This window comes from Peromyscus californicus, unplaced genomic scaffold (assembly GCF_007827085.1).
Source record: "Peromyscus californicus insignis strain IS unplaced genomic scaffold, ASM782708v3 Scaffold_3__1_contigs__length_106647218, whole genome shotgun sequence".
NCBI lineage: Eukaryota > Metazoa > Chordata > Mammalia > Rodentia > Cricetidae > Peromyscus > Peromyscus californicus.
Window position 1 is genome coordinate 32,344,130 of NW_026294551.1, and position 67,480 is coordinate 32,411,609.

Consider the following 67,480-nt stretch of genomic DNA (forward strand, 5'->3'; position numbering starts at 1 on the left):
TGAAATGGTTGCTGGTAGGTGAAGGCTGGAGGGGGTCTCAACAGCAGTGACAGAGACCTGATGGAGACCTCGACGCACTTTTTCCAGTTTTGGCCACCATCAGTGAAAGAATTTAGAGATGACACAAAGCAAGCCAGAAGAAGTTTATTTCAGAGTGAAAACAGACACCAGGAGAAAGCATGGACTTCTCAAGAAACTTTGGCAACCTAGAACTTTGGATAGCATTAGACAATCCAATTGATTATTCATGAATTGAGGTGTTGAACCCCTAGTCAGTACATGGAGTGTAGAACTCAGACACAGTCCTGCAAAACAAGGGCTCAAGAGAGGCAAGGACCTAAAAGAAGAAAACATGAGAGCCCCGGCCTGGGATAGGCATGACTAAGTGTTCAGTCAGGTGGAAGGAGCAGGACAAGCCATGCTTCCTGTAGAGGCACATTTTCGTTGCCCATGAACTGGATCACACCATGAGAACAGTTGCTTTCCCTCATCAGCTGTAAATCCCTGGATGGCATATTTTGCATCTTACGCTTTCCCACTTCCTCCAAGGCCAAGGTTTGCACATCGGAAGCCCAACTTAGTTTGTGATGCTGCTGTTGGAAATGAACTGAGTTGGAGGCAGTGTGTTCTGATGTGTCTATCCATTGATATGTCTTCCCCCACCCTTTAATTCCCACCTGCCAGGGCTCAGGAAGCAAGGCTGTATTCTTCTCTTCCCTAATTCATTCACAAGCTCAGTCTGAGAGAGAATATGAAAATACTCACTTACTTATTAAGTTTGAACTGTGAGGCTCTAGCAATGTGTGTGAGGGGAGCCAAAGCGGTTTTAAAGGATGCTTAGGATTTGTCTTTGTGTCTCATTTTCTAGGGTCCTCTCTTGCTGAGACTGTCATGGCAGTGTCACAGCCACAGCAGAAGTGAAGATAAGCAGATGGTGTCCACGTGAGTGCACAGGAAAAGGACAGGAGAGATAGGCTGGGACATGACCAAAGTGACAGGAAAATAAGTGGAAGGGTTCGAGGTGACAATAATCTTCACTCACTGCTTCACATAGAGACATCTGAACATCTGTGTGAGTTAAAGGTTCAGCTAGCCAAAGGAAAGAGCCCCCAGGGGTCAAAGCCAGAGAACTTTGCGCAGCCAAAAATGTCAAGCAGCATATTTCAGAAAATAAAATAAAACCCTTGGCTCTATACGGATGGAAATAAATGATGGAAGAAGCAAGTCCATGAAGGAGAATAACCAACTGCCTGGAGAAGAATTCCAAGTAATTTTATGTTCCTACTCCGTGTTCAAGGATGCAGAGTGTGACTTCCTATTCCTTAACTGTGGGCTGAGCCCTGTGATGTCCTTCCTCAGGGCTTACTGTGGAAAGGGGGAGAAGATGACTTAGAGAGAAGTCATCTGATAAACACTTCCTCGGCTAGGGGTGAAGGTCAACAGCATCCGTGATGAGTCATGGTGGAAGAATGTACCCTTGAAAACGCAGAATGCAAATATCACTGGAACTTTCTAGTCTTCACCGAAAACCCAAAACCACTGGCTGGTTGTGAGAAAAATGTCAGACAAATCCAAATGAATGCACCTTAAACAACACAGCCAACCAGCACTCTTCAAAACAGACGCACAGACTCTCTCTCTCTCTCTCTCTCTCTCTCTCTCTCTCTCTCTCTCTCTCTCTCTCTCCCTCTCCCATCACCACCAGCAACAAAACTGAAAAACTGTTACGGCCGAGAAGAGTCATGATATGATAACTAAATGTAACATGGAATCCTGTATGGGACCCTGGAACACACAAAGGGAATCATTTAAATATAACGAAATGTGAACAAGGTCTAATATTTATTTTGGTACATTAACCATGACTAATACATCCTGAGGTCTAAGATATCAGTAAGAGAGCAAACTGGGCATAGGGGTATGTGGGAACTCTGTATTACCATCACAACTTTTCTATAAATCTAAAATAAAAAGGATATAAAAATGAAATTTAAAAACAAAGGTGAATTGCAAAATGGAAAACAAAACCCTCATAATTTGCTACCATTAGAAGGCAAAGGGGTCTTTTTAAAACATCGTGTGTGTGTGTGTGTGTGTGTGTGTGGTATGTTTGTGTATATGTATTACTATGGTCCGTTTTAATGTCCACTTGTCACAAATTAGAAGTGTCCTGATCACCCTGTTTGATGTGAGCCAACTCACCCGGAAGTGAGTGTGGGCAGAAGGAAGAGTAACCTGCCTTTTCCTCCCATGGTTTTCCCTCTTGCTCTGGAGTTAATCTGCCCTCTTGCTTGCTGCTACTGATCTCTTTGCTGAAAGAACCAGAATTCCCAAGCTTCCTTTCCAGACTAGGGACCAACAGGCTTCCAGAAACTTCCTGGCTTCTGGCACCATGTTGGGACAGCTAAGAACCTCCCCCCCCCCAGCCTTAGGAACTGAGCAGCGACCAGGTTCCCAGCTCTCGATTCTGTTGTTACATATATATTTCATCCCATTGGTTTCATACCTCTAGAAAACCCTGACTAATACATGCATATTTGTGCATGTTCATGTGTGTGAGTATGGACATATGCATGCCAATGTGGCGGTCGGGGACAGCCTGGTGGAGTGTTGGTCCTTAGCTTCCACTTCATGTGAGAAAGAGTCTGTTGTTGTTTGTGGTTGAGATTGCCAGGATAGTGACCCCCAAACTTGCTGGATTCTCTTATCCATCTCTCTTTAGAAGAACTGATACTAGAGACATAAGTTCTGCATCCAGCCTTGCAAAGCTTCTCTGGCTCTGAATTCAGAGTCTCTTGCTTGCAGGACTAGTACTGGGTCATGTCCCCAGGCTGCTATACAAGCCTTTAACCTTCTGTCCCATGAGTCTGTTGGGCTTGCAATCAGCTTTAGTGGCGCTATAGTGGAAACAGGTGGTGTGTCTGGAAACAAATATGTGGTGTCACCAGGGCTCAGTGGATTCCGGACGCATTTCCAGTCACTTCAACTTTGTTCCCCTAGGTCAGTAAGCACATAGGTCATTTTTAAAGGCATGTCTAGAGCCTGACTCTGGGCTGCATCATCCCATCTATTTACAGAGTCCAGAAAAGTGCAGGAGGGAGGCAGACTATCTTTGAGTATGGCTTAAGTGCCCGCATGCCGACTTAACCTTGCCGATTTAACCTTCTCATTCCATTTCTTCATCCATAAAGTGAAGATAATGATGCTCTCTGGAGTAGTGCAAGGTTGAGGTTAAATTATACAAGATACGTGAAAGCTTTCTGTGACCTAGAAAGGACTTTGAGATCTATTTTGGAATGTCTTGAGGGAAATGAGGACCTCCTTCAGTTTTTCACCTTTTAAGCAGCCCTGTGACTTGTTCACTCGGTTCAGTCTGTCAGACATCTGTCAGGTGTCATTGATATGCTAGGTGCATTAAGACGTGCCTCAGACTGTTAATGTCAGCCCTGGAAATGTAAGAAGACAAACTTGGTCTTTATAGATTCTCGGGGCAAGAACAGTAAGTGGCTAGATGGGTAAACTGCCTGGGCAGGGAACAATAACCCATGCCAGGCATAACTTAGCAACAGTGTCTGTGGTTACTGGGGATTGAAAACCCCAATCAAAATGGCCTGAAGAAGGTGTTCCCTCGGCCAATGGGCAGATCTCAATGTGGGCAGTCTTCAAGATTTAATAAGTCATTGTCTTAATCATAGCTTCAAGGACCCAACTCAAAAGCATTTTGTTATCTACACTGATGTCTTGCTTTACCTCTAACTTCCTTAGTATTGGGAGGGCTGCCAGCAGCAAGCAGGGCTTCCTTAGACCCAGTGGATATGGTGGGATGGGTGTCTATAAAACTCACGCCACAACCCTTGACCTTAACCATCTGAGTTAACTACCCTCTAGTCCAAGTCTTCTGTCTGTCCCTAACCCTTGATTGCTTCCATCTGAACTATTTATCATTTATTTTATTTATTATCAGTTTTATCTTTTCTTGTTCCTAATCATCTCCCCTTCTAGACTGTAACATTCCATGAGGTCTGTGTTTCATCTGGTCATCGCTGGTCCCTAAACTCCCTCATAAAGAGACCACGTGTCTCCACAGTCCACAAGAGAGCGCTTGCCTCTGCCTCGAGGGCTCATGCTTCTCTGTTCTCCTTCATGTGCCTACACTGCTTCTTTCTTGGGTTCTCACTGCTGACTGGAGGTTCTGCCCATCAGAAATATTCCAGCATAAGAAAATGCCAGCTGTCCTTTGGGGAAAGTCTAACCAAAGCCAGCATGAGTTGATATTGTCTGGATATCAAAACCGGGACCTGTGACTGGAGGAGCCTGGGTAGAAGTGGGAAGAGAAGCTTGCTGGAAAGACTGTTTATGAACAGAGAGGTAAAACAGAAGTGGTAGCAAGGTGGGGAGTGAAGTAGGCAGGAAGAAAGAAAACAACAAGATGGCGCGTGGTAATCGTCAGTCCAGCACTGAGTCTATTGGTGAAATTATTCAGGCCACTCCACGTAGTTAAAAGGGAGGTTTATTTTGTGGGGTAACTCACAAACGAAGGGATAGGCTACAGGGTCTGGGGAAGACGTAGCACATTCCGGTGGCGGTGTTCTCTGGAGAACTCTGTTCGGTCTACCTCTAGCGTCCAGGGTCCGGGAACCAAGGGAAGGGGGCGCATCCAGATCTGTCTTCAGGGGCCTCTCTTGGCCCCACCTTGTAGGCATGACGGTTACCGAAGCCTCAATGGGGGTTGGAACTTCCAGATCAAAGCTGGAATGGCTACCCACTACAGAGTCTGAACGGGAAGTGTGCCCTGCAGAACACTTACTGTCTACATTCTTGAACACCTTTGCCTGTTGTGTCTCCAAGAATCCTGAGAAACATTAGTAATAGTTTTTCATACTTAAGAGCATTGTATAACTTACCGAACATGGTCTTCAATGTCTCTTTGTTGTTTGATTGCCACAGAGTTTCCAAAGGTTGGTTAACCTGCAATCAAACAAAGCAAGCCTCTGAGTGCCTTTCTCAACACCACCCAGGTAGCAGCAGGGAAAGCAGAATGGAGACATTCTTCTTCAAGTCTTGAGTTAATTCTGCCTCAGGGCAGCTGGGAAATGAGATAGTGTCTTGAGATACTAATACGTTTATAATCTCTCTGGGCTAGATTTTCTGTTTAGACTTATGTTGTGAACTCCTGTATACATATGACATTATCAATAATGCAAACCTTAAAAAAAATATAAAAGACCAAAGTTGAGTCTTTTGGTCAGCTCCTGTAGAGTACATCAAGAAGAGGTTGGGCCCAAGGTAGTCAGGTGCTCAAAGGCCTGGGCTTAAGTGCTCTAAGAATTAACTTTTAATAGGAAGAGGAACATTTGGGAATAAAAAAATAAAGAAAATCACAAGCATGTTCAAGCAGCTGAAAAAAAAAATAAAGAAAAGGCACAATGGAATGACTTGTTCCCTGGGGTTTTATATTCTCCTGCCAGATCCTTTAATTATATTTCTATTCTTTTTACCCAAATTTAATTTTGCCCCAGACTTAAATAAAGAACAGATGATGCCTCATAGAACACTTGGTAAAATGGCCTTTCATTAGTTAGTAAGCCTGAGCACAGGGCCTGACTGGTTTTTCAACTCACTGTGTGATCCTGGGTCATTAACCTCCTAGGAGACGCTGCTTCTCAGCTGTAACACAGGATTGAGGACATGTGCCATGCAGTGGCCTCCAGAAAAACTGAGGAGGAGCCAGGGTGACAGGCACTCAAGGAATTTTCAAAGAGAGTTATCTTAGGATGGGAGACACTATCATTATTGCACCTCCCAGAATCCCCTGGGCTATGGTTATTATAATTCAAGGATCTCAAATTCCCTGGCATTAAATGGCAAAGGACCCTAACTGCATGTATGGCTGGAAAGGGACCTTAGCTCTCCAGAGTCCCATGTTCTTTCTGGTCCTCTGTTTGGTTTGGTTTGACACAGCTTTCATCTTGGAAGGTATTATCAGTTTGCTCTGATGCGTCATGAAAGAGCATTCTTGGAGAATGTAACTAATTCTCCGTATCCATGCAAGGGAGACAGAATCACCTCAAAGAACAGTTCATCTTAAAGAGTATGAATCTTTCTAATTCAGCACTGAGATAATATAAAAAGGTATTAAGGTTATTATAGTCTTAATTTTGCTTTATTCAGGCTGAACCTGGAAAAAGAGAGAGGTGTTCCTCATAGGTAGGGGTGGGTGTATAGATTACCTGGAATTAAGCCTGCCTCAAGGTATTTCCCATTATTTGCTGTCATTATTGAAGACTCCAGTACATGTGAACAGCCCGATTCTTGTCTTTTCAGAATTTTCCATGCATTCATTTCAATGAATGCTCCCATTGGTACGCTGACCATTAAGTCTTCATTCACATTTTTCAAGTCATTCACTGACTCATTTTAGAAACAAGTTCCAAGTGATGCCGCCATGCCAAGATCTTCTTGAAGATCAGGAGTACATAGATTTAAGAAACTTCTTTACCTTGTGGTTTATTATGGAAACAGATGAGTAAAAACACAGTGTGATTCATGCCCAGCATAATGGAATATACTAGGGGAATGTGATGGAGGAGCAGGCTCTAATCCTAGGGCAGTCAGAACAACTTTAGAAAGGCGACCCTTGAAACTGGGCTTGAAGGCTGAGTGGGGATTTTCAGTGTAAATGGACAAAGGTGAGGTTGGGGGCAGGAAAAGCATCCTGGGAAAAGAATCCAATGTGTGCAAAGGCTGGGAAGGGAGAGAAAGCATTGGCGTCTTGGAACACCAAGCAGCTTAGAAGCGGGAAGAGAGATGAGTCCTAACGGGCAATGGCAGATCCTGTCTTGAGTACATCTTGAAGGAGAAGTGGAACACTGGGGAGAACTGAATTAGATTCTCACATTAGAAAGAAGACGACTTTGGCGGAAAGGTAGAGAATGGACTCGTGCTGTGAGGCTGAGGGAGTGGAGTGGGCAGCAGGCAGACCTGTGGGAGGTTTCATAACATGCCAACGAGTAGTGGAGCAAGACTTTAGCCAAGGCAGTATCTGTGGAGATGGTGAGAATCTGGGGAGACATTTCAGCAGAGACTCGGGGACCACGGAGTGCAGAGCATAGACACAACAGAGGGAGACAACCTGAGTAGCTTCCAGGTCTCTGACCTGGGTGAATACACCGATGTTTACAGTGCTGGTTTGCAAGGGAAATGTAGCAGGAGAATCCAGTTCCAGAGAAAAGACGATTAATTTATCTTTGAAAATATTGACTTTGCTGTAGGTGTGGTAGGACACCTGTGTAGGAATAGCTAGTAGATAAACAGGTTGTGGGATTTGGAAATCAGGGCCTGGCTAGGGCTTCAGACTCTTACTATAGATGTCAATGAGATCACCAAGGGATAGTGGGTAGGGAGGGGAAGGAGGATCACGGGAAACAGGAGTCAAGGGCTCTTCGAACAGGAGGAAGCAGTAAGAAGTCTCAGAACGAGAGGTCAGAAATGCACGTGGGAAGTGAAGGTAGTCACGTCAGGAAGAGCAGGGCCGAGGCGTGCACCACCCTGCCCAGACATTATGTAGGTTTTAGAGGAGAAGTATAAAGAAAGCCCCAACTGGGGCGGTGGTGAGACTCAGTGGTTCAGTAAGGGCCAAGCAACGGATGTGTTGAAGGGAGCATCTAGACAGGACCAGGGAGAGCTGCCTGCTGCTAACATGACATAAAGTGAATGAAATAGGTGACCAACCCACCCCCATTGCTCTGTCCTAATTCCTAGCCAAGGACAATTTCACAGTTGTCAGAGCACCTCGATGGGGGAAAAAAAAAGAGGTGGAAATAGAACTTAGCACACATTGATCATCAGGTCCTATGCTGGACACTTTATGTAAATAACTACACCACAGCCCTTGGAGCTGGATGCATAACCTTCTCTCCCATGGACAGGAAGAAATCAAGCCTCGGCATGCTAAGCTACCTGCCTCTCTTGTTTTCTCTCCAGGGGTCCCCACGGTACCATCGCCTCAGCAAAGCCGTTTTTTTGCTCTCAGGGTCTCAAGCCCTTCATGCTAAGTAAAAACAAGACTGGCTGGATGGATGGCAGGGATGTTATCTCCCAGAGAGACTTCCACGGGAATGCAGCTACGCTAGCCTGCAGCAGGGAGGTGCCACACTCTGTAAGAGATACCATCTTCCAGAGGAGCAGGGGAGAGCTAGGGTGGTGCAGGGAGGGGCAGAGTGAGGAGAAAAGTCAGCTGGTAGCTCAGCTTCTTCCTCCTGAGTGGCAAATCGATCCCCAGACTTTCCCCACTCGACCAAGAAGTTAGGCTCTCGAGGCTCTTAGGGATATGCTGGCTCACTGATGATCTTTAGGGTCATCAGTTTCAGGGGCTGGGGAGAGGGCTCAATCTGTGAATACTTGCTGCACAAACACAGGGATTTGAGTTCAGACTCCCCCACACCCACATAAAAAGCCGGGTGCCGGTGTATACCACTATACCCTTAGCACTGGGAGTCACTGTCCAGCCTGTCCAGCTGAATTGATGAGGTCCAAGTTCAGTGAGAGATTCTGTCTTAATAAACCAAAGGAGAGAATGGTAGAGGCATCTGATGTCACCCTCTGACCTCTGCACATGAATGCATATGAACACCTTCACATACTTGTACGCTCCTGAACACGTGCACATACATTACCACACAAACAAAGTTTTTTAAAAAAAAAGATGAATATTTTTAAACTAACATCTTCATACTGTTTCCCTGCTCTGTGAGGTCAATGGCCCTGGTAAATCAGCTGCATTTTAGCTGGAACTGAGCTGAGACTGAGATCTTTGTCCAAGTATTCTCCACCATTTAGGAGGCAGGTCTCAATTTAGTAGTCTGAACAGAGATGCTGAGATAATTATAATACCTGCTGCATGGAAGACTCTACCAGAAATGTCACCAATAATAATTATGCTATGCATGTGCCTCTGGGCCTTATGTGGCCCTATGTAGCCTGTCATTCAGAGCCACTATTAAAGAAAAAATAATTCCTGACATTGCTCAAGGATGGCAAGGCAGTGTTTATTTAGGATGAACTCTGAACACAAGGATGAGTGGGGATTTATAGCCCAGAAGGAGCAGTGGGGGTCAGTAGATGGAAAATTACTAAGAAGAACCATCAATGGTAGGCAGATTGTCACTGAAGGCCGGGCGAGGAGGGACACGGAGTTCAACCCACTATCCACAGCAGGGAATTTTTATGAAATGACACAGGCAGTCAGGGACTGGCCAGGAAGAGTCTGACTCAAGCCTGGTTCAAGGCCTTTGCCACTTCCACAACCTCATTGCCTTATCCACGGTATTCAAATCAGTCTCTCCAGCTGAGGCCTTTGCACTTCCTGTGGCCTCTGCCTGGAGGCTTTTCCCAGCAAGCTCCAGGGTGGCCAGGGCCTTTTGCTCGCCTACCCTTTTATCCAGCAGGCCTTCCCTATCTGTGCATAGATCACCCCATCTCAGCATTCCCTATGATGTCATCCTGATCCATTCTATCCCCCTAGAAGTCATCACCACCTGACAGACACACTGTGTGTTTCCTGATGTGCTTTCATTGGTGTCCTCCTGTGCAGTAACTATCCCTTGAAGCAGCACCGTGTCTGTTTTGATTCCGGCTTTCACTCCAGCACCTGGAAGAGCAAGCGGCACATAGGAAGAGCTCTCTCAGTTGAATGAATTGAATGTCTGGATGGAGCCTCTATAAACACCTTCAGCTCTTGATTACGCAGGTCAGTAGCAGAACACAATAACTCCCAATGACAAATGAGCCATGACCCATTCATAATGCATTTCACCATGCCTTTATTTTTGTCACGATTTTAACAAAGGCAATAACTCAGATGGACCATAAAATATTTTTCTTTCATAACAGTTTTATAGAGGTCCATGATCATAGGGGGTAGATAAAAGGCAAAGAGATTCAGAAATATTGAGACAAAGAGATTCACTTGGCTGGAAAAGAATTTACATGCTTACAAAATCACCTTCCTCGCTCTCAAAATAATAGATGAGTCAATATGGATGAAAACCATGAAGAACGGGCCAGACTCTTAGTGGGAGCTCAATCAATATTAGCTGTTGTGACTATCTCCCCTTCCAGACATCCCTGCAGTGTTCACTCTCCCAAATGCACCCCATGCTGCTCCCTACCCTGATTCTACACACACACACACCACCACCACCACCTGCTTGCCAATACCCCAGTCACATTTCAAATCTCATTTAAGATGGCACATCTTCAGGGCACTCATCTGACTCCTTAGACACCCTCCTCTGACAATGACACCCAATATAAACATTGCGTGATAACTGTTCATTTGTTCCCCTGCCCTCTCCTGGAGACTGAATGAGCCAGGTAGCAAAGACTCACCTTATGAAGTACTGGATTCCCAGCCACGACTACCGATATGACACTTAGAAGGACTGCTGTGGATACTGGAGAGACTATAGGGATTCCAGAACCAAGGACAACATCTCAGCCTAGGCAGCTGTTTCTCAGGCATCATCTCGTGAAGGTTATTCATTTGAAGGTGGAGTTCATCACGGGTTCCCTTAAAAAAGTGTGTGCTGTTTGGGTGCTCTCAAAAGGAAGAGCTGATTTTCAAACTGGCAAATTGTACTCAGCCTAGTGGATAAACAAGTGTGTGGCGCAAACAAAGGCCCCTACGCTGAAAAGCTGGGTAAATCAGCATTCGTTTCTCTTTGCCTACGCATATGGTTGTATTTAACGGCCACTCATATGGTGCCAACAAAGACTGACCAAAGCTCATGAAGACCCCAATGCAGATGACAGGAGTGAGACAAGGAGGGATGTAGCCTGAATCAGGCTGGAGCTTGGGCTTTTACTAATATTCTAGCAACCCAACATCTTGACCAGTCCTTGGCATGTAGTTGAAATCCAAGAAACATTGGTTGAATGAAAGTGAGATACATCACTGGAGAAAAAAACAAGGTAAAGGTACCACAGTGGATAGTTGGAGGACACTCCTTAGAGGGGAAAAAAGAAAGAAAGAAACCCGGCTTCAGTAAGAACAGATCTGACTGAAGGCCTGATATGTTACTAAGCATACAACACTGCCCGGGCACAAAATAACTCACCCAGCTTCCTCTGTGAATACACAGCCTCGTGCCTGGAGAAATGTTGAATATTTAAAGAACTGATTTTTTTTTAAGACCACACAAAACCTTTAGAAAGCATGGACCATTAAAAAATATGTTTGTGTGCACATGCATGCATGAGGGTGCCCATTGGAGCCCAGAAGAGGATGTCAGATCCACTGGAGGTGGAGTTAAAGGCAGTTAGGAGGCATCAGACATGGGTGCTGGGAACTGAAATCGGGTCCTCCGCAAGAGCAGCAAACGCTCTTAACTAATGAGCCATCTCTCCAGCCCCCATGGTTATTTTTAAGAGTTAAAAAAAGTGCACAAACATTTTAAAGAGTTCCTTAAGGCTGCTTCTGCATAAAAAACTCCCCAGGTGGGCTCTAGCCATCATTTCAAAAGCTTGGCCATATGGCAAGGAAGCACTTGAATATTTTATCTAGTGCCAACAATATCCCAGGATGCAATGCATTTTTCCGATTATGACTGAACCAAGAGAAACAGATAAACCCCTTTAACAGATAGGAACTGAGGTTCAGTGTAACTTGCCTAAACTTATCCAGCCAATTTATTCCAGGTGCTCTGACTCTGCCGACTTGAGTATGTCATTCACCAATGGGATCCAGAGAACACTAATGCAATTTTAGGGAAACCAAATCCTTGTGATGAAAACAGGGCCTGGTCTTTTCATTGGCCGACATCAACTGGGTATATTAAGAGTAGCCTAGAACAACGGTCTCTCCTACAAGTTGGAGTAAGGCTCCAAAACTGAGTTCCCCAAACTCCCTCAGCCTACTCAGACCACTTTGACTTAAAGTCTTTTGACTGTGTGATGAAAGTCAGAGTGACCATAAGCTATGCAGAATGAGAACGGGTTTTGTTGGGCCAAGCAGGTCCCGATGAGAACAGCCTCACTCCCCATGGAAAGCAGCTAGAGTGCACAGTGGCACCACTTCTTGGAAAATGCCACCACTGATACGTTGCAGGCATGTAGGTGGGAAGGGCACAGAATGTAAGAACATATTGGCGCTGTCTATTTAAAACAGCAGGGGCAGCAGAAAGACTTGAAAGCAATAAACCAAGCCTGGTTAAACTAAAAACACTGCCCAGGACCTCTGGGGAAACTTCAGTTTGCTTCGTCAAGACAGGGAGGTTGCTTCTGGGTCAGGGTCATTTCCTATTGAGCTATCGAATTGGCATATGGCAGGAGCCATAAGCCAAAGTCAAACACAAAGAATGGGCGAGATACAGAGCATACTGTCTCTAAACATATCTTCCTCTGGCTAAGCCCATCAGAGAAACTTTGACCTAGAGGTTGAACTGACAAAAATGAAAAATAGACTCTAGGCTTTCTGGCTCCCAGGCTGTCACCACTGAGCCTGGGCAAAAACTCATGCTCCGTGGTTACTTCATCCTGTATAAAATGGGGACAAGAAAAAAATATCTAACAAGAACTTTTCAATTGGTTGAATGAGATAACTTAGGTAAACCAGAACAGTATTTGCCCTATAAGAAACACACAGAGCTGGAGAGATGGCTCAGTGGATAAGAGCACTGGCCACTCTTTCAGAGGACCCAGGTTCAATTCCCAGCACCCACATAGTGGCTCACTGTCCAAACTCCTGTTCCAGGGAATCCAACACTCTTTTGACCTCCCTGGGCACTGGATGCATGTGCTGCACAGGCATACATGCAGACTACATACCCATGCATATAAACATGTAATCAAATAAACACAGTTGCTTACTGCCTTTAAAGTCAAATCACAAATAAAAATAAACTTTAGGTTCCCTGAAGCACTATTTGTAAATAATTAAATATTGAAAAAGAACCCTAAAAACAAATCCAAAACTAGCAGAATTTTTACTTCTGGAAAATGGTAGAGCCACAGAAAATTCTGGCTCTGTTGCTCAACATGCAATGAGATCTCAGCTTCAGTGCCCAGTAGTACACCAAAAAGAATATTCTGCCTATTAAAACGATGTATTACAACATATATCATACACACTTTGAAACCATTTACATTAGTGTGTGTGTGTGTGTGTGTGTGTGTGTGTGTGTGTGTGTGTGTGTGTGTGTTGTACACGTGCCACAGAACACACCTGGAGGTCAGAGGAAAACTTTTGGGAGTCAGTTCTCTACTTCCATTGTGTAGGTCTCAGGAATGGAGCTGAGGTTGGCTGCAAATGACCTGACATGCTGAGCTAGACAGCTAGACCTATCTCACCAGCCGAGAGCTAGATAATAGTTTTAAATATGTATGGTAAGTGTGGAAATGTAATGCCACAAAAACATTTTTAAAAGATTTGCTTTTATTACAATTTGTAATTCTGATATAGATATACACACACACACACACACACACACACACACACACACACACACACACAAAAGATTTGCTTTTATTACAATTTTTAATTCTGATATCTATCTACACACACACACACACACACACACACACACACACACACATATATATATGTCTGTCTGTCTGTCTGTATGCACATAAGTACAGATGCCTGCAAAGGCCAAAGGCATTAGGTTCCCCATAAGCTGGAGTTACAGGCCTCTACAAGAGTCAGCTCTGCTCTTAAACCCCGAGTCATCTGTCCAGCCCCTACAATTTTTATGTATGAGATAGACAGCTGCATGAAACAAAACCAAGGCCTATAAATATGGGAAAAGAAGACTGACAAGAAGCATATGGAGGTGTATTCCAATGAGTCAACTCACAGATTTAAATCTTTTCTATCTTTATTTTTCCAAGAATTGTACACTTGCATGATTCGGGGATAAAATATATGGTATAATATCAATAAGTGTGTAGCTGAAAGTTTTCCTGTGTCCTGCCTGGCCCACGGTCAGGATAAATCTCATCCGCCAGTCCCATAGCTGCTCAGACCCAAATGAACACACAGAGGCTTATATTAATTACAAACTGCATGGCCTACTGACTCAGGCTTCTTGATAGCTAGATCTTACATCATAAATTAACCCATTTCTATAAATCTATACTTTGCCACGTGGCTCATGGCTTACCAGTATCTTTATATCTTGCTTCTCATGGCAACTGGCAGCATCTCCCCTGCTCTGCCCTTTCTCTTCCTTCCTCTCTCTCTCTCTCTTTAGAATGTCCCACCTAACCTTATTCTGCCTCATTATTGGCCAAACAGCTTTATTTATCAATCAGTCAGAGCAACACATTTTCACAGCATACAGAATGACATCACCCATCATTTCCCCTCTTCTTTCTATTCAAAAGGAAAGTTTCAACTTTAACACAGTAAAATTATATATAACAAAACAGTTATCAAGCAAGAATTATAGTTATAATAGCTAGTCTATTTGTATTTGGCAAAATCAAAGAAGATATCCTATCTATCCTGTATTTGTGAGTCCAAGGTTTCATATCTACCTTATCTCCTGTCAAAACCAAGGAAAAGCAAAATTATAACTATCTAGTCTTCAACTACATCAAAGACCTCGGAAGGATACAATATTCTCTAAGTAAACAGGAAGACGATTGTAAGCAACTTCCAAAAAATCTAGAATGACAGAGACAGCTGGCTGCCTGGACAGTTACCCAAAGTTCCTCTGCAATGTTGGGGCATCATTTTCTAAGCTTATAAACTGTTGATGGGTTTTATGAAAGCTTCAATAAACAAGTGTAACTTTTCTTTATTTAGGGTAGTGTCTAATGTTTACACCCCAGTTTCTCATCCTTTTTGTGGCTTATACAAGCTTCCTGAAGCTGTAAGTCGAGTTCCAAGTAGTGCAGAAAAGCCAAGCTCTGAGCTCTAAGATAATAAACCTCCTGGTCTCCCCCAACCACTCTACCTTCTCTTTCACTCAACAAACTTTCACCTTGAGCCCAGTGCCATACTAGAAGTTAAGACCAGAAGTAGGTGGGACTCACTTCTCTTTTGAAAGACTTCCTTCTCAGGCAGGATGAGAGACCAGGAGACAGGAAACACCATCAATGCCTGGTAGGCTGGGAAAAGAATGTCGAAGCTGGTGAGTTCAATGGGAGGACTTCTAGCCTTGTCACGCACCTGTGTCCATAGCAAGGTAAAGTTTAACATCTTTCAGCAGTTGGGCATGAGCATGTTGCCAGGTAAGCACGACTCATGTCCAGCTGCAGCAGACACAGAGGCAGCAAGAGGATACAGGCACTGATTGGGTCGGGAGGCTGTGAAAAATCACCAGCTGGTTTGGAGTCATGGGCTTTGTTAGGAGAGGCAAGATCACAAGGAGTCAGCGTGAGAGGAGTTTAGCCAGAAGCCTTGGACAGGAATCCACAGGCTGGCAGCAGACGTTGGGGAGCACGGTGGACATGCGAAGGCCTTTATTTCAGAAAGATGATGCTGGCAGTGTGGAGGCTGCTTGTTCAAAGAAGGTTCAGCAGGGGCCGAGATGCAAACAAGGTGGCTGCAGTAGTCTGAGGGCTAACTAGGATTGTCTAGAGCCTTGCAGTGGCGGGGGGTCGGGGGTGGGGGGTGGGGGGTGGGGGGTGGGGGGGGTGGGGGTTGGGGGGTGGGGGGTGGGGAGCGGGTGGGGTGGGGTGGCGTGGCGGTCAGGAACCCTCTCATGGAGGGGCGAGGAAGGTACAGATGGCAACTGTGAAGACTGGTTATGGGGAAGAGTGGGGAGAGAAAGCAAGGATGGGCAGATTGGTGGTGGTGAATCAGGGATCTAGTCTTTGAGGACAGCTTAGGACAGGAGACAATAAGGAGGCAGCACTAAGTGGGCAGGCACTCTAGAAATGGGTGATAGCACCCTGGTGCTAGAAGTCAGAATCCCTGGAAATGATTTCAGAGGGCCATTGAAGGGTCGTCTGGGGCTAACCGAGGCTCTCAGCTTTATGGAAATCAGTTTCTTTCCTGTGTCCCTGCTTGGTGAATGCTCAGTTCAAGTTCTTGGATTTTGCTGACTCTAGCAATGCAATGGTACACGGCAAAAGCAAGGCTTTGGAGCTGGGCTGACCCAGAGCCTTTTCTCCATTGAGGATAAAGCGGTCAGAAGCAACTCATCTCCCTGTCTTCCTGCCTGAAATACAGAGAGGGGCTGGGGGTGCAGCTCAGTGGTAAAACACTTACGCGGCATGTAGGTATTAAGTTCAATCCCCAACACCAGGAACAAAAGTCAAGAATGACATCTAACACTTGAGTTGTGGTTAGGGATACAGTGTTGTCTAAGCTAGCCATTGGTCACATGAAAGCTTTTAATGTGAACCACACAATGCATTACATAAGCTAAGTAAAAGTAGCCCTGGGTAAAGACGTATCTACAAACGTACAACCTTCAGGCCTTGAGGTGGGAGGAAGACCATGCCCCAGGAGATGTCAAAATATACTGAAGAGGGACCAGTGGCAGGGCCTTACAGGAAAAGGGGAGGCTTCCCATGTAAACCTGGAGAGGAGTTTCATTTAAGACTGAAAATGAGGAGAGGGAGACAGAGAGCGAGCCCTCAAGAGTACACGGCCACAAGAGGGTTGATGGGAGAAGGCCAGAAGGGCCTCTTCAGAGAGAGCAATCTTCAGAACTCCTCCTCGACCAAATCCCCAGGGAAGTGTCCAGACCAAGCCCCAACAAAGGAGAAATCGGATTTTTTACAACCTGTTAGGGGAAGCTGCACATCAAGTGCTTTAGTTCAATAGCATACGTGACAAAGAGCTGGAAGAGCCAGGTGCCAGTTAGGACCATAAATCAGGGGCTCCAGTCAGACCTCAGCTCAGACGGCTTCTTAACAATCTGAGAGGGCTGCAGGGATCTCTTCAAGCTGTGGGGCTTGGCCCTTTTAAAAGTGACCACTGTCAGTTTGCACTCTCTCTCTCTCTCTCTCTCTCTCTCTCTCTCTCACACACACACACACACACACACACACACACACACACACACACACTTATATTTTATTTTTATGATATATGATCTGATCTCTCACTATGTAACTGGGACTGGCCTCAAACCCTCCTGGCTCAGTTTCCCAAATGAAATGAGTTTTCATGTGAACATTAGCACACCAGGCAAGTAGGCAAACTGCTAATGTGTTGATTGGTGCTTGAGTTAGCTCTGGCAAGTCAGTACTTAGCAGGCAGATTAGAAAGTTAAAAATAAAAGTGTGGGTTTTAATAAGCGACGCTGTCACCGCGTGAGAAAGGTCACGAGGCACGACAAAACCCATTATCAGAGTGGAGTTTTATTAGAAGGGAGAAGGGAGGGACAGAAGATAGCATGACCAGGCCTGGGGAAGAGACACATGCAGAGAGAGAGAGAGAGAGAGAGAGAGAGAGAGAGAGAGAGAGAGAGAGAGAGAGAGAGAGGAGGGGAGGAGAAGGAGAAGAAGAAGAGGAAGAGGAAGAGGCGAGAGAGGTCTGTGATCTGCTTCTTATGGATTCCCCTGCACATACGCATATGGGCTTACAGAGCACCCTGCACCCGCAGATTGCGTGACCACATTGTGTGCATGCAGTGTACGGATTACACGGATTACGTAGGACGTAAGAACCCTTGCTTGGCTACTGAACTGCACATGTGCAGTCATATAGCTGAAGGAGTGGCCGGGAATTCCAACCGAAAGGGCTGCTTTGTTGTCTCTATATTCTGAGTTTTGGAAGATGACTACACAAATTACAAATGTGTGATCCGATCAAGCTCTCCAATACCCCCACCCAGCATTACTTTTAGCCATCTGTTCCAGACAATGGAATCAACCCAAGTAACAACTTTATTCTAATCTACAGCACGAGTTTTTATATACATTTTAGTGGTTTTGACAGTGTTGCTTATGAGCAGACTTTAAATGAATCCACAAAAGTTAATATATTTAAAGTAAAATATTATACACAGTAAAACAACAGGCAGCTAAATGTTCAGGATCATGCATATAGAATAGTCCAGCTGGTTTTATCCTTGGGTACCCATGCCTACTGAAGAAATCACCAGCCAGTATCAGTTCTTCCGTCATTCCTCGACAATTTACCCAAATCAGAGCCTGAACATACACATAAAATAAACTTTCTTTTAAAATTACAACGGTACAGAATTTCAATTCATAAAGTGTATCTTCAATCTGACAGTTCCATTGAGCAAGCCTATTTCTAGACTAATAGGTTATATTAAAGTCTGATCTAAAGGCAGGTGACTTCATTTCTCATAAACACCAAGAAAGATAGCAACAAAGCAACTAATACAACAATCTTAATATAAGACATTGAGAGAAAACTAGAATATATAAATACCACTCCACTGAGTCAGCATAAAAACATGGACTACTGATATGAGTTTCTATGTGTCAATCAAAGTTTTATATATGGTATGAAAAAAATTGTATATTGACAAATGCAGAGGAAAAGGCAGAAATGTGAATTTATGCGTCTAGTCCCACAATTTAAAATGGGTATCAAACTGATACAATAAAGTTCAGTGACTTAACCTCGATGACCGAACCACTGCCACCAGAGTGACAGTCCAACAATTCACCATAATTCAGAACGCTCGGAAGAAGTGTCTGGCAGATGGTCAACCCAACAATACTATTATAATACGCACAGGGTCCTCCTCCACTGTGGAAAGAGACCCTGGAGAAACCATGGCAAAGGCCTAGAGTAAAGTTATGTCTTCTGAAAAAGCTGATGATATCAAAATACTTTCTCAGCCCCGGTGGACCACACCAGGTCAAGGATATCAGCTCCACAGCAGTACTGAGTTCAGGGTCAGAGATTGGCAGAAAGGTTCAGAAAACTGCAGTCATTTTTTTTTTTTAAATTGGCAAATTCTCCACACTTAATAAAACCATCAGAAGAGGTATGTTTGTTTGTGGAATGTTGACCGCTCCCTGCAAAACTTCACATGAATGAGGAACCGTGTGGGTGCACGTCAATGGAATAGCTCTTTAAAAATTTACAAAAGAACTAACGCCTCTTTTTAAAAAATAACCATGTTATGTCAAGATGAAACATGGTAAAAAGTAGTGTTACGTTTCCATGATTCTTTACACAGTGAATGGGAAAAGTGATAGAAACGACTTTTTGTTTTTTTCTTAAAAAGGAAGCTGCATTATTGCACTGACTTTGACAACCTGACCTAGGAATTTAGAAAAAATCATCTAGTAAAATCTGTAAAACGAAAATACAAAATTCTGGTTTGTAAACATCAGTTGGCCAAGTCTATCCAGAGTCCTTCATGATCGTGGAATGGAATGAGAACTAATCACTACCTTATCGGTTGGCTGTGAGGAGGAAAACTCCAGGGCACAGCTTTGATACTTTCACAGTAATTAGAGTCAAAAAAATTAAACGAAGTCAGTGCAAGCTGCTCATTCTTCTCCCCTGCGCGACAGTCAGCTCTTACCCCCACTCAAGTGCCTCAACTGAGATAATACTGGTTTGAAGACCTAGCACAGGTTGGTCACAAATGTCGAATGAAGTCCGTGGGACTTCGGTAAAGGTACTTCCAAATGGCATAGTAGTGCACAGCAGCTGCTGTGGCCACGAACAGGTGCCAGATGGCATGGGCAAATGGAATGATGCCGTCACTCTTGAAGAACACAACTCCCAAGCAGTAGATCAAACCCCCGCAAGCGAGCTCCTGAAGTCCATCGGTGTTATTCTGTCAACAGAGCAAAAGGTGGGATGTTACTTCGATGTCACAAGGGAAGAGTTACCTTCCTTCCCCCAAAGGCTCCTGGTTTTCTACATATTAAGAAGTGTCGTGTGAACAACACCCTAATCTGGAAACATAAAGCAAACCTAAAATGTCTCGCCCCGAATGACCTGGAGTACCCTTTGGATCTGCAGGCATGATCTGACCGTTGGACACATTACAGGCTCCACGGGACAAGGTGGCGATTCTGCTCATTTAACTGTGTATCTAAGCGGATTGTAATCACAGCTGGCCATAAAGTGCCTCCAAAGGCTGCATGATCCTCACTTCCCAGACTGCTCTTTGAAAGCTTCGTTCCACATGCGGCAGGCCCAATAAACTGGTTTATAATTTATATCTCATCCAGGCTTGTCACATGCCTTTGACCTCTCTAGTACCATCTATACTGATTGCTTTTTTAGATCTTTGCAGCATGTATGAATTTAGGGCATCTTGACTGCTGACAAGGGACACGTCATACAGCCCGAGGGATTTCCTAATTTGCCCTGTGCTTCCAGGTGGTAAAGTAAGTCCTGTGTATTTTGGGTCAAAAGCCAGAATTGTTAAGGCTGTCTTGGGAGAGTCAAAGGCCCAGCTACAAGAGTAAACTGTAAACTGACTTGAATGAATGAGGTGGTAATGGAGGTGGCACTGGTAGAAAGCCAAGCCAGCTGGTAGCTAGGCTTTGGAAGAGAACAAGAATGTAGATGCCCTAAGACAGCTGAGTGCTAAAGGCGGCAGCCTCGGGGCAAGGCCATGTGGCCCCAAGGTCCCAGTGGCCAAGTCAGGCAAAAGCAAGAGGAAATTCCAGCTCAGCCACCTGCTAAGAAGGAGCCTGTGGGCCCAGGCAGAAGCAATGACAACAGACTAGAGACACTAAGTGCCAGGCGGCAGGACATAAGGCCAGGTGTGATAAATAGCCCTGCTTTCAGCATTCATGGGGACCTCTGGGTTTGGTAGGATTAAAAGATTGGGGAGGGCTCAAAAGGACCCATATCAGACTTTCTTTATTCTTGGGCAAGAAGAGACTTCAACCAGACTTTAAAAACAAAAACAAAAGCACACGCCTTTAATCCCAGCACTAGGGAGGCAGAGGAAGGTGGATCTCTGTGAGTTTGAGGCCAGCCTGGGCTACAGAGTGAGTTCCAGGACAGGCTCCAAAGCTACTCAGAAGTAGCTATCTCAAAAACCCTGTCTCAAAAAACCAAAAACCAAAAAAAAAAAAAAAAAAAAGACCCCAAGCCAATTTAACACACACACACACACACACACACACACACACACACATATTACTTCATACAGGTTATGGGGCTACCGACACCCATCATACAACATCTTTGTATGTGCATTAGGAGCATAAAGGCTGCCACAGATTCTTAGGGGAGCAGGAACCCCAAGTGGAAGTGTCACTCATGCAACACCACCTCCTTATTTGTAGGGAAGTAAGAGAGTAGCCTGATAAAGTCACATGGGGGGCCACTGTGCTCTGTTCTCAGAGACACCACGATTTGGTTTTGACACACTCCAATCCTTCTTGTCCAAATAAGCAAGAGATCCAATCAAGTACACCAGTAAATTTTTAAATACATTCTATTGAGAGACGGTTCCTTGAAACACATTTACCTCCTCAGACACTCAAAGACTAGGAGAGACTGAATGCCAGAGCAAGTCAAGTGTAGTCTTTGTGACTCATGGCGTTGCTGGCACAACCTGGTAGACACATTGTGAAGCACTCATGTGTATTTATTCCCTCTAATCTTTGTGACCCTAAATTGGGTACTATTAACTGTCAACAACATTTACTGACAAGAAACAGAGAGGTTAAGTACTTTTCTCAAGGCCATGCAGTTTCCTAGTGTCAGAATTGGGATATGGACTAAAGTGTGCCGACTTCTGAACCTTCACTTGGGACTGGGGAAATGGGTGTTTTCAAAACAGGAGTTTGTGTGACTAATTCTGTGAAGTATACAGATCAGGCAGAACAGAATGAGTTTGATTACATTGATTACATCCATATAACCCTAATACCCCTTAAGTTCTTTGTGCCCCCTTGCCAACCAATCCTGGACCCCTCCAGTCACCAAGGCAAGCACTGTTCTTAATGCTACCAGCACACATACAAGGCCCACCTGTTCTAGACCTTCACATAAATGGGATTAAACTGCTTATTTTCTGGGCATCACATAAATCCAAGTGCATATTTTTCAATTCTTTTTCTCTCACTCTTTCCTCCCTCCCTTCCTTCTTTCTCTTCTCTCTCTCTCTCTCTCTCTCTCTCTCTCTCTCTCTCTCTCTCTCTCTCTCTCTCTCTTCCTTCCTTCCTTCCTTTCTTTTTTTGCTTAGTGGTTCCTTCATTGAACATAACTTATTAATTCTTGCCATTTTGGGGACTGTTATGAATGAGACTAATCTTAACTTCCTAAGTCTTCTTGAAGATATGTGTTTCCATTTCTGTCAAGCAAACCACTGAGTCACAGGATAAATGCATGCTTAATTTGATTAGAAACTAAAAATTTCAGAAACGAAACTGTTGGAGGTGGGCCCTATCATTTTATACACTACACAGAGGTGGGGCACAGTATTTCACATCCTGGCTGCTAGCATGGACCTCATCTTTTTAATCATAACTGTTCTATGGGTTATGTTGTGGCAGTCACGGGGGTTTTAACTTCCATTTTCTTGACCACTAATTACATGCATGTGTTGTCAAAGGGCTATGGGTTCTCATATGAATTTTTTTTTCTTTCTGTTAAAATCTTTTACCCATCTTTAAAGGACTTTAGGATTGATTTGGAGGTTCATAGACTGAGCATATTTAACAGGTGGCTGCTTTCAGGACATATGTCCTTTATCACAGACACAGCAAGTACTTCCCACCAGACTGTGACTGCCTGTCCATTTTCTTCATTGAGTCCTCAGAGAAGCAAAGACTTTCATTTTGAAAAACTCCCCAACATAATTTTTCTTCTGTTATGGTCTTTATTTCTGTGGCTCACAAAATCTGTGCCTGGTAATACTGATGACAAGATGTTCCAGGTTTCCTGAAGTTTCTGTTTCCAAGAAATCTCATGCTTCCTGCTTTACAGCTAAGCCTAGACTTCAAATGAAGTTTGTGGATGACATGAAATTGATACTCAAAATGTTCTAAACCTTGTCTTAAAAACATTTCCCTTCTTCCACTGAGTTGTGTTCACATATGCCATTACCTCCTAAATAAATAGAAATATCTATAATCATTTTTTCCTGGACATGCCCATGATACAGTTCCAGCAGCCAGCGGCCTTGTGTGCTGACATCAGACAACAGAAGACCCCAGATGTGGCAGAGCCCTCTGTGGGCTCCAATCTTCTTCAGCTGCCCTAGGTCCTCACAGAACTTGTCTAGACCATTGGTCAGAAGCTCACTGTACTTTCCATCCTTTCTCTCCTCTCAGTTCAGGAACCTGTCTGGGAACTTAACTGTGATCTTGTATTCCACCCCATCCTCCCTGAGTTCTCCAGCCCTCTTGGTGAGGCCAGTGTCTGCTTTCTCCATGACCACACAAACATATCTCCTTCCCACACCCTTAAGGACAGTGGTGGTTACCTTCTGAATCCCATTGATGTTAGTGTTGAGAGTACTCACAACATGTGCCCAAATTCCTCAGGGATCACTAGAGACATGGCAGGTGGCACAAGCCGGTGTGAGGCCTCCTCAGGAAGGATGCCATTACTTCTTGTAACCTTGTATCCAACTGCATTGCTAAACTCATTCTTAATGTCCAGGACTTTGCTGTAAATACCTGCTTCTATGCACTGATGGTCATCCACAGATAAAGTCACTTTCCTGTTCTTCTCCATTGGCATGCTTTTGTTTCTCTTATCTCTTCCTGCATAGCTAGAACAGCAGCTGCACGTTGACTAGAAGTAGAGAGGGTTACTGCCTTCTTATCGATCATTGTCTTTCACAAAAAAACATTTGCTGGTAGCACTGTTTAGAAGCGTCCTTTGTCGGATATGTGAAGTTTCTAAGTTTGCACTTTCCTTCCTCTGTTGAGATAACCAGTCTTTCTCCTTGATCCTCTCAATGTGGCAAATTTCAATGATTGATTTCTAAGTGATGTACCAACCTTGCATTCCTACATGAAATGTAACCTGATTATGACTCTTTTTACATTCTCATGACACTACATTGGCTGATATTCTGTTGGAGCCTTCTCTGTTTCATGAATATTGGTTAGTGGTTTTCCTGCAATGTGTGTTTGATTCTCAGGGTAATATTGGCCTTAGAAAATGAACTAAGAGTGTTCCTTCCACTCCTGTTTTGTTTGTTTGATTGATTGATTGATTGATGATTGATAGCCCTCAGGTAGCTCTGGCTAGCCCTGAACTCTTGATCTTTCTTCCGTTACCTCCCAGGTACTAGAAATGTCCCATCTTACTGAGCTCTACTCCACTTGTGAAAGTTTGTGTAGAAGTATTATTATTCTGACTCTAGGTCTAGAATTTGCTAGAATGTATGAATAAAGCTACCAGGCTTTGGAAGTTTGTTTGTTTATTTGGAGGATGCTTCTGGCTATGCATTTAGTTTCCTTATATATTATTACAAGGATATCAAATCTTTGTTTCTTCTTCAGTCTGTTGTAGGGAAAATGATTCAATAAATGTGTCCACTTCATCTAAGCTACTGTATTTATTGATATCAAGTTGTTGACAATTCCCCTTCATCATCCTTGCACAGCTGCAGGCTGTGGTGATATTCCGCATTCCATGCCTCATAATGGTAGTTTATACTTACTCTACTTCCGGTTCAGTCTACTTAAGTTTTACTGATTGTAACCTTTTCAAAGAGACAGTTTTTGGTTTCATTGATTTTTCTCCAATTGTTGATCCATTCCCATTCATTTTCTCTCTCTCTCTTCCTAGGAATTGAACCCAGGGCCTCCTACACGCCAAGTAACTTCTACCACTAAGCCACATCCACAGCCCTCCAATTATTTCTTCACTGTTAGCTACTGTAGGCTAGACTTACTCTTCCTTCCCATCTGAAGGTAGATGCTTCCATCACTAAGCTTCAAACCTTCTTCTTTCTATTACTCAGAGTTCTTCAAAGAGCTACAGCTGCGGGGAGCTGAGGCGGCCCTGAGTGAGTGAATGTGTGTTACTGACATGGGCACAGACACGGAGCGGTCACCAATGCCCCAGATGCATGAGCACTGGCAAAGCCTTTCTCTGGGAAAGACTCAGAGGGATGGCAAGGCCTCACTTTGGTCCAAATACTAATGTTTACCAAGGGCTGACCTATAGGGATATGTGAAAATTAGCAACTGCAGCCTCTTCCTTACAGACAACTGCAATCTGAGACTGCTCCCCTATGGAGACCTCCTACCAAGGCTAGCTAAGTCCTCCTTCTCATGCTGTGCATAATAAACTCCCTAGGGTTTTAGGCTACGCAATTGGAGTCCCTCCAGTAGAATGAGCGCAGCCCACCTGATCTCAGCTTTGTGTCTGTCCTTTCTTCACTCCCTCCTCACCCTAGTCAGGCTTCCGGGACTACCCTGTGCAGGACTAGGTGCAGAATCAGTAAGACACATGTTGGATGTCTGCTTGGAGAACAGACACGCATGCATGCGCATGTGTGTACTGACAGACTTTAAGGCACTGGCTTGTGTAATTATGGAGCAGCAAACCTGAATTCTTAAGGGGGCCAGGCAGACTGTGGTCCAGGTAATGCTGCTACTGCAGTTGGCATCCAAAGACAGCAGCATCCTTCCTAGGAAGGCCTCAGTCTTTTTTCTCTTAAGTCCCTTAGGTGACTGCTTAAGGCCCACCACATTACAGGGAACTACACTCTGTGTCTACTGAATCGAAGCAAGCATTCTGACGAAGTATCTTCACAACAATCAGGCTGGCAACTAGCAAACATCTAGGTACCATGGCCTCGTCAAGCTGACTCATACAATTAATCTGCACACTCAGAGGCATCTAAAGCACCGCACTCCTCAACACCGCTTGGGCTACAGCCCACAAACTGTCAGGCTGCATTTTCATTACTGGTCAATTCAAAGACCCAGGAGTTTATATACAAGTGTGTTGTTTAATCTTTAAATACGTGGGAGTTCTCTATCTTTTTTGGTGTGTGTGTGGGGGGGGCAGTTTCAATTTTTTAGCATCAAAGATGATTTTATAGTCTAGCATGTTGTCTATTTTGATCAGAGGACTTTGTATAATGACCTATTAGAATGTGGGGCCTTGTTGGAGGAAGCAGGTTGCTGGGGCGGGGTATGCCACTGAAGGGTTTAGCTTGTCCCTGGCTCCTTCTTAGCTATCTCTCTGTCTGCCATGAGGTGAGCCACCCTGCTCGCCACATGCTCCCTCCACAATGTGCCTGGCCATGCACAAGGCACAACCAACCGCCAAGTGACCACAGCCTAAAGCTTCTGAAGTTAGGAGCCAGAAGAAATCCTTCCTCCCCTCATGTTTTTGTGGCTTTTCATTTTGATTTTTGTTTTTTGTTTTTTTGTTTGTTTGTTTGTTTTTGTCACAGTGATTAAAAACAACTAAGACACGGGGCAGAGGAACTCTGGCCCCAAGGTGACTCTGGTCACCTGCAAGCTGGGTATGTTTGATGTCCAGTGTGGTTTCACCACTTAGGATGGTAGAAACACTACTCTTCCCGAAGCGGGTGCCTCTGGAATATCATTTTGCTCATCACCTTCAAATGGTCATTCTAAGTGAGGGCTTACACAATTTTGCCCTGCACAAATCCTGCGCAAGTCCAAACATACTCCTTTGTAGATTCCTGGAGGTTTCTCTCAGCAGCTCTCTCCTCCCTAGGTCCCTGCCCCGTGAACTGACTCACAGCTAACTTTTGGGCAGACTGCCGCTTTCCCGGCTCTCCCCTTCAGTTGCTACTTGGGGGAAGTGGTAGAATACGAAGTTCAGTTTCTGACTTCCTTCAAGCATCACAGTCCTGCACTCTCTGTGCTAGATGCTTTTTAATTCATTATCTCGTTTCATAGCTCCTTGTGGCAGAAGGATTAACTCGAGATCCGAGACTCCCCAGCTCCACAGCTCAGTGTTCACTCTTACATAACCCTTTTGATCTGGACTCTGTCTAGATCCCCCAGATAATTATCAATTCTCCAAAGAAGGTGGCGCTCTCCCTGAGGCGTGCTGTATCCTCTATTAGTAACACCTGCCTCATTCCAACCACTTCCTGGTTCCTACTTGTCTTTCTGAATCAGCTTACCTATCACTTATTTTAGTACTTCGATCTCATGTTCCCATAGCAACCTGAGTCCTCCACTCATCCCCCGAGCCAAGGACATTATAAAATTTTATTAGTCTCCTGCTGAACAGAAACTGTCTGCCTGTTGGCCCCTAAGTTCTGGGACAGCAGGGTGTGAATTATCCTCCTTCATTTTCATAGACATTAGTCACTGGCTATTATACCACCTATGAAAAGGCCGATTAAAGATTTGGGCTAGTAAAAATACCGGATAAACCTGCTTTTATGACAGCCAGAGGGAATTGACTTGAAATTCTGTTCTAATAATTAGTAACCAATCCACGCAGACTTTGCTTATATGGCTCTGGCTGTCCTGAATTGCCCTCTAACGATAAAACAGTCATGGCCCATTTTCTCATTTCGGTCACGTGCCTCCCTCTCATCCTCATTCTCTGGTGCCTTTACTGACTGAACTATATACACCTATGTATACACACACACACACATACAACAATACATGTATTTATATATGCAATAGTGCCAGGGACATCATCAAGCTCACATCTCAAGGATATATAATTTTTGGCATTTTCACAAGCCATATTTCCGGAATATTCAGCACCAGGGTTTAGCTCTGAGAGGCATTTTTCTGAGGAGTGTGGGCACCAGATAGTGGAATTATGTTCTCACACTGTATGTAAAAACTCAGTAATGAAATCTCAAGTACAATCCTGACTCAGGGCAAGTGAGGAAAAAGAAAAAAAAGAGTTCAAACTAAACAAGCTGGACTTCTTCAATTAACACAGTGGCTAATGCCCACCCAGTGTTGAACACAAGGCACCAGAGAACATAAGCAACTAGGCGGTACTGCTAGATCAGATTGCAATGTATATTCTGGATTCAAAGTGAGAGATGTGCATAGATTTCTAAACAGTAATTCAACTGGAAAGAGAATTGAAATTACACCCCATGCGAGAGTCCACTAAAGATAACAAAATACTTTAAGTTCCTAAAAGTTATTTTCAGGCAAGGTTAAAAGTAAAATAACAAACAAAGAAACGGCCACTTTCCTTTCTTAGAAAGAGAAATAATATTACTTAAAAGCAAATGGAAAAAAAATAGAGTGAAAAGGAACTGAAAAATACCCAACTGAAGCTAACAGTGTGCTTCTCTCTCTCTCTCTCTCTCTCTTTCTCTCTCTCTCTCTCTCTCTCTCTCTCTCTCTCTCTCTCTCTCTCTCTCTCCCTCCCTCCCTCCCTCCCTCCCTCTCTCTAAATTTGGGGATAAAAACTTTCTGATCTCAAACTTTCAATGTTTCTTCCTCAGGTGGGTAGGGACCACAATTGTGGGCCACCACCATCTTAATTCTTTAGATTTTATGAGTCGGTAATTCAGGTTTTCTTTACTATAACAAATCTCCAGATAGCCTCTTCCAGAGATTCAGGCTCAAACAATTATTTAACCAGAAACAGCCACTTCTTTATAGTCAAACAGTTTGACTAGACTCTTCTCTGAAAGAAGGGTGATGAGCTAGTGAGGGGTGAGGGACACTAGACCCATCATCCAGACCAAACAAATACAGAACCAACCTAACATACACAGCTTCACCAAGCCTCTGGCGGTACCTAGGGTAACTCGGTGGCATGCTGCATTATCTATGTAGGTTCCTCTCTCAGACTGTAGTTAATGGACACAACATAGTTCCAAAAGGCAAAACTGTCTATCATTACATCAGAGGGTCAGGAATTCAGAAGGAAGTAACTAAAATTATACAGCTGTGTCTCACCATTGATGTCACCACCAAGGCTGGAGAAAATCCCATCGTGAGATAGAAGAAAAGTTCAACCACTTTATACCTGCAGGAACACAAGAGGAGTCAGACACACATTCCAGGAATGCTTAGATCATGCCCATGCCAGCCTCCCCTTTCTTCATTTTGAAAGAGAAATATACGCTTTTAAACTACACCAAGGAAACACAGTTCCCAGTAGGAGACCACCGAGCCTCTCCCTAGCATACCAAACTGAGTAATGGTGAGGTAACATTTCTTCTACGATGAAAAGGCCAGAAATTGACACAGGCTGCCTAGAACAGATCTGCCATCAAAGCTAGTTGTAATCTAGTCCAGTACACTATTTTTCCCTTTCTCATCTCGGGTTGGTCCACCACCAGTTCCATCCAGAGTTGAAATGGTGAGAACGGGTGGAAACAAGGCTTTCTTCAGGGTTGGAGTAGCAGCCAGAGTAAAGGATGTGTTTCCTGTTTCTCTTCATTTTGCACATGTATTTCCAGTCTCGTCCCGTTAGGCTACAGGACATCTGAGATCTCTCAGCCCAGTGGAGGAAGAATGGGCTCCAGAGCTTGGTTTACCAGAAAGGCCTGTCTTTACTTACTATGCTATCTGAAGGGTATCACCTGGGAGTGTGAACCCAAGAAGCAAATGTTCCCTTGGATTGATATGCATTACATAATACATTCAGCATTCATTACATTCAAAGGGTACTTGGAGTCAGGTGTCTGTGATAAGCTCAGCATCCAAATTGTCTATTTGGTATTCTCTTTGTTTAGATATGGTTTAGGTGGCTATGTTTGTGAACTTCATGAGGGTAGCCTCTGACACTCCCGGGAGATACAATCTCACAGCAAAGTTTGTTTTCTTTTGGCTCCTACTAAGAATGTCCCAAATGGTACATTTCAATATGCCTTTGTTTATATCACTCATACTTCTGACTACAGCTATGACTAGGCGGGGGAGGAAGCTGTGTCCAGTGTCAGCTCCTTTTCTCAAGGATTCTCCAGATTTCTATCTTGGGTAAGTTTTGTGCTGTGACACTTAAAATCCATTATCCTTGATCTCCATGGAAACGAGGAAAAGGCTATTTTCCATGTGAGATGTCTATGAAACGGACAGGGCTAGCTTGCCTCCAGATGAGAAATGAGGTCCCCGAGGTTCTAAAATGATGGGTCGCATTGTCTTTCAACCTCATCATGACATACATGTGCTGTCTGTGCTTTTCCACCCCTACCTGTCCAGCAACAGTGAACACCAAATGGAGGGAAAGATTTACGCAGAGCACTATATTTTCTTTTTATGTATTTCTACTATGGTGAGGCATAAGCACAGAGGAAACTGTACTGTAACACAGGAACAATTTAGGCAGTTCACTGTTAAGCAATGGAATGGAAATGATTTTTCTCTTACTTTTCATGGTAGAGAAATACATAAATGGTTCCTCCAGCTGCCATGAGCCAGATAAACCAACGCATATGAGATGCCAGGGGTCCAAGTTCACGGAGATTTAACCTACAAATGTAAATGATAACAAAGGGTAAATGACAGGAAGTCAGAGCCCACGCTCTCCTAGTCACAGGAAACAGAACACAATAGCCTAACAGGCCTTCAACACAGCAAGGAGGCGTTTGGGAAGTTTGGGTGAAATTAATCATCCAAAGGTAAGATTGTTGTTGGTCCAATTTTAGTATTAGGAATTAAACATGATTTAAAAGTAGCACGATCTGAAAACAGAGATGCCGGAATGCCGCTGAGCCTGCCTTTCCCTAGCTGGGCGACTGAAGCAAAGGCTGCGACAAGCTGTTTTGTTTCTGACCAAGCATCTGGAATGCTTACAAAGCTTATTGAGAACCCAGAATAAAATCCTGAACCAGGATCACATACCCACAGTAAGACACCTAATATACATGTCTCCTTTAGCAATCTCTCTGCCAAGACAAAACATGAGAGCTCCTCTAGCATGCACTGCGGTACGTGTCTTGTCACAGTTCAACATACCACAACTTCATGTGCCCTGGTATATTAGGAATAAATATGAAAAAAAGTTCAGTTTGGCTCTAACTATAAAATTAATATCCCCAAATGGAAAATTAACTATGGACATATCTAAAACTACCTGGGCACGAATTTCCTACTCGATGCATGATTGTTCAGTTCCCATTGAATTCTTTAAATGTATTTACTTACTTTAAATTGCTTCACAAAAGCTTTTAAGCATGCTAGCTCTTATATGAATCAGACCTATAATTTAGTGCGAGGTAGTGGGGAGACCTTGCACTTCTTTTTATTCTAACAGCTAATTACATTTCTTTTGAGTGACTGAGCCTGCACGAGCCAGATTCTAGAGGCTTGCTGTTTCTACTGACTACTGCAGCGGAGGGCTCAACAGGATGTTCTGAGTGTTTAAGACTGGGCCAGGTCTTAATAGAGGAAAACTAAAGTGTCTTTAATTTCGGTTTTTAAAGCAACAAGAGGCTGCATTTGATCTCTGACAGAAGGGCAGTAAGATCAAGGGAACTGCACAGGAGACTAAGTAGTTAACTAGTGTAGTTAGTTACTTACTTAGCAAAAGAAGTGGGAAAGGTGCAGGTTTACACCAGCTACCGAGTGAGCAGAAACAAAGAGTCTAAAATTTCAAAAGGAAGCCTGCTTTTCCTCATACGTATTTACAGTATTTCCATTTGCCAAAGTTCACCGGCAAATATTCTGAAAAGCGGCAGAGGTAGATGGGAAGACGATGTGGGGGGGGGGGGGGGAGCCTGTGAGCTACACCCAAGTCCATGGCACCTCCTCTGAAACGATGCCATGCCAGAGAGCCCTTCCAGGTGCCGAGTAACCAAGTAAATCAAAGTATGCAGGTGGGGGGTGGGGGGGAGCTGGGGGGGTGCACGTGTGGGAGGGGCGGAGTCATGCAGGAGGGCTGTGGGGCAGGATGGAGAGGAGGCGGGGCAAGAAGTGAGGACTTCTAATCACAGACACTTTCCCAGGGCCCACGGACTGTCTCACCATGGCGTGTAGGAAGCAGCAATGAAGAAATAGATGACCATTCGATCACACATATGGAAACAATGCTCCACCGTCCTGTTGGGGTAAGTCAACACGGCAGGCAAATTGGTCAGAACTTTCAGACAGGAAGTGCGAGCCGACCCTCTACAAGGCCACCGTCTCCACTCATAACTCGCCCACAGTAAAAGCTTTACATTTTTAGGCTGTACATACAACGGGCATAAGATGGTGGAGCCCCACTATAGCCAGGTGATGTAAGTCTTTTCTGATGTTTTCCTTTTCTTTTGGAAGATGAAATTCTGTGAGGGAAGACCACTGCATGGTTCCTATCACAAAACAGTGCTCCTCTGTCTTAGCATCCAGCTAATATGTCCCAAGCTGAGGTCAAATCCTTTCTCTACACTTGTTTTTTTGACAATTTTATATACACACATAACACAGTCTGTCATACTCATTTCTCTACCATCTCTTACCGGCCCCAACTCCCCTCTCTTCCTTCTACTAGGTCCCTGTCCCATTTCCAAGTCCTCTGTTTTGTTTTTGCTGAGTTTACATTCTTGTTTTTTCACACATCTTTGACTTTAAACATGCCAAGGCAGACAGTATATGGTAATCAGGGAAAATCAGTCATTTAGGGCAAGCAATAAGAGACATAAATATGGCGTATGTGCTGTAAATGGGTAGGTAGCCACTGTATTTCTGAACTGGTCCAGAGTCAAAGCCAGAAAATGTAGATAAAAGATCCGACTCACTGAGGTCGACTCATAAAATGTCAGAAAGACCCAGTATTTTGTGGAGGTCATTTAAAATTAGAAATGCATGGGGACAGAGAGATGGGTCAGCAGTGAGGAGTGCAAACTGCTCTTCCATGGAACATGTTCTTCCAAAGGACCTGCGTGTGGTTCCCAGCATCCATGTCACACAGCTCACACCCACCCATAATTCCAGCTTCAGGGAATCTGATGTCCTCTTCTGGCCTTGGTCAGCACATACACATGGCATACATTCACACACATACACATACATACATATAAGTAATCTTTTGAAATATGAATTAATAAATAAAAATGTAAATGCAGAGGATGGTCTTTATTGTTTTGAGATGTCTCATATAGCCCAGGCTAGCCTGGAACTTGTAATGTAGCTGAGGCTGGGCTTGAACCCTTGGTCCGCTTGCCTATACCTCTCACAGTGCTGGGATTACAGGCATGTGCTACCTTGCCCTGCTCCACAACATTATGTTGAGTCTATTTTTGGTTTCTAGGAATGTAAAAGCTACCATTTTGTGGGGCTTCAGCACTCAGCATGGCCTCACTGTACACACTGCTGGGCAAAGCAGATCGACAAGGATGTGGGAGTGAACACGTGAAAGCCAGATTTGTGAAGAATAGTGCAGAAGCTGCAATTGACTCCCTGATAATTTAGCTGCAGGTCTAACGAAGCAAACGTCCAATCGAACTTCACCACCTCTGTGAATCACCTGGGAACAAAAGTAGTCATCTCATGGATGCAAGACTCTACTCTGAAAGAGCTGGGAAAAGAGCACAGAGGAGGAAAGAGAAGAATTTCCATTCCTTATTTTGAACTCCTGAGATCATCTTAGTTCCGAGCAAGGCTTGAGGACTTCCTAATCCTGCTTTCTAGACATTGTTAGGGCAGATATTCAAACCTAGAACCTCCCTCCTGCTCTGCTACCAGCTAGCCTGTGTGACACAGGCCTGTAATCCCAGCTACTGGAATGCTAAAGCAGGATGATTTTAAGGCCAAGGTCTACCTGGGATACACAGTGACTTCAAGACTGTCCTGAGTAGCAAAGTGTGTAACTTGTTCTCAAGACAAAAAGTAAAAAGAGGGCTGGGAATGTGGCTCAATGGCAGAATACTTGCCTAGCATACATGACATCCGAGAGTCAGTCCCCAACACCACTTCCCCACAAAACAAAAAAGCTCCACCAGCCACCTTTCTGACTCACACTATTGCACAAAAAGGGGACCAATCTGAGCACACAGAACACTAAATGTGGGAAATGTAGATAGGCTATGTTCTCGGTATAGTACCCAGCACAAACTCAGAAATTGGGACTTTCCTTCTCTCTCCTAATTCTAGACTTTGTCGGGCATTTAAAAAAAAAAAACACTGACTGAATGCTGAGCAAAAAAAATCTACATGTGGTTTGTGATTCTAGCAATGCTCTTTCAAGGTTCAAGAGAGTCTTGTTTCTATTATACCTCCTCTCCAGCCTCTGCCAGGGAGGCCCCGAATACTGAAGTCGGCATCTACAACTCTTTATTGATTCAGAAGCCTAGACATCAGAGCCAAGTGAGCCGAGGCAGCCACAAGCATCAGGCCGTGCCAAGAAGATAATGAAGTGCTCTGCTTCCAGACGGGCCTCTGGGTCCTGTGACTATGTGTCCTGGGGAGCCAGCACAGGTACTTCTGTGACTCTCCTGTGAGGATGCCCCAGAATGCCCTTGTGATTCAACGCTGTGGTTTTATTTGAATCCTAGGGAACTGTCACTTTATAGGAAAGGGTAGCAGAAAGCAAGCTTCATGCAGTATTTTAAAGGATATAGTGAAAAGGGATAACCGGGTGCCAGGCCTCTCCCCAAGCCTGCCTCCTCCCCAGAAACGGTTTTTCTGTTGTTTGCTTTGTTTCTGTGAGCCAGAGTCTCGCTCTGTAGCTCACTAGAACTCACTTTGTAACCCAGGGTAGCCTCACAGGCATGCCATTTCTCATGTCTCAGCCTCCCAAGGACTGGAATTGTAAGCATGAGTGCCATCATGTCTGGGGAGACTTTTTTTTTTTTGACAATTTATGAAACCAAAGGTCTTACATTTCTGTTTCGAAGCAGAGTCTAATTTATGCAGCTCCAGCTGGCCCCAGACTTCTGTTCTTCCCACTTCTCCTTCCTCCACACTAGGACTACAGGTGTGTGCCACTATGCCCAGCTCAAGTTTCATGCTCCTTTGAATCACCTGTTACCTGCTCCAAGTCCTCCATTCCTTTAAAAATTGTTTTCCTCTTTGGGGTTTAATCTACTCAAGTATTGAAGGTTTTATTTAGTAAGCACACATTTTCATATAAATAATGCTCTGTCTTCCAGCCTAATACTGACACTTTTACATTCATATTGGGAGGCCAAGGACTACGAAAATGTTTGGAAAGTACCTCACAGTCAATCTTCACCATGATGTATCTCCTGGTCACCACGTCCTACATTCTACACTTGTCACATTATCTTCATATTTATCACCTTATTCACTTTAATGCAGGACAATAAGCTTATAAGGTAACATAACAATCTTCAGTTTCATAACGAAGAAACTGGGGCTCTTTCTGCGAGGTGGAATTACTTGCTCAAGGTTAAAAGTAGGAGGACTGGAATGCAAAGTTCAATGGCTTTCCTTGCTGGGCCACAGCTATGGCTCTCTTAGCATTTCTGGTGTGTATGAGATCGCTGGAAACTAACTTGCTCTCAGGATCTTAGCTGTAAGACCCAGAAAGCCAGCTAGGGTACCGCTTTCTTAGATGCAAACAATGCACCGGGGTCTTCACAACTGCCCAACCCCAAGAGACTGTCTAGAACTCAGGGACAGACAGCTCAAAGCCTACAGGATGGGAGAAGGCCCACTCGCCTCCTGACTAAACTGTAGCAGCCCGGGAGCTGAGAACACACTTCGTCAACTGTGTGGATATGCACAAGAAGTGCACTGCCCCGCGTACCTTAAGTGGCTCTTTTTCCACGACACTATGTGAAACACTGTGGAGACGATGAAGAGGGCACAGAGGCCCATCCCGTAAATCCATGCTGTTACCTTCTCCCAGCAGTCATCGGACAGCCGATGGAGGAGGGCACTGCCCACGATGGCCGGAACGATGAGGAACTGGGAGGAAGGGAAAGAGAAATGAATGCCTTGGTGTCTACGGGGTCGAGACTTCTGCTTAAAAATCACGGAGGTCTGCCAATTCCAAGAAAGGAAGCTTTGAGCGAACATTTGTCCCCCTTGGCTAATCAAAAGGAGAGAAGCAGGTGTTCCTGCTCCAGGGAACTGGGCCAACCGACAAGCGCACAAACAAGCAGACACAATGTTGCCCACAAACAAGCAGACACAATGTTGCCCACAAACAAGCAGACACAATGTTGCCCAACTGTTGCGAAACAGTTGTTCTTTATCCTAATTTCATCAAACAAGAGCACAGTCCATTCTCCTCTCTAGCCTGATAGACAGGAGGTATTTCAAATATCCAAACATCAAGTATGCCGTAGGCTCCCCAGAGAGGTCCTCACTTCCAAGCATTCCATCCTGGCCTCAATCCCGCTATCTAAGGATACATGAGTGAATCAAATCCATACTCTACTGTATAAAACACCCCCACTCCCAATCAGCTGTTGGATTAGTATGTCCTAGTTTTTAACTCGGACCTTGCTCATTTTATCTATTTGGGAGTCCCTGCAGGGCAAAGGGGTTGGGGGCTTTCATCACTTTAAATAGTACACATTGAATTATCCATCCCCAAAGCCCAAAGTTTGAGGAAACCCAAATCTAAGAATTCGGACTGCCACTTCCTCCCTCCTCCTCCTCCTCCCTCCTGTTTCCTGCCTCTCCAACCACTAAGTAGGCAAGGACGACATTGAGCTCTCCCTTCTCCACCTCCTAGGTGATGGGATGACAGGACAGTACCACCGTGGTCAGCTTCTGTGTTATATTTTACACCACAGACCCAAATTTCAACATCAGATGCCAGTTTCCATTGGTCTAGTACAGCACAAGAGCAGGATGAGCAATAATGTTTTTTCATAAGGAAAAACTTATTTGTCTGAAAAAAAAAAATACCCTTAGAGATTATGTCCCTTTTACTCTTCTCATGTGAAAGCACCCTCTCTATTTATGTTTGCTTGTGGTCTTGTTGTGTTTTGAGACAGGCTGGCACAGTCCTTACTAACCTTCAAATTGCCAGCATGCATCACCACACCTGATAATACCTTCTCTTTAAAGAAATGGTGGCGGTAGATATAGATACTGTCTTCAGAAATTTCATGGGTCTATAATGCTCCCAAATATGCGTATATTTAACACGATCACATATTCTGTTCTAAAATATTAGCATGGAGCTTTTATCAGTTTTTACTAAGTTTCCGTTTAAGCACAATTCCATAACTTATGACATGTGGAGAAAAGGTAAGGAGAATTCAGGTCCGACCTACACAAATGTTATTCCTGAAGGTAGGCTGTGTTATCTAGAAATCCAAACCACCGCACTGGCCCAACCCCATCCGTAACATAAGCCTCGTCTAAATAGTCATATTTAGTGAGTGTTTAGAATAACACAATATCTCAGTCACGATTTCTCTCTCAAGGTCTCACAGGATGAAACTTCCAAAGAGAATCGTAAAACCAAAGCTAAAGGAAATGGATAATGACATAGGAAAATGCAATGGCCACTGTGAGGGTGAGAAGATTTAGCCTCCCTGTCTCAGAGAATCATTTGGTAAAACAAACAAGACCCAAGCAACAACAACAATTAAAAAAAAAAAACCTCTCATTTTCAACAAACCATGACTTGCCCTTGCCAAGTAAGCCCAGCAGCTAGCTGTCTTGAAAAAGCAGTACCTTTTGTTCAAGTGCCACAGCATCCATAAGCCAGCTTCTTTATGGTCCCCTCACCAGGGTACTTACTTCCTACTATTCTTCTGAAGATGTATTGAGGCACACAAGTCCAGGAGAACATGGGCTATGGGTTAGAGTGTTCAATGCACTCTCTATGCTCACAACTTTGAGATTCTAGTGGTAAAACCCAGCACTGACACTCCGGTACTCCCGGTCACAAGGATGAGCAGTTCCAATCACTTGTGTTGAAGTCACTAGAGAAGGCTTTTGTCCCACCACAGCCCCGAGTGAAGGATGGCGACAGAGAAGCTGTACTCACTGCGTGTGTGTAGCAATTAGCAGCATGTTCGTAGCACGTTGGTTTGTAGCGGCCATTGGCTGGGGCCCGATGGTTCATGAAACTATGGAAACAGAGAAGCCATCATGTGAGACACGCTCTAACCTGACCTTCTCTTCTAAATGAAAAGGTTGCTGTTATCAACAAGAAAAACCAAAACCATTAAAGAGGTGTCGACTTGGCCCGCAGCACTGAATCTAAAGCAAACATCTAGTTTATTTAATGAAACAGCCCTTGAGTTTGCTCAACAGATAAACCTCGTGCCAAGCAAAAGCAAACAGAAACTCTATCAAACTCAGCTGTACCCCCTCTTCCACATCAAAGGGGTGGTGCATAACCAAGTTTTAAATCTTAAAAAAAAAGCAAGGATTTCTGCTCCCCTGCACCCCCTCCCCCAAATTTTAGTGATTGTCATTAAACAAAAGAGTACACGCTGCATTTGAAAGGTCTCTGCTTTCTCACTTGGAACTTGTGAAGCTTTATGTATGCAGAGCTGGAGAGCCTGCACCCACATCAGAGGGCCTGCCAGACTAGTTTCCCTGTATTGTATTACCTGTTCTGGCACCAGGCAGCTTATTTGATACCTGGCTGCATCCAGGCCACCTAAACAAGGAGGCACATTTTCACCTCCATTCTCCCCAAATGAAAAGAGTTTGCTTCAAACACCGCACACATTATCAGTACCTGATGTTGTGGCTCTAAAATGCATACACACAGCCTGGCACACCCACACGGATGCTCACGGCCCAGGCTTCCCTTCAAGCTAACCTTATCATTTATCAGCAGAAGGATGAAAATGTGCAGTCCAGAAGACTGCTGTTCCAATCTAGCAAGAGGGTGAAGAGAGCCCTCCAAACCTAACCCCACCTAACGCCACCCTCATACCAGGTTCTGGCGATGTCTGCAGTCTGCATCATTCTGACTATTCTCTGGAGGTTAACATGTGTGCAGAGAGAGAGAGAGAGAGAGAGAGAGAGAGAGAGAGAGAGAGAGAGAGAGAGAGAAATAAAAGAGCAAAGCAGAAGGCAGAGAGAAACAAATGGGTAAAAGCCTTGACAGCTTTGAAATTCCAGAGCTCCACCTGTCAACATGCTCAGCACACACACACACACACACACACACACACACACACACACCCCCCAAAAAAACCCCAAAATCCCAAACCAACAAAAAAATCCAAAATGAACAAGCAAACAAAAACCCAAAGCAAAACAAAAAAGCCATTTTTAAAATCCAGATAGTGTGGAGATTGTTTTTGTTTGTTTACCAGTATCCAATCTGACCTATCTTTTTTTTTCCAAACAAAAGACAAACTAATATTTTCCCCCTATTAGGAGGAACCTGGTATCCTCAGATCAAATAATGGAAGACACAAGAGGTAGTCCCTGAAAAGCCCATACCCAGTTCAGGTTGGGCATGGCACAGTGAAGATATTTCACTTGGACTAGTTGCTTAGCTAGACCCTATATGAACTTACTGAGTGTATCCACTAACCAGCTTGAAGAACAAATGACCCCACCTAGTAGCTTCAGAATTTATCCAAGCTATCTTCACACATGGATGTGCATGTCCCAGCTTACCCTCCTTTCCCCTGGCAATCCCCTAAATTATATCACTCATTTCCTATGGGACAGAGGCACTGCTCTGTAGCTCTTATAAGTAGAAAGAAAAATAATTACACCCTGGGGAAGAATGCTTTCATAATGCCCCAAGCACCCGAGGGTCCACCACATCCTCAGCCCGAGAGGCAACAACTGAGCTCCGAGGCTCATACCCTACTAGGAATTTCAAAGGGTGGAGTATGAGCTTCCAAAATGGTTGACGTTGGATCAAGCCGAGAGTGCTCCATGTAGGGTGAAGCAGGAGCTGTCTACCCACCACCAGGCTGCTGACTAAAATAGCAACTTATATCTCAAGCAGCCCTAGTCTAAAAATAGTCAAACCATTACACAGCATGGGGGATAGGCTTTCACATTTTCTCCTGCAAGCAAAGAAGCTGTGTGGCCATGTCGGCTAGTCTCTGCCCGGCAGAAATCATTCAGGTTAAAAATAAAGTGGGATGGAGGGGAGATGGCTTGGGGGGCAAAGTACTTGCTATGCAAGCATAGCACAGAGACAAGTTCAATCCCCAGTATGCATATTTAAAAAAAAAGTTAGGCATCGAACATGCACCATTGGTACGCGCACCTGTAATCCCAATGCTATGAAGATGGAGATAGGTAAATCCCCATCACTGGTTACTTAGCCTAGGTTACTCAGTAAGCTCCAGATTCAGTGAGTTACTCGGTCTCAAAAACTATTGGAGTGATTGAAGAAGACACCTGTTGCTGGCTTCTGGCCTCCATGTGCACGCACGCATACAATACACACATGCACATGAACACATATACACACATCTGTGCATACACATGCAGTGGAAAAAAGAAAGAGGAAAAAAAAGGGGGAGGAAGGGAGAAGCTACAGAGAAAGACATTCCTCTCTTGTGGTCGACATACCCTGTCACGGTGGATGGATGAGCTTTATACTATAAACAAAGGTAAAAAAGCAACCATCCTGGGGACAATGTACTCTCTGGGGCTCAGTGAGAAAAGAGGGCACAATTGTTCTGCTGGGAAATGATAATACAATTTTTCAATTTCTCTTGATCTGCCAGAGTGCAATCAAGCCTCCTCCTCCGATTTCCGAAGAAACCAATCCTAAGAGACCTAAATGGAAAAGCAGATGCAAAATGCAAACTCCCACACTCTGAGCCTACTCTCTTCAACCCCCAAAAGAATGAAAAAGGGTTGAGAGAAAAAGGGCCCCCGTTTATGGAAATCATCTGTACCTAATGAGAAAGCACCCTAATGGCTACTCAGTGCCCTGGGCAGAGTAGCCAGCATGCAGGGGTGCCCAACCTTCTCACACCGTGACATGATACTGTCATCTACAAACATCTCAGGCCTCATTCACAGCTAGCCTGAAACATACGTGGGCCATGGATTGGATGGACACACCTGCAGGGGCTCTGATTTAGTTCTGGGCGTGGCAAGCATGGCAATCACATTCCGTAAGGCGAACAGTGAAGCGGGACTTAGCTACTTTCTTTCCCAATACTCTCCTTTGCCTCCGGCTTTTGGGTTATTCTTATGTGTTCTTTGCCCTACAGCAGAATTCCAAAGCTATGGAGGGAAAGAACGGTTCAGCACCAACCTTTATACATCAGCACATTAAATCCAGACCACAGCACTGGACTCTGTGGCGCTGCAGGCCGTCCAGCAGAATTCATAGGCATGAGACCAAACGCTACAGGTTGAGTATCCTTTGTTGCCCACTCCCCAGGTCCAAATATTGTCAACAGCGCTTTCAAAATACATTCAAAATCAGCTCACCACTGCAACTCCACATAACTGAAACCAAGACCAGCACGCAACATCTCCTACCTGTGAAATTGTAGCCTCATAACTGGCCTTGTTGCCTGTACCAAGACAGATTCTTCTTCATATGGCAGCCATAACTATTAAAAGCAGATCATATCATGCACCTCTACTTAAAACTATCTTTCAGCCTCCCCAAATGCTTAGGGTAACACTTCGACGCACCCCTGACCCACAAGCCTCAATAGCCATTCCCCAAGCTCAGGGCACCACCTCCTTGTCTATCTGCCCTCTGGCTAATACTACCTCCTTTCTGTTCCTTTGACGCAGAAAGGCCTTATCCGCTTGAAGGCACTGACTGTTTATTTCTCCTTAGAACATTCGACTTGCTTCTCTTCCTTCAAGCTAACTCATGTCACTTGCTAAGAGATCTTCCAGACACCACAAAGTATGACTTTGGCCTTGCCCACTAAAGCAGAGTCCTTACCGTAACAGCAAGAACTTGGTCCCTAAACATTTTCTTTTTAATTCCATCTTTTCACACTATAACACAAATCTCGGAAGGCGGTCTTCGCTATTTTATTTCCAGTTTCGAGCACAATGCTCATCTTTTGCTGCAGCTTAATTAATAATTTTTGAATGGATGGATAAAAACACAGCCCTCCCAGCTATGGAGATAAGCCATAGTCAATTTGGCTGAGATTGCACGGGATCCATAGAGAAGGGCAACAGACAGGCAAGGAGCCAGAAGAACCCTGAGTCTTATGAACAGAAAACTCCAAGGCCAAGGCAATGAAGATCCCCAAGGCCCCTTCAACGCCATTGGATGCTGCAGCTTTAACTGACTCTATGCCCAGCGCCTGCTACCATGCTAGCTTCCTTTTAGGACTGAGTATGACATTGTTCAGACAGTGCCACTATCTGTGATGGCACTCTTGGCAATCACTAATGGGAGAAGGAAGATAGACGACCACCCCATTCTGTGGTTCAACGCTCTAAGAACCGGTCCAAAAAGACATCAGACATGCTTTAGATTGTGAAGAAGACGCTTTCCCACGCACTCAGTTTAAAATCTAATCGGTAGGGTAGTGACAGCTGGGGCTGAGGAAGAACGATCCTTTTCCAGCGGAGAGACAGAAAGTGTGAGCGAACAGTGGCTGCAGAGATAAGAAACGGAACTCCAAGGTCTGCCTCTGCCTACCTGCAGCACTCTGGACGAGGACATTGTTACTCTTCAAACTTATCTGCTTTTCTTTCTTTTTTCTTTTCTTTTTTTGGTTTTTTTGAGACATGGTTTCTCTGTGTAGCTTTGCTCCTTTCCTGGAACTCACTTTGTAGACCAGGCTGGCCTCGAACTCACAGAGATCCGCCTGCCTCTGCCTCCTGAGTGCTGGGATTACAGGCATGTGCCACCACCACCCGGCACTTATCTGCTTTTCTACTACTTTAATTCGACAAATATGCAGGTACCAGCCAGTTGCTGCCACAAATGGGCAGTAACTGAACGGTAACAGTTACTATCAGGTCAGAGATGTTATAGAAAGGAAGGAGTAAGTGAGTGTGTGTGTGTTTGTGTGTGTGTGTGTGTGTGTGTGTGTGTGTGTGTGTGTGCGTGCGCACGCGCACAAGCAGGAACAAGCTTAGGTGTCTTGAGAGACTAGACTGAAAGGAATAAAGCAAGGCACAAAATACGCTGCATCCCAGAGGAATGTTTTCACATCCTACGTTTTTTTTAAGGAGCCACTTTTTTTTTTTTTTAACTGTTCCCTTACAATCTTCCTCCATATAAAGGGCAGGAGTCTGGAAGAGAATCCAAAGCCACAGTAACCACTGAGTGTCCACTCTGAGTAGATCTGCAAGGTGTTCTTTTATTTAGGCAGAGCCTAAACTATGGTCTAATGAACTGTTCCTCAAAGAGCACATTGTTCAAAGACGACAGTGTGTCGTCCCCTCCCCCTGTCCCCCTGTAGCTCCTGTGTAATCGACCTGCATGTAACTATGGTGCATGCACACCAAGATATTTAATGAACACAAAAATATGTGGAAAACTACTTTCAATATTTTAATGTGTGAATCATAATAATCAGGACTCTTCTAGCATTACTTTGTATTTGCAGGCTTATTTTCAAGTCGAATTGATGCTTATAAATAGCCTTCCAATCTAGACTATAATAGAAAAACAGATAATGGAGGGATTATGTCAATCAAAATCAGAGGAGATTTAGGGATCATCAAGAAAGAAACCACTAATATTGGTAGAATACAATAACATGTAACCACTCAAATATTACATTCTATGACACTCCAAAAGATAATCGCTGTGCTTTCTAATTTTTGAATGGGTAAAAGACTCTGAAATAAGATGACAGCAAATACTGTCCATCAAAGAGACTGCTCAATCAGCTGAAGTGGTTTTTATTTTTCCATTCTAGAGCTGTTTGAATGTTGGTGCAACAAACAAAAACAGACACTTTCCTCCTTTTTATAGAAGTATTCAAAGGGACAGAAAAGAAATACAAACTCTTGATCAAAACGGGAAGGAGTAATTTCTCAGAATATAGCCACTGTTCTCTGAAACCAGGAAGCCCACAGACATGCAGAGAAGAAAACCAAATCAAACAAACCACACACACACACAGGGCATGAGGTTCACACATGTTACAGTCTCTCTTAAACCCATGAGGTTCTAAACCAGAAAGAACAAGTCCCTTTTGCCTTTGGCATGGATACGTAGTTCCCCTCCAAGAATAGTGTCACTCAGCTGCCAAGTAATAAGCAATATTCAGAAGGCAATCCAAATCTTCAAGCTGATCCCCCTCTACTGATGTCAAAGACCACACTCATCCTTTGTATGTATTGGCCCCTTTACACTTTTGGACTGGTGAGGAATTAGATAAGCATTATTAAATGGGTGAAAAGACCAGACAAGAAAACTAAATTGTGAGTTTATATTTTGACATTTAAAGAAGAAGAAGAAGAAGAAGAAGAAGAAGAAGAAGAAGAAGAAGAAGAAGAAGAAGAAGAAGGACGAAAGACGACTACTTTAAACTCAATAGCCTGTTTTGGAAGATTTCACGCATTTCTGCTTTTGGATTCCATGGCACCTCACAGTAAGCTAGCCTGTTGGTGGTGGTGAAGGGCTGGGAATGTGTCTGGCTGCCAGGCTCAGACAAAGGGATGGAGAGTTACCAGAAACCCGACGGGTGAACTTTCACCCACTTAAAAAAAAGAAAAGCCCAGAGCTTTCTTTGGGAACAATAGGCCAGAGCCTTCATCATTCCTTCCGGGCAGGTACCTGGAGAGAAGGGCCGCCGTGGCCCTCCAGTTCGGGCGTTCCCACCACCTCTCCAGTGTAGAGCAGCCGACAGGCCTTCGGTGGCGCCTTCTTGGTTTTTCCTCCCCATTTCCTAAAGACAGGCGTCTCAAAGGCAAGTCTCTCCACCTGAAATGCTAACTTGCCCCTGCCAAAAAGCCCCCAAATAGCATCCCACTGAGCCCTTAGCCTGAGAACCACTAGACACAACACCATCGGGCAAAGCTGGATGCAGGGAAGACTGCCTCAGTTTCCCTGTATCTAGGGCCAGTCACAGACAAAACACCTAAAACGCTCAGGCCAGACCCCCTACCGTGCAGGAAGACAAATATCGCCACAGGGTGCTGGAGCAGCCCCAAGAGATCTCACACTGGGGTTTGTACAAGGATGTTTGCATAAGGCCCTGAATGACTTGGGGGGCTCTGAGGCTGGGTAGGGGCGCTTGGATCTAGCAGAAGCCATGTCTGGATGGGGAGCGCAAGGGCCAATCTGGGTGTGCAAGCCGATGGAGGAGGCAAGGCAGACGCGGAGTCCCGGGGCACAGATCCCGAGCGGCTTGGAGGAAGGGGATCGCAGGACTGGGGGTCTCCCCGGGAGCCGGTCCGGGTCAGGGCTCGGGATTCCCCGGGATGGAGCACGCGCCCTGCAGCGCTCTCACCGCTGGAATCGATTCCTGAACCGCATTGATCCTCCGCTCCTCCGCGGGGGCCGGGAGCTCCGTCTCGTCTGCACCGGCGGCGGGGCGCGCGGGCCTCATGGGTTTGAGCTGCTCCCGAGGCCGCCGGCGTGCCAGGCGGGAGCCGCGTAGCTGGGCTGGGCCGGAGTGGGCCACGCCGGGGGTCAGCACAGGGCCGGAGCCAGAGCAGGCGGCTGGGGGCGGGAGGGAGGCCGCTTAAACGGCCCCGGAGCCTCCCGCCTCCCGCCTCCCGGGCTCCTCCGCCCCCGGGTGCCCGCGCCCCGCCCCGATGCCCGGCTCCGCCCCCGCCCGCTCCGCCTTCTGCGTGCGCCCGCGGCCGCCTGCGCGTCACCGCGCCCAGTGGCCAATCAATACCCGGAGCGGCAAGCGGCCCCGCTGCCATTCATTTCCCCTGAAGCTCGGAAGGTGGGGCGGAACCTCACGGAGGAGGGGCGTGGTTAGCGGAAAGGGGCGGAGCGCTGGAAGGGCGGTGCTCTGCATTAAACCTTTGAGCTGGGTGAGCTGAAACCGAGAGGAAGAAACATTGTGTAGGAGATGGCCCCATGATCTTAAAAGCAGCTGTGCAGGAAGTGGCAGCAAGCAGGGACCTCTCTCTGCCTTCTAATCTTGGCCCCGTGCCGTTTATTCATCCTTCATTCAGTTCCGCGTCCTTCCTTCCATGTAGTTCTTCACCGTTTACGCTACCGTAAAGACAAGTTTTTAACATGTCCATCGTGTGAAGAAGAGATTGGAGTCTCTAAGAAAGAGAGATTCTCCTGGACAAGTCTTCTTACATCACCCATTTTGATCTCTATTTTTTAACCTAATAAATTCCCAAGGAAATCGGGGCCCTTTGGGGAACCCTTTTTAAAACCGAGAGGACTTGCCAGAAGAGCAGTTTGTAAGGCGAGAGGAGATAAGAGGTAGTGGACGAAGTCAAGAATACTGGAAATAGAAAAGTGGTTGACATTTGCAGAGCCTGGCAGGACCACTCCTGGAATCTAGGTGTGCTCCCCTCCAGGAATCCTGCTCACACCCATCCCCCACTCCTCAAAACACCTTCTTGAGGTCCCTAGGGCCAAGTTCCTAAGAACGTTTCCTCCGCTTGCCGTGAATGAACCATCCGGAAGTTGGGGAATTGTTTCACCCACTATTCTCTAGTTTCCTTTTCTTTAAGTGCCTAGAGGTACTTTCCACAACAATTGCATTGATCTTGGCAGGAATCGACATCATGTTACTTGTTTCACAGGTAAGGAAGCCAAGGCTTTGGAAGCTGGTGGTGCAATTCACTATAGCTAAGTTATTGAGTCAGCCTAGGTGTCCATGAAAGGATGTAGAAAGAAAATGTGGTGTGTGCATAGAGGCAGCATGGAAAATCAGTCAGCCATAAGGGAACACAAACAAAGGAGGATATGAGAGTAATCTGACTGTACTAGGTCAGGCCGTTGATCTCCAGGGTTGAGTCCTCTGATGGAGCTGGCTAGGCGGATATCTGTTTCCTTGTTTTAGCTCCAGGTGCTTCCATTCCAAAGCTGCACACTTGGCTTAAAAGGACAACCACTCCCAATCGAGGAGGACTGGATCACTCTTCAGGCACGGGTCTGAGTAACTACGTTTCTCTGAAAGAACTCCCAAACAGACTGTCAGGAGGAACAATGTCATGCATGTCCTCAGTAGGGAGATAGATAGCATCGTCACATGAAGTGAAATAAACCAGACTTAGAAAGACAAATATCAAATGTTTTCTATCATATGTTAAATATAGAGAAAGAAAAAAAAGTCTTCAGTGTAGAAGGGGATCAGGGAGAAGGGAGATTAAAAAGTGTATGGGGGTGGGGATAAATCTGTTCAAAGTATGCTATAGGTGTGTGTTCTAGTTTCATGTCTGTTGCTGTGCTAAAACATCCTGACAGAAAGCAACTGTGAGGAGAAAGGAATTTATTTGGCTTACAATTCCAAGTTCAAGGCAGCCTTATTGGGGAGTCCAGACAAGAACTTCAAATAGCTGGTTACCTCACATCTACCGTCAGGGGGCGGGCAAAACGTAAATGCATGTATTTTCACTTACTTGTGCTGGCCTCAGATTCTCTTTTCACACAGTTCAGGAGCCTTTTGCCTAGAGAATGGTGCTGCCCAAAGTGGGCGGGGTCTTCCCACATCAGTGAACTTTATTAAGACAGTCCTCCGCAAGCCATCCCAACGTAGGTGATTCTAGGCCGTGTCAGGTTGGAAAAGCTAACCGTCATGGCATGTATGGGGAAAATGTCACAATGAAATCTATTATTTTGTGCAACGAGTATCTGCTGAGTGAAAAAGAAACTTGCCTCATGCAAAACAGATTCACAGGCAGCTTCCTCTCACACTAAGCCCCAGAAACCTTCAGGGTGCCAACTGCCTCCCCCAAAGCTTTGAAACAGTACATTTCTGAACACAGGCACTTGACTTCTTTCCACTCACGGCAAAGCCCGGCAATTAGCATAGACTGAAGATCTACCAGTTGGCTCCTTGACACTCCCCAGCTAAATGATCAGTGGTTCAGGGGATGGTAACAGTGGAAGTAACTAAAATAGATAAGTGACAATTAGCTGTGTGAAATGATGACATAAGGGACAGGGACAAGGAACCATAATTATAACAAATGTACCACTTCCTTGGGGAACAAAAGGGAGGTTCTATGTGAGAGGGCATGAGAAGTCTCTGTGCTTTTCTTTCAGTCCTTGCTCCGAACCAAAACCTGTTAAGAAGATTTGCTTTTTTTTTTCTTTAAAGAAAGAGAAATAAAATGCTGATGCACATACCTCAACATGAATAGACCTTGAGGACATTATGTGAAATGAATGGAACCAGCGACAGAGAAAGGGTCACATTTGACACAGCTGAAGAGCCAGCCAGCCTAAGTTCAGTGAGAGACACTGTTCCAAAAGTAAGGGAGCAGAGGAAGAGAGATACCTGATATTGACCTCTGGCTTCCGTACAGATGTGCTCCCGTGTACATAGGCACATACTTGTGCTCATACCCACAGAAACATGTATATACAACATACACATGCGAAGTGAGATGCCCCCTTCACGTGTGTTTATGAGAAGAAATCTCAAGGGTATGCATAGAAAAGAAATACTGGCTTCAATTTAGAAACTGAGATTAAGATAGTGGGAGCTAAAGAAAATGAAGAGGTCTGGCTGGCTTATTTATTTATTTATTTTGGTTACTGGTTGTGGGTTTTCTTTTGTTTGTTTTGCATTAGCAGAACATAAACGTTCTTCTTGGGCTTGGGGATATAGGTGTTTCTACAAAACTGCAGACACATTTGCAAGAACAACCTGTTCCTTGCGTGAAGAGATTTGTCATTGTGTAGACACCAGATGCTGAAGCAGCTTTTGGGAGAACACCTGTTCTGCTGACTGAGGTACACAGGGTCCCTAGACAGGATGCTGATGAGACTAGCAAGCACCTGGACCCTGCTTCCCTGACAGTGATGGACCACTCAGAACTCAGACTTTGCCTTGAGATGCCCTTTGAGGGTTAAATGAACTTTTCACTCAGATGTGTTACTACTACTTTATGATGTGTTTGTACAAATGACAGGGTAAAGCAACCACTTTAATGGAAGTCTCCTGGCCTTCCCCCTTGCTTCAAAGGAGGAATGCTGCCTTTTCCTGTTCTTCTACCCACATTCCCTGAGCTGGGAAGATCTGTTGTCTCTGTATGCTCAGTCCCCAGGCTTTCCCGATGAAAGCAACCGAAGAAAACAATGGAACATAAAATGATGACCTGGGGAAATGGGAGGGACCCAGATACTATGATGACTGATCTTTAGTGTCAACTTGACTAGATTTGCAATCACTCAGCAGACATGTCTCTGTTGTGTCTTTAGTGGAGCTTCTGGGAAGGGCTGGACTAATGAAGGAAGTCCCTCTCTGAATGTGACTGGAACCATCCCATGGCCCAGGCTCCCGGGCTGAACAAGAAGGGGGAAATGAGAAAGCAAGTTGAATACCCATGTTCATTTCTCTGCTCAGGACCGTGGACAGTGTGGCCAGCTGCCTCTCAGTCCTTCTGTCATTCACCTTTCATTTGTTTTCTTGAGGCAATGGAAATCAGTAACTAACACTTGTATGTCGTCTCTATTGATCTTTCTGGTGAGGATGAGTAAGAGAAAAGAATAGTCCATAATCCAGAGAATGTTGGTTAAGGTGTTTGAAGAGCTAGGGAGGGATTCAGCAAAGTGTGAGGGTTCATAGATGTGTAGGAAGGGACAAGAATGACAGGAGTAGGAAAAACATTGTATTTCCCAACAAGTAAAATGTAGAGGCCTATTAAAAATGATTATTATCATTGTCTGTTTTCTAGTATTGTTTTTGAAAATTCTCCTTTTAGAGACTGGATCATATGCAACAATTTGGTAAAGTGGTTACTCAGATTAATTTTTTTGATGACCTACTTTTACATCCATTTTTTCATTTTTTTTCCCTTAAAACCATCCCGCCAAAGCCAGGCAAAGTGCCACACACCTGCACACCTGTAATATCAGTTACCTGGAGGCTGAAGCAGGAAAACATGTGTTTAAGCCAAGAAGTTGTCAGTCAACCTAGGCAGCCTAGTACGACCTCATCCCCCATAATAATAATAATCCTTCAAGAAAATGTTGTGTCTATTTTATAAGTGAAGAAGTGAAAGCATTAAGGGAACTTTGGGAGTCGGTTTGATTTGTAAATGTAAGTGAAAGGGTTAAGTGTATAGTAGGCTTTCTGCCCCCAAGCCCATGCTTTTCATCCCTCTAAGCCTCCTCACAGTATGTGTGTAACTCTTCCCTGCATGAAGCAGTATTCTACTCTCAATGGGAAGTCAGTATATGGCCTGGACTGGCTGTAGTGTTTGCCCGCCCCCAACCCAACTGCACTAGATCCACATAGGATACTCCTACAGTCTCACGGTGTTCTTGCTGACTATAGAAGGTTTGGGCTAGCTGCAGCTCTCTTTTTAGAAGAAGGCTTGGTAGGTGCAGATTTGGGTGAGCAAAGAAATACTCCTCAAAGCAGAAGTTAATGGCAGTGGTTGTCACCACATGGCTCTGAAGCCACAAGAGCATACCACGGACTTACGGTGGTCTGTACAAAACCATCGTCTATGTTTTTTTTTTTTCCACTGAAAAAAAGAAAGAATAACAGGTTTTCAAAAAAAATCTGGACGTCCTTGAATTTGGATGATATAACCATCTAATTCAACGCTTCTTGCTCTTATAGGGATATTAAGAAGTCAGTGGGGACAACCGTGGCCAAAGTGAACCACAAAAGGAAAGGACGTGAGAGGGGCTTCGTGTCTCTGTGTCTCTTGGGTAGTCTTGTGGCTTGCGGGCAAAGATGAAACATAATTTCTCTTGAGGAGAGAAAAGTAGAGTTTGTTGGTGGACTTGCCCAAGAGTATTTCTCCATGCTCACACACACGGCAGGAGCTGTTCTGAAACCCTAGCCTCCTGAGAGGATCCAGACACGCCTCACGTCATCATTTATACGTCCTGTTCAGTTGGACCGTCTTGGATAGACTTCTGTAGTTGACGCTTTGCATCTATTGGCTGTGAATTTAGCCACACCTGCAACCAACTGCAGAATGGAAAGACTTTTAAAGAATAATTCCAGAGAGTAAAATCTTGAATTTACTATGCACCAAGTACCACACTGAATCCACGTAAGTGAAGTGATGTGGGCTACTGGCATTACATTAGGATTTGTAGATAATTTAGAGATAACTTAAAGTATACAAAAGGATGTGCACAGATTATATGCAAACTCTATGTGTGTGTGTGTGTGTGTGTGTGTGTGTGTGTGTGTGTGTGTGTGTATCTGAGCAGCCTGGGATTTTGGTATCCTTGTGAGTCCTGGGACCAAATCTCATGAATATCAAGGAAGAAATATAAACTTAAATGACATTTTTAAACCACAGCTAAGTAGTACTAATTGTTGCTAGTTTTCTTATGAATATGGAAAGGGAAAAGTTTTTCCATGTTCTCAATGGGCACTCTGCCTACAGTCTGCTGAGTATACCGATGCTAGGTAGGAAAGTCTGGTAAGATAATTCAAGGAAGAGATAAACATCTGACATTAAATAACAGCTCAGTATGTGATCCTCGGGTGGAATATTGCTCAGGATGTTCTAAAGGCAACGGGGCAGTGTGGGTTGACTTTGTCAGCAGGTGACAATGAGATTTAGAAAATTAGGCAGGAGAGGAAGGTGAGCAAGTTAAGCTCCAAGGGAAGAACATGGACCATACAAAGGCCTGATGGGTTTGAGACACTCCCACGTGAGACAAGCTAGAGACTTTAGTGAAGAGGAGCCCCAGGTGCAGATGGTGGGTACATAGGCTTTGTAGTAAAGAAAGGATGGAAGGATTAAGATAACATTTGGAGTTCACATTGGAAAAACTCGTAACACCCAGGTGAAGTGATCCGTTTCATAGCTAGACGAATGTATGGGAAACAGCTGACGAGGGACAGTTGAGACCGCTGGTTACTGATAGCAACTCTAGCCAGTAGAGTGTCCCAGGAGGATTGGAATGGTCTAAATCCACACTGTCACCCTTGGCTATTGAGTACCTTAGAGGTGCTCTGAGGAATATGATGGTTACTGTTACTGAATTTCAATATACTTAATTTAAATAGTTATATGTGGTTTCCATAATGCACAGTACAGTCTATATCCTTTTTGTCTTTGTACAAATAGAAATGCCAGTTTTTAGCTGAACACATGACTGCCCAGAATAAAGATTACGTTTTTCAGCTTACTTGGCAGCAAATGTGGTCAGATGGCTGGGTCCTAGACAATCCCGTGCGAGCCACAGTGTAATTTCTGGGTCATGCTTTAAGAGTCAGGGCCTCTGCCTGCTTATCCTCCTCCATAGGTTGAAATGTGGACACAGAAGATGCATAGGGTGACTCTGGCATGATAGAACAGCAAGACAGATGAGTTTAAGTCCAACGACTTGGGTGGAACTGCCATGCTAGTTCATGATTTTAGTTAAATAAGAGAAAAGTTTCCATCTCACTGACATTGCTTTCCTTTGGAGCTTCTCTCACATTGACCCTACCCCAGCAAATACCGTGAGAGAAACTGACAAACAGATTACAACCGTCCAGGCAAGAGGCAATAAGGCTGAATACTAAGGTAATATCATGGGAGAGGAATAAAGGGGAATAATTGGAAAAATATAAAAGAATTAGTGTGTATTTGTGTGTGTGTAGGTGCGTGTATGTGTGTGTGTGTGTGTGTGTGTGTGTGTGTGTGTGTGTGTGTGTGTGTGTATACACGTGCCAGTGTGCATGGGAGTCTAGAGGTCAACCTAGGTGTCATTCCTCAGGATGCCTCTACCTTGCAATTTAAAACAGCATCTCTCTTTTTTACTGGAACTCCCTGGATGGGCTAGGCTGACTGGCTGGCTGGAGAACTCTTCAACACACAGGTCTCTACCACACCACACACCACCACCCCACCACCCCCCCCCCAGTGCTGAGAACAACAGTGCAGACCACCACAGGCAGCTGCTGGCCTGAATTCTGGGGATTAACCTCGGGTCCTCATGCTTCCACAGCAAGCACTTTACCACCTGAGCTAACTCTCCTAGCCACCCCCATCTCCTGTAGAGACTCACTCTGAGGTTCAACAGGCCTCGGGGTCACAGTGTGAGCCATCATACCTGGCTGAAGACTCTATATATACAAAGCCTAGATCTGTGAAAATGCTTCTGAGACAAGAGTGACAGTGCCACCCATGGTGGCTTTTGTGTGCATTGTGCCTAACCCAGCTTTTAATCCTACTTAAAAATGGAAATCTAATGAGGGTAGAGAAACACACACACACACACACACACACACACACACACACACACACACACACACACAATACAGGACACATGCTCTTCCCTAGATCTGGCTTAGATGTTCTACAAGGTAGATAGGATTAAATGTGTCTCATATACTGACCTATTCAGAAACTTCGAAATCTTTTTTTCTCATGACTACTCAATGGGGGGGCGGGGGGGGGGGGGTCTAACAGAGAGCTAACATAAAAATTCTGGAATAGTTTAAATATGCACGTTTTGTGCCTATAAAACACCCAACAAAAACATCAATAACTTTTAAGAGATTTCTTCAAACTATGGAAACAATCATTTGACAATGATGTGCCAAGTCATTAGTATTTTAGGCAAGTTAAAAAAAGTTTTCTATACTTCTTTATCCTCAAAATGTGCATTGAAATCTCTTTCAACATTCAGAATTTAGTGATAAAAATGTTTCACTCGAAGGGTTGGTGAGATGGCTCAGACAGTACAGTGCTTGCTGCACAGCATGAGGATCTGAGCTCAGGTCTCAGCACCCATGAGAGGCATGGCAAAACCAGGCATGGCAGTGCTCACCTGTAACCCTAGTGCTGGGGATGTGGACACGGGGGTGTCTCTGGGGCACATGGGCTGGCCAGGGTGGGTAGTTATCTTAGTGAGAGACTAAAAAAATGAAAATAAGAATAAGGTAGAGAGTCATAGAAGAAGACATAACCAGTGTCAACCTCTCGGTTCCATATGTACAGTGCAAACACGTACACACAGACAAACACACACACATGCATGTATGCATGAAATTTTTAAACTACATATATTTGATTATTTAAGACCTTACAGTGCTTTAAGCAAGTAATTATCTGGCTTTTCCTTATCTTTTCTTTTTGTTTTTTTGAGACAGGGTTTCTCTGTGTAGTATCTCTGGCTGCACTAGAACTCACTCTGTAGACCAGGCTAGCCTGTCCTCAAACTTACGGAGATCCACCTGCCTCTGCCTCCTAAGTGCTGGGATTAAAGTTATGTGCCACCACTGCCCAGCAGCTTCTTTTTTTAAGACAGGGTTGTACTCAAATTTTAAAAGGTCTTTTAATAAAAACCCAGAGCCAGAATATTGTGGTAAATTCTGAAAGGTCAGAGAGACAAAGGAACAAGCCACAGCCACCACTGCTTACTTCACCAACTCCTCAGCCTGAAAAACCCTCTAGTTCCTGTCTCCTCACTACTTATATACCTTTCTCCACCCAGCCACCTCTTCCTGGGATTCAGAGTGTATGTGCTTCCCAAGCAAAGGCATGAGATCTCAAGTGCTGGGATTAAAAGCATGTGATTCCCAATACTGGGATTAAAGGTGTGTGCCAGCACTGCCTGGCTGTTTTCTCTCCTAGACTGAGTCAATCTCATGTAGTCCAGGGTGGCTTTGAACTCACAAAGATCCAGATGGATCTCTGCCTCCCAAGTGCTAGGATTAAAGGTGTGTGCCACCACTGCCTGGCCTCTATGTTTAATCTAATGGCTTGTTCTGTCCTCTGATCTTCAGGCAAATTTTATTAGGGTACACAGGATCTTACCACACACTGTGTTGCCCAGGAGTGTCTCAAATTTCTGGGCTCAGGAGATCTTCCAGTTTCAGCCTCCTGAGTAGCTGCAACTCCAGGTTTACTCTGCTTCTCACACACAAGTGGGCATGTCAAGAACGTTTGAGAGGCAGAGCTGCACGTAAGAACTTGTCTAGAGCTAGGTGTAGCGGTGCATGCCTGTTATCCCAGAATTTTGCAAGTAGAAGCAAGAGGATCGGAAGTTTAAGCCAATCTTGGCTGCATGATGACTTTGGGATCAGCTGGGGGCACACAAAACTTCAACAAATAAATAAATGAACAAACTCACTCATGTAGTAGTGGCACTATCGCTATGAGGTTAACCAACACATCTCTACTTGGATTTGAAGATCTCTCCACAGAAGAGAATCCCTGCCTGATACTATAGGCAAAAGCATACTGTATGGTCAAAAGCCATGGTAGAGGAGATCATAGGGAGCTGAATAATGCTATTTAGCTAAGTTGACACAATATTAAATTATCTTCTAATATTTATGCTCATATTCACAGGCAAATGCTACTCACACCCTTAGTCGGGGAAAGCTCTCTCCCCAGTGAACAATGGTAAATGCAGAGTCTCATGGCTCTACAAGGTGTTCAGAATACGTGACAAGTGAGTGCTCAAGCCTAAGCAAGGTGTTTTGTTCTCTAAGGCTTGGGGAACACTGTGAAAGAGAATACGGAAGGATGTAGGAGCCAAAAGATAGCAAGAAGGGCTCCAAAATGCAATCTTCTGGGCAAACCAGCCATTGTGATCACAGACTCACAGCAGCTGTGGATGTCTACCACCTTGGGTCCACAAAAGAATGGGCCCATCAATAGTCAGGCATGGATGGAGAAGGGACTGGAGGAGGCGACCCTCCTTTGTTCATCTGTTTGCTGTCGATAGATTCAGGGAATGGATGACTCATTGTCTTCCGTTTATTGACTTGCTGGTGACCCCACCAGATTCCAATGGTTAGTCTCAAGCCAGTGCTCACACAGATAGCCCTGGTTAAACTGAATGGATCACAAAACATAACCAAAAGCTATGAATCAGTGAAAGTGGCTGGGGCAGGGAGGGGAGGGGGTTAACAGGGATGGGAAGGAGTCTAAAGAGGGTGAGGGGAGAATAATCAGAAAGCATTATATACATGTATGACATTGTCAATGAACAAAATTAACTTGAAAAATAAATTTTTAAAAAAGACTTCTCTAAACCTAAATCCTGTACTAAGTTGATTCTAGCAGCCTAATGTGGCATTGCTAGATCAGTTCAGCCCCCCCTTTGAGTTCAAAGCTGTCAGAAAAGTTGACTGTTGTAGCCAAGAGCTGACCCGCTGACTTCCCTCCCCTAGAACGGAATAAAAGGGCTTCAAGGTGAGGAGTCCTTTCCCGGGACTTTTGAACCTTACATTTTCTCCTATAACTCAGGAACACTTTTCTCAAGTGTCTCAAAACCATTCTTTGGCAAAGGAATCTTCAGGAAGATTGTGGCCGGGGTCCCAGGGGGAAGATAGAATCCTAGTTTTCCAAACTGCCAGCTTGCAGACACAGCTGACCTAGTCACATTTGCATGGGTCAGCCCTCTGTGATTTTTCATTTCCATAGCTCTGCAGGAACTCAACATATTCCCATTGCCTACTCCCTCATTCTCCCTTTAAATGAGCAGTCGCTAAAAACCAGAGCTTCGAGCTTATGTCTTCCCTTATCCTCACTAGTTACCAAGTAAAATCTGTTTTCCTATATACCAATGTCCAGCTTCACTTATCCGTGATGGAAGCATGAGCCAGGTCATTCATTGGCTACATAATTCCTACTTTGAAGTTGAAGAAATTGATCCACCAAGAGATTAAATATCTTATCTAACGTTACTCTGGCAGCTCCTTAGTATTTGAGTCATAGGATTACATAATTGTAGAGCTGCAAAAACTCTTAGGATCCATCTTGTTCAGCCTTGAGGTGTGTAAGGGCCGGAGAATGTAAACACTAGCTGCTAAAAGAATTAAAACTCGACTCCTTGGTAAAGTTGTCAGATCCAAATAAAGATACAGGATATCCAAGGAAATTCGAATTTCAGTTATCAGCATTTTTGTTTAGTATAAAATGTCTGCCTCTGCCACCTGGTGCAACACTGGTTGGTAATTAATTAGTTCTCTGAAATTCAAATTTAACTCAGCATCCAGTACTTGATGTATCAATCTCACCTCAGGGCAACCCTTCCCAGGGTCCTTTGCACTCCACAACTTAATGTTGGGTGCTTAAACCATCTCACAACTTGTTCGTGTACAGTTCTGGTCATGTGGTCATGACATGAAGATTGGGATCAGTGAGTTTTGCAATTTTATCAAGGCCTAAAACCTTTTCAAAGTCAGAAACGACCCTGGGTAATATTTATAAAACAGGCCTGGTTCATTTACAAATAAATCCACTACAAAACGCAATTAAATATGACCCCTTTGTATTTGTATACTTAACTGTATTAGGGAATTATAAAGTTGGCTGAACTCAGGCTGATAGTTTTCTTACCCATTGCCCTGTAGCCAAGTAAATTTCTTTTCTAACCATATGTTACATGTTGAGGGGGTAGGGCGGGGTACAGAAGGGAAGTGGCCAGTTAGGTCCAAGTGGGTAGGAAAGTAAGATTTGACCAAACAGAAAACAGCAAGACTAAAGACCAGCACAATAAACAAGTAGCCTAGGAAGAATGCTGTAGATAATGAGTAAACAGAGCTGTGGAAAAATAGACCAGACTCACTGATACAGAGCCCAGTGCCTGCAGAACTGACTATGAGAACAAAGAGATGCAGGTACTTTCTGGCAATACCCGTGACTTTGTAAACAGAGTCACCAGAGTGAAATGAAACCCGGATAGATAAAATTACCTTCTTTTTTATTGACCAACCCAGCCCAGCTGGTAAAATGGACTCTACCACACAAGCCCTAAGTAATGTTATACAAAAAAGGGGGGCAGGGGCAGGGAGTGATGGTGCTGTTCACACTCGACAGCTTAGCTTAGCTGCAGTCTCATCTCTTAGCTGAATGTTATTAGTGACTTCCTCCCTGCCTTGGCCATGTTATGAGTGAAACTGTGGCGGTTCAGACACATTAAGGAACAGACCTCCCTGGGAATATGGTAGAGCGTTCCAATAACGCCGAATCCGAGTAAGGAAACTTTTCCAGAGTATGACAGTCTACAGAGACTCGGCCTGGGGAGTGGAGTGTTTAGTTTGCGTTCTGTTACTGTGACTAAACACTGGCTGAAAGCATCTTGGGAAGGAAAGGGTTGATTTGGCTTACTCGGTCGGATCACAGTCTAGTGTGAAGGGAAGCTAAGGCAGTGGCTGAAGCAGGTAGGAACTTGGGGGATGGGAACTGAAGCAGAGTCCACAGAGGAATGCTTTCTGCTTGCTGGCTAGCTCAGCTAACTTTCTTACACAACCCAGGACTACCTTCCCAGGGTGGCGCCCCCCCCCCCCCCCAGTGGGCCGGATCACTCCAACATCAACCATTAATCATGAAAATGCCCCTAGAGACTTGACTATAGGTAATCTGATGGATGGAGGCATTTTCTCCACTGAGGTTCCCTTTCCCAGATATCTCTAGCTTGTGCCAAGTTGACGAGGAATTAACAAGCGTATGGGTGACTTGGAGTCTACACGGGTTTTTACTAAGTGCATATATGGTTCTTCTCCTTGCAAAGAAGCCCTACTCTGTAAAGGATACAAAAGTCAACCGGGGTTCACAGATTCTAAGGCAGGAAACACGGTATTGCCAAACCCGGGGGATTTCCCAGATGATGAGACACGGAGCTCTTTGTTGTTTTTCTGCTACTTAACCTTCCATTTACTGTTCTCCATGGTAGTTCTGGTGTTTTCTCATCAGACTGACATTATGAAACCCTTTTAAAAAAAGTGCCCTGATAAAATCTACAGGACATTTCTCCTTCCCTGCCCTTCCTGGAGAATCACATTTCCGTAGTTGTTAATAGAGCTACTGCAGACAGATGGAGTGAATGTGATGCCTGGCGGAGCAATTTCTCTCTGTTCCAGATTCCTCATCTGTGACATGGAGCCAACTGTAGCTTCGTAGGACCGATAAGAACTTCCCCTCTCATCTTGGTGGATTTGGTAGCTGAGTTAGTTAGACTGAACTAGCAGTACGTATGTTAGCATCAGAAAAGGTGTGCACCTTATGTGTACAATGGTGTCCCTGGACAGTGAAGACCCACCAACCCACTGAGTTGTAGAAGTATACACACCTTCATCATAGGAATCAGAGAATGGGAGAAGTCGAGCGGGGCAGGGGGGATGGGGCAATTCAGAAGGGAAACAAATCATTTTTAGGGTGATCCATGGGTCTGAAGGATAGGAAATGACCAAGGATCCAGCTCATCTGGGCTCTAAGGTGATGATAACCCTAGTCTTCCTTCCAGCCAGTCACTTAATCTTCTAGACGATCTGGCCTGTAGTCAAACAGGGAGAATTTAAACAAAGCCTCCCTCTTGAGCCTCAAAGGAAGAAAAGGGTGAGAAACAGGGGGTGCTAGAGAGGAGCACTGAAACATTGAAATTAATTAAATTATTCAACATTCCAGAGCCCTGTATTTCGTACTCTAGTTTTCCACCCCTTTAGTAGCTTTGACTTCACAGGACGCTTTGAGACGGAAAGATAATGCCTTGAACGTTCAGCTGGTGTGTAGTGCATGCTCAATGAATATAGTTACTATTATCATTGTTGCTGTTGTTATTATATTAATTCTGATGTTTGCGGCTCCTGGATGAGGATTCTCAGGTCTTTGTTGGAAATTCACAGTGGAGGGTGTTGTTGGCACAGCTTGTCTTGTCTCACTAGGCTAGAAGTAGCCAGACTTTCTGCGAACAGGCTGTCCTGATCCCATTTACTTTAAGTGGGAGATGTGATAGAGCTAACAGACGTGTCATCCACCATATCTATCATTGGAGGTTAAGTGGGGAAGTTGTTATAGAAGGGGACCAATGAGTGGCTAGCAACTGAAAATTGATGAATACTAAGTGCATATAAGAATTTTTTCTTAGACATTAAACATCTCATTTCAATAAGTGCTCACAGTGCCTAGGAAGCAGACATCTGCTTTATCTTGCCACATTTAGGCTAGATAGGGAACTTCCAAATTGCTATTCAAATTATATGCTTCGAAACATCCTCAAGACTCCTATGCCCATCCCAGATTTATCAAAATCTTACAGTGTGTGAGGTGCCATCACATAATTATGTGTATTGGGAAGGTGGGATGGTGGGATCCAACCAGAAGATGAGATATAAATAAGGACCAATTTCTAGCTTTCAAGGCACCGAAGATCTAGGGATGAAGATCACAAAACAACTCTAAAGCAGAGGGGCAATGTCAAGTGCAATGATACAAACATGAAGTGGTAAGGTGCCAGAAAAAAGGATAGGCACCTTCTGTCAAGTGTTGCTGGGAGAAAGTCTTCATGATGAAGTCATTTGGCCTGGATGGTGAAGGTTTGGAAAAATATTGGCCACCCAAGATGAGTTAAAAAAAAACTACATATACATTGAGTAAATAATGTAAGTGTTCGGAGTTTTGAAAGAGTGGAGCCTAGTAGGCCTACAACAAGTAGTCTTGCTTGTTTCAAGTACATGCTATTCACTTAATAGAGAAGAACACACACACACGCACACACACACACACACACACACACACACACACACACACAAACACACACACACTAATGTAACTAACAGTGGCATTGAGTCAGGAAGGACTTTTTTCTTCTGGTGATGGGATTCAAACTTAGAGCCTTCTATGTGCTAGACACGAGCCTTCCCAGTGAGTTATATCTCCAGCCTCTTACGGGCTTTTGATACCAAAGGAATAAGCCAGTGACTAATTTCAGAAAGGTAGTCTATTTTTAAAATCAACAGAACATGTGTTAACATTGCTTTCACTTTCTGTCCCTTTTGTGTCGGCCACTGTGTTGTAAGAGTGTGTCCGTACACGTGTAACTTTCTTTCAGCTGTGAGACACTAGGAATTATAGTACGAGCACAACTATAACCCACGCTTCTTCTTGCCGCCTACAATTCTAAGTACTTTATATGTGTTACGTTCTCATAGTGGCCCTCGGAGGCATGGATGTTCTTGTTTACCTAAGGCTGGCTCTGTGCCCAAGTCACCTCTCTAAGGTCACTACTTGCAATGTGGGTAAAACGAATATCTACATGCAGGCAGACCGTGACATTATACTGCAATAAAATTCTTTTGCAACACCACCTCACAGCAATTTGCCTCATAGCAATTCTGGGCTTTCAGGAATATAGTTTATTGTAATTTTTGCAAACGGAGGTGACGTTTTTTGACAATCACAATGAAGTGAGTTGAGGGAGCACCTAGTTTTTATGTTCTAGTCACTCATGGCCTATCTCTGGACTTAAGAGATAAAAAAAAATGCACCTCCATCTAGAGATGGTTAGGTAGAGACAGCTGCCTCAATCAAATTTCAGAGAGCGGTTCCCTGCAGGACTTGAAGCCCTGAATAATTTATACAGTGATTCATTTCCTTCTCATCAGAGGCTTTTACTTTCAAACTGAAGCTCGGATGTTTTCTTAGAATCACAGCATCTTAGGATCGGAAAACCTTAGACTGTTTGAATTCCACATGACTGTTCCATAGTCCACCACACGGTAGTGGCTACATTTGTGTTGCTGTGACCACAACACCCAACAGAAACAAGTTAAAGGAAAAAAGATTTGTTTTGATTCATGCTTTTAGAGATTTTCAATCTATTGTGGCAGGGAAGGCTGGGCAGGGCTCAGGTCATGGCGGTAGGAGCATGTGACAGGCACAGATGGCAGAGACAGTGCCTTCAGATCATCGTGGGCCAGGAATAAGGGACAAACCCAGGAAGTAGACAAGGACAAGCTACCCCCAAGGTTACTCCCCCAGGGACCTATTTCTGCCAGTGAGGCTCCATCCCCTAATAGTTCCATGCCTCCCAATATGGTGTCATCATTTGAATAACAAATGTTCAGCGTGTGAACCTGCGAGGGGCATTTCCAACTCATAATCACAACGCTACATCATCTGTCTCGTTAATCATCAGCCCTTTTATTTCACTTCCTCGGTCTCTGAATGTAACATTCATGTGAGAGATACATTACTTCTGCATTCAAGATAAGAATTTGCAGAGTGTATGCAATTCTGGGCACGCTTATCTTTTGCCTTTCCTTTTTTTTCCACTCAAAGTGAATTAATATTGAAAGTAATTAATAGTGACAGCTGTACACACAAGACCTTCACAAGTTCAAACCAGACAAAAAATGCTAGCACCGAGAGAGGGGGAAGTGGACACGGAGTCCCGCCCCTAACCGAGAAGCTATTTGCAATTGGTACCTGCTGGTAAAGGGAAAACCAGTTTTCTACACTGGAATGTCACGGGGATACCAAACACACTCCAAGGCAGACCCTGTGTCCAAGACAACACACAATGGACTCTATGTTTGTTCGTTTTGTGTGGGTGTGTATGGGGGAGGAGCTTTTGTTCTGTTATTTTTTTATTTGTTTGCTTTGATTTTTGATATCTATGTTTTTGTTTTGTTTGAGAGAGAGAGGGAGAGAGAGAATGAAGTTGAGTGAATAGGGAAGTGAGGAGGATATGGGAGGAGTTGGGGGAAGGGAAGGAATATGATTAAAATATATTAAATAAAAAAATTTAAATAATACATTTTGGAGGGAGCATAATAAAAATAAAGTAGAAGGAAAAATGAGGGGCAGCTGTTATGTAAACAATCTTTATCGTATCTAAGTAGATTTGTACAACCATGTCCTTGCAAAGGTTGTCATTTAATTATTATTACCCCAAATTACTAGTAATACTCCCTTTGGCGGCTCTTGATGCATACGGGATTTTTTAAAATAAAAAGTGCTGATTTCCCCTACAGTAGAGATCCTGACACTGGTAATTCCCTATATCTGGTGTCAGCCCAGGACAGTTTGCAGTTTCCACTGTCAGCAAATTCCTCTTTTTATTCAGTTAAAAAGTGTTTCTAACCACAGCTGGCCCTCTACAGCACCAGGAACCCCATTTGTGCCCAACTCTGCACCTTCCCCTAGTAGTCAGAGAACAGATTCTAAAATGTCCCAATTCCCTGGAAGCCCTTTTCTTTACTTTTGTGTCCCCTGTTAAGCAACTGACCCCTCCCCCGTCTATGCTGAGCAAGTTTTCTGTGTGAGAGTCTTTCTCTAGGCATGAATATCCCAAAATTCTAGATTGGACCTATGACGGTTAATCTTTATTGTCAACTTGACAAGATTTGGGGTATAAGAATCTCTGGGGTATAGCTCGGCTCATGCCTGTGAGAGTGTTTCCAGAGATGTTTAACTGAGGAAGGAAGACACACCTTGAATGTGGGTCACATGATAACACAGACTGGCATTCCACACTGCCTAAAAAGGAGGAAGACAGGGGTTGGGGCTTTAGCTCAGTGGTAGAGTGCTTGCCTAGCAAGTGCAAGGCCCTGGGTTCAGTCCTTAGCTCTGGAGAAAAACCAAAAAAAAAACAAAAACAAAAAACCAAGATGGCTTAATGGCATATCCCTCTCTTGCCGGGCGGTGGTGGCGCACGCCTTTAATCCCAGCACTCGGGAGGCAGAGCCAGGCGGATCTCTGTGAGTTCGAGGCCAGCCTGGACTACCAAGTGAGTTCCAGGACAGTCAAGGCTACACAGAGAAACCCTGTCTCGAAAAACCAAAAAAAAAGGAGGAAGACAAATGAAAGCCATCTGAGTATTCATCTCTCTCTGCTTCCCGTTTCTGGATGCAGCGTGACCAACCACCTGCCAGTCTTGCTCCCGTGCCTTCTCCAGTGTGGTGTACCTTCCAACACAGAGCCAAATGAAGTCTAAGTCATTTCTTGTCAGGCATTTAGTCACCGTAAGGTAAAAACGAAGTAAGGGAGGAAATTGGTGCCAGGAGTAGGGTATTTCTGGATCACACGGCTCATAGGCCTTCTGAGCTGGTTTGCAGGAGGAATGTGGAAGTATTTGGAACTGTGGGCTAGAAAAGCCTTAGAGTGCTAGAATGGACCATTATGGTGGGAGTTTGCTAGATCAGGGTGAGACAATAGGAAAGGTGTCCTGGAGGCAAGATCACACCCTCCAAAGGGTGCACAGTATCTGCCACAGCTGTAGTGGTGGGGGTGGCTATATCTAGAGCTAGCAATGGAATTTGGTAACATCATTCATGTACTACTTTTGTGCGTGAATGATAGAAGAGTGAAGGGGTCACAGGAGTTTGCACCAACATTCCAGGAAGCCACCAAACCAAGGCAGTGTGGCTCAGGGTTGAATCTCCCACAAGGATGTCCTAAAGAACCATCGAATGAAGCTGTAAAAGCGAAGCCTAAGTGGCAACGAAAACCCCAGGAATTGGGGATGCTCACTCAATAAAGCCACAGTGGAGCATTCCAAAAGAAAGGTTATATGTGCTCCAGGCAGTTTGACTGAATTTAGAGTCACCCAGAAGACTCACCCCTGGGCATACATGTGAGGATGATACCAGAGAGGATTAGCTGAAGAGAAATAACTCAGCCTGAATGTAGATGGTACAGTCCTGTGGACTAGCATCTCAGATTGAATAAAGGGAGTAAGCCACCTGAGCATCAGCGTTCATTTGTCTCTGCTCCCCAACTGAGGATACATGTAGCCACCTGTCTCATCCCCCTGACGCTATGCTTTCCCTGCCGTGATGGTTAGTACCTTTAAACCATAAGCCAGGCCAAACAACCCTTCATCCCTTCATTTGCTTATCAACCGGGTATTTGCCCCACACCAAAAATAAAGGTTGCCAATACAGAACCCTAACAAATTCTGTTTCTCTTCCTGCATCAACATCAGTGGAAGTGTTGATCTCTTCAACATGTTTCCATTCATCTCCATGGGCTTTGATATGATCCTATTTGGGTAATTCAGGTGTCTGGTTGTTTTACCCATAAGAGAGAGTATTATTCTTCTTGGATAGGAGTATTTTCTTCCCCCGAAGGACAATTTTGTTTTGAGCAAATGTTTCATTCCAGAAAGTTGATCAGTGAATCCTCAGAGAGATTCCTCTTTCACATGCTGTACACTGTTCTTAAGTTAGCTGTATGTCAGAGTTACCTGGAGACCTGTGAAAATATTTTGATGTTCAGGCCACAGCTCAGGATGAGGAACTGGATGGTGGTGGGGAGATCAAGAACCAGGATTGGTATTTTCATAGTTCTCCAAGTTGATTCTCACGTGACTCTAGGCTGAGAACTACTTTTTAAATCTCAGTCTTCCTAAATACGGTCCTTGGACCTTGGTCAGCCTCTTTCAAGAGTGTGGTACAAATAGACAATGTCAGGCTCCATCTGGTGAACCAGCATCTGTATCTTTACAGGACACCTGCTGATTTCTAAGTGTATTAAGATTTGAAAAGCCATAGCCTGGACCAGACTCTAGTATAGGAGCCCACAAGCTAACATTTCGAAAACAAATCTAAATCCCTGCCTGCTTTTACAGGTAAAGTCGTATCAAACAGAGTCATACTCATTTCTTTCCATCTGATTTTCTACTGGCGTCATACTTACAATGTCAGGATTGAGTGAGTGTGACTGAGATCTCACAGTTGATAAGGCTAAAGTATTTATGAAGAGTAGCAGAGTGTGTCAGGACCACCCTGCCTCTCCCCCCAACCCCTATCCCTGCAATACACTACTTTGACATAGGATTACTGGCAGCTAAAGACACTTGAAAAATGCAAGAAAAGTGTTGTAAGCTCCTCTCCCTTCCCTATGGAAATAAGAGATTAAAATGCCCAAGAGAGTCGGGCAGTGGTGGCACATGCCTTTAATCCCAGCACTTGGGAGACAGAGACAGGTGGATCTCTGTGAGTTCGAGGCCAGCCTGGTCTACAAAGTGAGTTCCAGGAAAGGCACAAAGCTACACAGAGAAACCCTGTCTCAAAAAAAAAAAAAAAAAAAAAAAAAAAAAAAAAAGCCCAAGGGAAGCATCATGTGGTCTTTAGTGAGAGTCTTGCCCAGAGAGTTTTGCACAAAAAGACCATGTAAAACATGCCTTACCTTTCTCTTTAGCTTCCCCCCATCATTTAGTTATGGTTGTAGATTTGGGCATTTCTCTGAGGGTTTCCATATTATGCAAAAACCTTTAATGAATGTTTATCAGCTTCTCCTGTTAATCTATCTCATGATACTTGAATTCTTGGGCCCAGCTGGGAGTCCAAAGAGGGTGAAGTTTTACTTCCACTTCCCTTATGTTTACTATAGAGGATGCAATGATGATATCCTGCTGGGGATGTCTTTCTGTACGCTGTGAATATATGTTGTTCCCATTGGTTAATAAATAAGCCTCGTTAGCTTATGACAAGGCAGCTTAGAGGCAGGTGGGAAGTCCAAGGAGAGAGACAAGAAAGAAAAGGCTGAGGAGTCTAGAGAGATGCCAGCCTACTGTCCAAGGAGCAACATGCCAACAGACTGGTAAAGCCACGGAACACATGGCAAAACATAGATTAATAGAAATGGGTTAATTTAAGATGTAAGAGTTAGCTGGCAAGAGGCCTGCCATAGGCCATATAGTTTGTAAATAAGATTAAGCCTCTGGGTGATTATTTTTATAAGTGGCTGAGGGACTGTGGGGCCAGGTGGGACTGGAGAAAAGTTACGATACAATATCCAGCCAAGAAAGCATCCCTGGGCTTTCTTTAAGGCTTGCATAGGCAAAAGGATGGAAGAAAAGACGTATCTTTTGGCACATGGTATTTTTCTATCCACGCACCAGGGTCATCTGTCAAAGTGAGCCTGTTGTTTTCAAGTTTCTAATAGAATTAATTCTGGGTATATTCTCAGAGGAGCAGATGGGTTGGCACAAGTCTGCCCTTTTGAGTCATGCTCAGACACAAGCAGATGCCTTATGTCATTTAAATGATGTAGCAGATTTCTTTGACTAATGCAATATTGCAGAGTCTTTGCTGGAAAAACAGGATGACATGAATCAGGAAGATGAGTCCCAGTGCCTAGGAACCAAAACATTCTCTTCCAGGCTATTCCTCCCCAAGATAAGAAAATTTCCTCTCTCTCTCCCTGTATACACTCTCCAAGTCAGCTTGACTGCAGCTTTTAAAGACGGTGTATCCTTATATTAGTAAACCACTTGCCTCCTGTTAGAAAATGAGTACTTATCAGCTTGCCCTCTGAAGGGGAGCATGGAGTTGGCTGCTTTATGCAGCACACCTTTGCAAGACAGCTGGCAGAGCCCTAGTGTAGTGGGTAGCCATTCCAGCTTTGATCTGGAAGTTCCAACCCCCATTGAGACTTCCGCAACTGTCACGCCTACAAGGCGGGGTGAAAGGAGGCGCCGGGGACCCGAGATCTGGATCGGCGGGCGCTCTCTCTGTTGCGGGACCCTGGACTGGAGAGGTGTACCAAGCAGAGCTCCAGAGAACACCGCTGGACTGCGATACACCTTCCCCAGACTCCGCGACCTACCTATCCCTTAATTTGTAAGTTACGCCATTAAATAAATCTCCTTTTATCTACGTGGAGTGGCCTTAATAATTTCACCAATACCCTAGTTTGACCTTTTCTTTGTGGTCACAGAACAGAGATGCCCACGTGCTCTCACTGATACTGATCTTCATGAAACCTTGTCTCAAAGAACACTACATAGCATTGCTTCTCAAACTCAAAGCCACTTGAAATTACTTGAGGATGTTGTTAAGTTTCAGACTACTTGGTTTGAGCACTGAGTCTGAGACTTGGCCTCTGTAGCACAGTCCAGATTGTGCTGATGATCCTTGCACCAAGCCATTAAGGCAATGGTCTAGGGCAGGAGTTGGCTTATGTGGAGTTGATGGCCCAATGCAATCCCCTATGAAGTAGCTTAAGCCTGATTGGAAGATGTAACACTCACCTGCCTAATGTGTTGTCTCTGGCCTCTCTCTGGCTACAACTATAGAATTGTATGGTTGTGACCCAGACTACA

General features: G+C 44.5%; 1 protein-coding gene across 2 annotated transcripts; it reads right to left on the bottom strand.

Moving 5' to 3' along the window:
• Positions 1-17,826: 17,826 nt before the first annotated feature.
• Mmd (monocyte to macrophage differentiation associated) lies at positions 17,827-45,347 on the bottom strand. Of its 2 annotated transcripts, none has more exons than XM_052756917.1 (7): positions 45,042-45,347; positions 37,697-37,778; positions 35,492-35,652; positions 31,768-31,842; positions 30,172-30,273; positions 28,756-28,825; positions 17,827-19,727 (listed from the first exon to the last, which is right to left on the bottom strand). In XM_052756917.1, the coding sequence occupies exons 1-7, from the start codon at positions 45,065-45,067 to the stop codon at positions 19,527-19,529; spliced, it is 717 nt and encodes a 238-aa protein (XP_052612877.1). In that variant the 5' UTR covers positions 45,068-45,347; the 3' UTR covers positions 17,827-19,526. The 2 variants fall into 2 exon arrangements, with proteins under 2 accessions (XP_052612877.1, XP_052612878.1); XM_052756918.1 differs by lacking the exon at positions 45,042-45,347 and adding an exon at positions 44,366-44,513.
• Positions 45,348-67,480: the final 22,133 nt, after the last annotated feature.

Coding starts and splice junctions, on each gene's coding strand:
- Mmd (XM_052756917.1), bottom strand. CDS start 45,067: ATGCGGTTCAGGAATCGATTCCAGCG. Junction 37,779..45,041: donor TTCAGGAATCGATTCCAGCG/GTGAGAGCGCTG, acceptor CTGTTTCCATAG/TTTCATGAACCATCGGGCCC. Junction 28,826..30,171: donor GTATTTCTCTACCATGAAAA/GTAAGAGAAAAA, acceptor GTGTTCCTGCAG/GTATAAAGTGGTTGAACTTT.